General features: G+C 32.7%; 4 protein-coding genes and 1 long non-coding RNA gene across 13 annotated transcripts; 1 reads left to right on the top strand and 4 right to left on the bottom strand.

Moving 5' to 3' along the window:
• Positions 1 to 17,772: 17,772 nt before the first annotated feature.
• LOC117681304 (uncharacterized) lies at positions 17,773 to 19,176 on the top strand. Its single transcript, XR_004595951.2, has 2 exons — positions 17,773 to 18,141; positions 18,591 to 19,176. It is a non-coding gene; the product is annotated as an uncharacterized lncRNA (long non-coding RNA).
• A 9,049-nt stretch (positions 19,177 to 28,225) lies between these two features.
• On the bottom strand, positions 28,226 to 43,970 carry LOC105335916 (neuronal acetylcholine receptor subunit alpha-10). 6 transcript variants are annotated; one of them, XM_066084203.1, is made up of 5 exons: positions 34,156 to 34,261; positions 33,141 to 33,379; positions 29,874 to 30,010; positions 28,943 to 29,091; positions 28,226 to 28,668 (listed from the first exon to the last, which is right to left on the bottom strand). In XM_066084203.1, exons 2-5 carry the CDS (start codon positions 33,202 to 33,204, stop codon positions 28,323 to 28,325), a joined length of 696 nt encoding a protein of 231 aa, XP_065940275.1. In that variant the 5' UTR covers positions 33,205 to 33,379; positions 34,156 to 34,261; the 3' UTR covers positions 28,226 to 28,322. The 6 variants fall into 6 exon arrangements, with proteins under 6 accessions (XP_065940275.1, XP_065940273.1, XP_065940274.1 ...); XM_066084201.1 differs by lacking the exons at positions 33,141 to 33,379; positions 34,156 to 34,261 and adding an exon at positions 43,752 to 43,970; XM_066084202.1 differs by lacking the exons at positions 33,141 to 33,379; positions 34,156 to 34,261 and adding an exon at positions 41,435 to 41,743.
• Positions 43,971 to 43,986: 16 nt separating this feature from the next.
• On the bottom strand, positions 43,987 to 66,075 carry LOC117681296 (uncharacterized). The gene is made up of 5 exons (XM_034445075.2): positions 65,917 to 66,075; positions 64,816 to 65,045; positions 63,809 to 63,944; positions 44,709 to 44,884; positions 43,987 to 44,354 (listed from the first exon to the last, which is right to left on the bottom strand). The coding sequence occupies exons 1-5, from the start codon at positions 65,973 to 65,975 to the stop codon at positions 44,110 to 44,112; spliced, it is 846 nt and encodes a 281-aa protein (XP_034300966.2). The 5' UTR covers positions 65,976 to 66,075; the 3' UTR covers positions 43,987 to 44,109.
• Positions 46,401 to 63,505, bottom strand: LOC136275344 (N-lysine methyltransferase KMT5A-like). Of its 4 annotated transcripts, none has more exons than XM_066084198.1 (9): positions 63,441 to 63,505; positions 54,190 to 54,252; positions 52,173 to 52,269; positions 50,931 to 51,090; positions 49,980 to 50,175; positions 49,653 to 49,724; positions 48,687 to 48,758; positions 48,119 to 48,196; positions 46,401 to 47,061 (listed from the first exon to the last, which is right to left on the bottom strand). In XM_066084198.1, the coding sequence occupies exons 2-8, from the start codon at positions 54,217 to 54,219 to the stop codon at positions 48,173 to 48,175; spliced, it is 651 nt and encodes a 216-aa protein (XP_065940270.1). In that variant the 5' UTR covers positions 54,220 to 54,252; positions 63,441 to 63,505; the 3' UTR covers positions 46,401 to 47,061; positions 48,119 to 48,172. The 4 variants fall into 4 exon arrangements, with proteins under 4 accessions (XP_065940270.1, XP_065940269.1, XP_065940271.1 ...); XM_066084197.1 differs by lacking the exon at positions 63,441 to 63,505 and adding an exon at positions 61,259 to 61,345; XM_066084199.1 differs by lacking the exon at positions 63,441 to 63,505 and adding an exon at positions 60,268 to 60,351.
• A 2,485-nt stretch (positions 66,076 to 68,560) lies between the features above and the next one.
• Positions 68,561 to 70,670, bottom strand: LOC117681295 (uncharacterized). Its single transcript, XM_034445069.2, has 5 exons — positions 70,514 to 70,670; positions 69,894 to 70,126; positions 69,432 to 69,567; positions 69,045 to 69,214; positions 68,561 to 68,825 (listed from the first exon to the last, which is right to left on the bottom strand). The coding sequence occupies exons 1-5, from the start codon at positions 70,579 to 70,581 to the stop codon at positions 68,581 to 68,583; spliced, it is 852 nt and encodes a 283-aa protein (XP_034300960.2). The 5' UTR covers positions 70,582 to 70,670; the 3' UTR covers positions 68,561 to 68,580.
• Between the last annotated feature and the right edge of the window lie 1,419 nt (positions 70,671 to 72,089).

Raw genomic sequence — 72,089 nt, 5'->3', positions numbered from 1 at the left:
TTGAAAACGATGCCATATAAATCAGATATACATCTAAACATCGGGCCCTGAAACATCAAGGGCCCTACCCTGAGGACTGAAATTTTCAGAGTCATCTTCAACTGGTAAACCACTGCCACTATAAAAATATGGTGATATGGTCATCTCTAGTTTATGAGACATTGGACCTTAAAGAATATGCACTATAATTATTATAATAGGATTTAAAAAATCGGTTCTATTTGTAATTCCATTACACACATGTTCAATTTTTCAGCATTTTCTATAGAAATAATAAATCGGCAAAACGAAACTTAACCTGTACAGATGAATGCAGATATACATGTATGCAACCTGGGAGTGTAGACACAATGATTTTAATCCTTACTGGATTTCCATAAATATTTTTGATAAAATCTGAACCAAAAAACGTGAGGGAGAAACCCTACTATGGGGGAAAAGCTACTATATAGTAGCTTTTCCCCCCGGGGAGAAAGGCTACTATATAGTAGGTTTTCCGGGGGGAAAAGCTACTATGGGGGGAAATCTGCTATACAACACCGGTACTTGTTAAATCAGACTGAAAATACAACCAGCATTAACCCTTAGATTGATTGCATTCGTCATGTTTTTAACTCATGTGGTTTATCAAATGTTTGGCATAGTCAGTTTTTAAATACTGTTAACCAAAAATGGGTTTTAACGGCAAGATAAATTTATTAAAAAGTGGCATGCTGATATAAATAATTCATCAAAAGGAGTAATACATAACATCTTTTAAACAAATTTTGGATGTGAAAAATATTTAGATATTTTACCCCTTAAATTCAGAAAATTTCTTGGTAAATTTCGTACTTCAAATCAACATCTACCAGTTGAACTGGGAAGATGGGAGGGTATCCCATTAAATGAAAGATTTTGTCCTCTCTGTAACACAAAACGTATAGCCGATGAATTTCATTATATTTTAGAATGTGATGCAATATCACAAGTCCGGTGTTGTATAGCAGTTTTTCCCCCATAGTAGCTTTTCCCCCCGGAAAACCTACTATATAGTAGCCTTTCCCCCGGGGGGAAAAGCTACTATATAGTAGCTTTTCCCCCATAGTAGGGTTTCTCCCGCACGTTTTTGGTTAAGATTTTATCAAAAATATTTATGGAAATCCAGTAAGGATTAAAATCAATGTTTCTACACTCCCATGTTGCATACATGTATATCTACATTCATCTGTACAGGTTAAGCTTCGTTTTGCCGATTTATCATCTTTATAGATCTTTATAGACAATGCTGAAAGTTGGACATGTGTGTAATGGAATTACACATAGAACTTAATTTAGGTAATTTATTGAAAAATACACTTATATTCATAATTATGTGTTCTGAAATTGTATTAAACGAGAATGTTTTAAGAATTTCTTGATAAATCTATCAGACTGTTTGTCTGTTTGTGAAAATTTCATCCAGGCTAAACCTCTGTTTTAGAGAAATTTTGTTTCCGATGTTTCAGAGCCCGATTTTTAAAATCCTATTATAATAATAATAGTGCATATTCTTTAGGGTCCAATGTCTCATAAACTAGAGATGACCATATCACCATATTTTTATAGTGGCAAAGGTTTACCACTTGAAGATGACTCTGAAAATTTCAGCCATCAGGGTAGGGGCCCTTGATGTTTCAGGGCCCGATGTTTAAAACCCCATCATAATGATTGAATAGTGTTTTATGAGTGTGGACCCGAATCCCAAATTCTAGAGATGACCAATTAACCATATTTTCACAGTGATAGTGGTATACCACTAGAAAATGACACCCATGCAGGGTAGGAGCCTTTGTTGTTTTTGAGCCCGATGTTTGAAATCCAATTATAAAGAATATGTATTTTTAGGGCCCTATATCTCAAAAACTATAGATGACCACATGAACATATTTTTACGGTCATTTAAAAGTAAAACCATCATTTAAAAATACACAACCACTCATATATTTTGAAAATTACATTTAATTCTGCTGCTTTTTTTTAAATTTACGAACACATTTTTTTTAAAAAGGTACGCGGGTAAAATTCATTATTCCTCAAAACATTTAATCAATTCATAAGATGACTAATGATATAATAAATAATTAGATAAATAAATCAATGTACTTTAATTCATAAAAGGAGAAACCGAAAATCAAAAATAAATAACCAACCTAAGCGCCTATACGACTTTTTTACTTGTTAGTTGATTAGAAGAACAAGCTTATATTTGAAAAAAGTCAGCTCAAATCACAATATATGTGTTGGTTGTTTTTTGGTTTGTTTGTTTTTTTTATTTTTTTATTTTTAATTACCCTTGTTTAATTGTTCGAAGAAATAATATGGTACACAAGTAAATCTTTATTGCAAAAATATGAAACAAATAGTATAAATTTTTCAGGTAATGGAATCCTACATCTTGATTTAAATGGCATCGTTTTCAAAATTGTATATTTATAAATCACGTTGCAAACTTAAAAGTGGAAAAATTAGCAAATAGTGAGTGACAATATAAACATAAAGTTAGTTCAGGCTCCATTTCACATTTTCCAAAGTAACCAGCAAAGATACCGACATTGTTCTGGTTGTGAAGACATTTCATTGTTTTTTAAAATGTTTAAAATCATAATATCTCGCGTTTCGTAGAAATTTGCTTTAAAATATGAATATGCGTAACTTTTAAACGAAATGGTAAACCCTATCTCTCGTTTGATATTTAGAAGAAGAAATATATAATTGTTTTTAAGATCGTCAATTCTAACGGTATTAATTTAAAATTGATAGCCTTTTGGACGAAGGGAGTAATACATTTCCACTTTTTATTCCCTTCCTCTACAAAATTAATTCAAGATTGGTCAGTTAGTTCCCTGGGAGAAGTTTATACATTGATGGTAATACATTGGAAAATTAAATTTCCAAACCAGCGTATTTTCACCAAAATGTGTTCTTACGTGTTTTATTCTATGTATTAATAAATGCCATAATTATCCTTTTTTGTGAGAAATTAATATCATATCAGTTATTGCAAATTATTGTCACGAACGGTCCGCAATAAACATGGCCGGAAAGTAAAAATGGGGGAAAATCCACTATATAGTAGGTTTTCCGTGGGGGTAATCTGGCTATAAAAAGGGGGAAAGCCCACTATATAGTCAGCTTTCCGTGGGGGAAAAACTGCTATATAGCCATTTTTCCGGGGGGAAGAACTGCTATATAGCCATTTTTCCGGGGGGAAAGATGGCTAGGGGGAAAAGGCACTATATAACACCGGAACAAGTTTATAGACAAAAATGTTCGGGTAGACCAAATGTGTTAAAATTTTCGTATCTTATGACAACATGTACTAGTAATATGAAATTGTTGAGAAAATTGTGTATATTTATAACAAAGATATGCGAGGTAGTCTTTCCTCCATGAGTTTCATTTTGCATAACTTTTCATAACTCTCTAACCCTTATATTTATGTATGTTTACCTCTGACCAATTTATAATTTTTATGTATATTTTAATGTTATTTTTTGTCCTCATGTACCATATGCTTGGAATGGTTTTGAGCGAATAAATGAACTGAACTGTAAAAAAAACCATCATTATTAAGTATGAGAGAATGTGTATATGGAACGACATCTAACTAACTGTTTTGGGGAAGGTTGGGTAAAGGGTACAAGGTATACGGCTGAGGCGCGCCAAGGGCAAACAAAGGGTTCATGCATGTGTCGTACCCGAGAAGTTTCATAAAAATGTAATTCAAGTGATGATATCGGACGAGTCTTAACGATGGCAACAGTTTACATGATGAATAATCAGACATTTTAAAACAGAGTCGGACATGACTAGTACTGACCTCGGAACTCAGACTCTTAGTGAGTCGGATATGACCGAGACTGGTCGCCGTATTCCAAACTTGATATCGACAATTTGACTAAATAATAAATACATGTATAAATATATTAGAACAATGGGTAAATAATGACGTGATATGGCGGCATAAAGTAAACTGAGTAAAAAATTCATAGGTATAATGATAAACTCACTTCATTGACATTTTGAAGTACTAAAAATGAAAGATAAAGATGCACAAAAAACCCCGAAAAAAAACCCAAACAAACAAACACAACAAAAAATAATAGCAAAACACAACGAAAACTGGAAGGTGTTGTATAAAGAGATTCACAGTTTCTGAGACATAGCACGCTGTCTTTGTTGTAATTACGTCGAGTTCAAATAGTGTCAATTGTTAATTGAATCAATCACCTTAATTATGTGTTCTTGATACATTGTAATAATGTTTTTAAAAAATATGGAGTACTGTAACAGTAGAGTCCAAAATTAAGTAACAGTCATAATTGACCCGCAGTGCATTTTGTACTGTGATTTAGATGAATCGAGCGAACCTGATTTTAATAGAAAATCCGTACAAGGAAAGCTATCTGTATCAAGACGACGTATTGATTATTTTTGTCGTGAAAAGATTACGGCGTCGTGGAAGGACCAGATAAAAAAAATTAATCTTATTCGTTCGGACGAATTAGCTATTTGTTCGGACGAATAAGTAATTTGTTCGGACGAATTAGGATTTGTTCGGACGAATTAGCTATTTGTTAGGACAAATAAGTTATTTGTTCGGACGAATTAGCTATTTGTTCGGACAAATAAGTTATTTGTTCGGACGTATTAGGATTTGTTAGGACGAACTAGGATTTGTTCGGACAAATAAGTTATTTGTTCGGACGAATTATGATTTGTTCGGACGAATAAGTTATTTGCTCGGACGAATTAGCTATTTGTTCGGACGAATTAGGATTTGTTCGGACGAATTAGGATTTGTTCAGACGAATGAGGATTAGGATTTGTTGGAACGAATTAGCTATTTGTTCGGACAAATAAGTTAGAATAAAATATATATAATATAATATATATATATATTTATAGTATATACAAAATAGCTACATGTATTTGTTCGGACGAATTAGGATTTGTTCGGACGAATAAGATATTTGTTCGGACGAATTAGGATTTGTTCGGACGAATAAGTTATTAATTTAGTTATTTTTGTTTGTAGAATATGAACAAATCAAATTACATGCGGTAATACGATCTTTACAGGTGTGTTTGTTGTTATTATTTGGAACAATTGGAATTCATTGTTTTCCTAGAGGTAAGAAAATGCCAAAAATGGATATCTCTATATCTGGTAACATTTAAGTAACGTGAAAGAGCTTTTAAACATGATGATAGTTTAACTCACTCGAATATAATAAAGTAAAATATTTGTATTTCCCAGTGTCTTTGCCTGTGATAACACTACGGATCGATTTTGTATATAAAACCCAAAACTTCAAAAGACGCCAAATTGAGGCGCCGGCAGGCTTTGCTTATTTATATTTAAGTATTTAATCGTACAATCATGGCTTAAACTTTTATAAATATATAAGTAATAAGGAATCATTCTTTGAATGTTATGAGGTGATAATTTCGGTCGGGGCGTGATCAGATCTATCTTAAAGTCCTTCGGGCTTTATTGGATTTGATCACGTTCCGACCGAAATTATCACCCCATAATACTCAAAGAATGATTACTTAATTAACAGCATAGAGTCTTTAGTTAAGCAAGTTTCTCTAAAACCACAAGATACAAAGTACTTGTTGTTTCACTATCACTTCTGAGATTCAGCATTGTGTGAAAACACAAGAAAGGGAAAAGGGACAAGTATAATGACTTACAAATGAGATGAAATTTATGTGGGAAATCATCATCTTTGAATGTGATGTACATGTAATCATTTCCTCAATAAAACTTGAGTATTTCTCTGATAGCACAGTGCGGAAACGGAAGTGTGTATGGATTTTATCCGCCCGAATTTCCCGTGGAGCTACAGTTTAGCAGCCAGATCTTTCACTGTAATTTTTAATGATATGCATCCCTTACCCCCTTCCTTCTCCAGGATAAAATACAGTTGCTCATTGTCCGAGTCGAACACGTGATAAGGACATGGTCTGGATGAATATTACATTTAAAACGCGCCCAAACCACATTTTTATTCCTCTGTTGCGATTCGATATTAATTTTTTTTGTGTGGATAATGTGGTCTAAAGATTCTCAGAAGATTATACAAGTTTCAATCTCTTAACTGGATATACCCTAACATCCCAAATAGGATATAAATTCGAAGTGCAAAAAGATTTGCTAATTTTTGAAAATAAATCCGGATATCATTATATCAAATGTTACACTTTAATTTGTCGGTAAATTCCCAAAAAGTTATGTTAATCTCTGTCACAGTACGGGTTTTATAGAAAAACTGCTCTATCAAAAGTTGTTACATTTCATGCAAAATAAAAAGAGATTATTCTTTTCAATACATTTATTCACCAGTCGGGATATCATATACCAAACAGGATGTTATTTTGTTCGGAGAGATTGGTCCCAACATGTTTTAAAACGTCAAAGGAGTTTCTTTGGTGGAGAAAATTACCATCATGGTAGAATTTAATATAATTTCAAAATGGAAAAACAGCAACTGTGTCTAAACAACAATTGTAAATTGTAAGGCATTAACATAATTGGAGTAAATGTACAAATTATGCATCAACAAACAAATGAAACACAATTTCACTCTCTGATGGTTCAGAGACGAAACACAATTTCACTCTCTGATGGTTCAGAGATAAACAAGGCAAAGAAGAAACGAAGAAACGAAGAAAAAGTACACATTAATTTTTCAATTTATTTCAATACTTTTGTTAGAATATGTTTTTAAAGGCAGTATTGACGACACTTAAAGCGGTTCTCACTCTCTCTAACCTGTTTCTCATTGCTTTTAACAATGTTTTTGTGCCATTTTATGACTATTAATGCGCTAGCGATACATTTTATTACTGGCAATATATAGAACAATATTTAGATACTACGCCAATAAACTGAATATATAAAGCACTAAAAATGGCTAACGACACGAACAATTGATCTTGTCAAAATGTTGCGACAACCAGTCCCTTCTTCAGGACAAAAGAAATGAATTACATAGGTAAAAAGGGTAAAAACAAAGATAAAAAAACTAGCATTACAACTAACACCACTAAAGAAGCTTTAAAGGGCATTATGTATATATATATATATATATATATATATATATATATATATATATATATATATATATATATATATATATATATATATCTCATACGTGTGGTGTATATTACCCGTGTAATAAACCTTTGCTATATCACACGGATGATGCTACATGTATATCAAATACTTCCGGTCGGAACTACTTTTGACACAGCCACTCGCTTCAACGCTTCAGTGACCTATTTTCGAAGATTTGCTAGTACTTTCAAAATAACTATATCAACTGAAAAAGTGATATAAGATGGATTTTGTCAAAGACTTCAATTACTTACAAATATGAAGGAAAACACATAACTGCGTAGCATATAGGCGTCGGAACCCGGGCGATTGAGGGGGGGGGGCTTAGTCCTCCCCCCCCCCCTCCCACCCAACTCTTTTTACAAAGTTATACATAACTGTAACCAAAAGACCTTTTTTTTTCTTGTTTGTCAAGATTTTTGATAAGTTTAGCCCCATTCAAACTTTCAATTTGCTTTGTGTAGTTTATAAAACACTATCAACGAGTTCATCCTGACGACGCGATGGAAACAGAGCGTACTGGTTGTGCAAATTGTTTTTAAATACAAGCCTGAAGACCTTACCGAAATAATGTTTCATAAGACTTTGATTCCACCACCAGTAAGCATCCTTATTAACTATTTTCAATCTCTAATCATTAGGCTGGTGATTGTGTTATAAAACATCGACAACTGTTCCTTGTTCGAGTCAATTCAAACTAACGTGCATTCGCAACTTTGTGTATGTCAACAAACTTGACAATTCAAGTCTTCTGATCAGTATTTCCATTTAATCAAATGAATAGGCTCTAAGAAAAATTATTTAGAGCTAAAAAATCATTTCAAGGTTTATTTCAGTGATACTTTACATTAAAACAGTTAGGTTTATTCCAGAAATGACGTACTAAATTGTATTGCGCAAGGTCACAATAACCGGATAACACAACGTTGCATCATCGTTTTTAATCTTTGAAAAAAAAATCAATTACTTAAATTCGGGTCATATAAGGGTCTCAAAAGCTTCATAATATAAATCAAATTGTATGAGATGAATAGAACATCTATAATTGTGTGATTTTATATTTGCTTTATCCAACTCGTTGAAATGGTTATATTCGCTCGGTAAGCCTCGCGAATATATACACCATTTCAACTCGTTAGATAAAGCAAATATAAAATCACACAATATAGATATCCTCTATATATATTGTCGCCAGATATTGCATGGCTAACACCTGCACATTATGTCACCATAATATTGAGAGAGAGAGAGAGAGAGATAATAGAGAGATAAGAGAGAGAGAGAGAGACTGAGATAACAGAGAGATGACAGAGAGAGGTGATATATATATATATATATATATATATATATATATATATATATATATATATATATATATATATATATATATATATATATATATATATATATATATATATATATATATTGTCGCCAGATATTGCATGGCGAGAGAGTTCAAAACATGTTTTACATCGATATCTGATGTCTTATATCGACGAGATCCACCTAAACGTCGATATTTTGCTTCGGAGAGGCCTCTATTTAAAGATAAATGCCACATTAACTAAGAGATTCCGGTGAATTATGCAACCCATATGCATGTAGCCTCCACTTTTCAATGAAGTTTATGCATGATTACTTGTTAATTTGTTGTGATATGTCTTTGAAAGCGTCGGATGGGAATCATGAGAAAAGGGAAAGCTTGGTGCAGTTTTTGCGCAGTCTCAACCTTGAGGTAAATTATTTTTGTAATATATGTGTATGAATGTTTTGCACATTTTTTAAAATTTAATAACTGGTGAATTTTTGTCGTCTAAGAAGAAAAATGTAGTGTTTGAATTATCATATGATATTTGCGCTTTGTTTAACATGTAGTTTATACATTACAGTTTAAAAAAATTTGGATAAAAAAAACTTTGAAGGCTACCTCTGTTACGAATTACTTCATTTCTGTTGGATTTCTCTCCAGTTATCCATAGAAAATGATGATGTTAGAGACCCACAAAGCGATACACAAAAGCGACATATCACCTCTGACCAAAAGAAATATCTTGATGCCCAAATTGCAGTGAGGTCGATTGTCAACCCGAGTGCAGCCAATATGAGGAAAATGGTAACGAAGTTGGATGGTCAACAATTTAACCATCAGATCAACGTCATGTTTTTAAATATGATCGATTTTTCCATAAACTATTGTTTAGTAAAGAAAAAATCCATTTATTTTACCTTTTAATTGTGGGTATTTTCGTATATTTTTATAAAAAGCTCTTCTTCTGAAGGAGATCAACACAGTCTAAAAATGGCCGCGACCATCGAGCTCTCTTAATTACTATTAATAGCAACCACAAAGATCTATATGCCGGGACAGTTTAACTTCTTCCTTGGCTTTCAGAACCCCTCGGGGTCAAGAACCAATATTTGCATTCACTTTCTTTCCCTCTATTAAATTGCATTGGTTGATTTGAGTGATATTTACGCATAACACATAAGACCCATTCACCAAATCTGGTGCGTATGAATACATTCAGTATTCCTTCAGTATTTCTCGAAGAACATGAACTGACTCTTCTCGCGACTTCAAACCGGATCACGACCTGATATTATACTTATACTGATTAATATTTCATTAATGTAAATAAATTTTGACGGTTCAATGAATTCAATTGATTAATTTCTTAGTGTAACAAAAGTAAATTCATTAAATCACAGAAAGAAAAAAAAATTGTGTTATTAGAATTTAAAGTAGTCCGAGTATCGCACTACGTCATAATACAGATTTTACAATATTGGTTCGACTTTTACAATGCGTTTTTGAAACCCGGTATTGATTTTGCTCTACATCGCTGTTGTAAACAATGGCAATAATAGAATGGTAATATGTTATACGGTGTAACAGTTTGGAGGGCGAAGCCAATATCAATGAGGCTAGATATGCCCTTTCATTATCTCTGGCCTGTCATTTCATATACAAGCCCTGATATGCTATAGACTATAGTCTGTCCCAAGCTACTGTTTCCATCACATGTTGACAATTTTTATGGAAACATACTCAGCTAAACAAAAAATACAATTGAAATCCTTCATTAATTAAAACTTCATCGCTTTTTTTCACAGGACCGAAAAACTGACTTCTTATGGAGATTTTAATTATCTTTTTTTTTCATTTGGAAGTTTCTTGGAACACCTCACACAATTTTCAAATGCTATCATCCAAATCTTATTTTATATTAATTGCTTTATAAATATCTATAGATTTTTATTTCAACAGCCGCTTTTTTAGCCGAACAAGTCAGAGAGAGAGAGAGAGAGAGAGAGAGAGAGAGAGAGAGAGAGAGAGAGAGAAAGAGAGAGAGAGAGAGAGAGAGAGAGAGAGAGAGAGAGAGAGAGAGAGAGAGAGAGAGAGAGTGGGGAATTCAAATATAAAAACCTGTAAACAAATATTCATTCTGAACCAGTATGTAAATGAATATTGTTTAAACACTGAAATATTTCATCTTTGTAAGCCAAGGGTTTCTGATCCGCGCCGCTCCTGCAGATCACACACCCTTGGCTAGCGAAGGTATTTATGAATAACTAATAATGAAGCAAAAAATCTTGGGACAGATTTTAGCTGCATTTTTGTTGTTGTTGTTATTATGATTCTATCAATATACATGTGTATTATTTTGATGTCTAATTGTCTAGTCTGAAGTAATTTATACATATTTTGGATAATACCTGGCTGCAGCTACATGTAGTATCTACATCGCAGATCTCTGGATAATTTCTCAGCATGAAGTATTTTAACTTTTTGCTCCCTTATTTTAAATGTATGCATAAAACAACAACAACAAAAAAATACATGAATTAAAGAGTAATAACGTATTTTTAAAAAAAAATAAGAAAATCAATTTATTTTGAGAATATTTCACTTGTATGGACAGATATTAAGAATATTTTTGGTCCCTAATTTCACTAAAATTTGTCACCCAAACACTGAATTATTAAACATTCAATGATTGATTTGTGCATTAAAACTAGAGAATTGAGATAGTACCCTGGCTAATTCACATCATAAGGTGCAAATGATGACCTTCATGTATATTGTACATACCGGGGTGTATAATTTAATCTGATTTTGGCAGACAAATGTCTTACATTTAGTGTTCAATGAATATAAATTGTGATTGTGAATGCAGATCAGTACTTCCTATTATAAATAATTTTTAAGCATTTATAATGCATATTACTCCAAATAATCTCCCTATTTGCTTTATTTTTATGGCATTTTGGGAGTACTTTGAACATTTATTGTATTTTTAATCATATACAAATAGTTTACACATTTGGGGGGGGGGGGGGGGGTGAATAAGAATGGGGAAATATTTTACAGTGTGTCTGTCAAAGATTAGGATGTCTACAAAATTAAGTTTTGATTATCTTTTGTTTTATATTGAAATAGTTATTAGTCGTAACTTCATTATTTTTTTGATTTTGATAATTAATTTGAATTCTAGGTACGAAATGACTTGGGTATGAGTATGTTAGGCTATGATTTGAGATGAAAACTAAAACGAATTTTCAAATTGAAAGTTGGAGAAAAATTGTATTTGGTGTTTTAAAATAGTAATCAGAAAGCAAATTTAATTCAAATACATGATGTTATATTTAATAACAATGAATTAAAACTGCTTCACTGTTGAGACATGTTTTTTGTCCAATCAGATGTCCTGAAATTCATTTGATCGGATCTTATGCAACTGTTGAAAGTTGTAGGAAACGAAAATTTGTTTTCTTAATTAGGAATTAATCTTTCAAGAACACACTAGGTAAGTTTGAATGTATTTATCACTCATTAAACAAAGCATAATATAAACAAATGATATTTGCGGGAAGGAAATAAATTTTAAAAACGTAAATATAAGCATTCATTATTGAAAAAAAATGTGGTCTCATAACTGCAACGGTGTGTGCAAACAAATTATCTTAAGTTACAGTCATAATTGACCTGCAGTGCATTATGTACTGTGATTTAGATGAATCGAGCGAACCTGATTTTAATAGAAAATCCGTACAAGGAAAGCTATCTGTATCAAGACGACGTATTGATTATTTTTGTCGTAAAAAGATATCTAAATTACGGCGGCGTGGAATGGCCAGATGAAAAAAAAATTAATCTTATTCGTTCGGACGAATTAGCTATTTGTTCGGACGAATAAGTTATTTGTTCGGACGAATTAGGATTTGTTCGGACGAATTAGGTTTCGTTCGGACAAATAAATTATTTGTTTGGACGAATTAGGATTTGTTCGGACGAATTAGCTATTTGTTAGGACAAATAAGTTATTTGTTCGGACGAATTAGCTATTTGTTCGGGCAAATAAGTTATTTGTTCGGACGTATTAGGATTTGTTCGGACGAATTAGTATTTGTTCGGACGAATTAGGATTTGTTCGGACGAATATTAGGATTTGTGACAATGGCGGCTGTTTTCTGCGACACCTATCGGGATGAAATTTTACTAGGGGAAATAACTGAAAAAAGGCGTCTATATAAATCCTTTAATACTATGCGAAAATAGATGAGTATTGAATGTAATAGTGACAAACCAACAGAAGGCATAACAAGTTGCTGTCCTTTAAGAAACATGTGTTTCCAACAAAAACGTGAAAGCCTTAAGATTATCAGAGATTCCACCGACTTTAGCCCCCTGCTTTTAACCACCAAATTTGTACGTTGTATTACGTATATGTATAGCCCTGACATTTTATCTCAGAATTAATAGGGTTCACACTTCTAAGATAATTATGATATATCTATTAATTAAGTTTGCTTTTATAGTACATGTATTAGGCATTTGGCGAATTCTAATACTGTTAACCAACTTTTATTCGCTTGCGAAAAATTTCCGCCAGGTTCGCTAGGGCCTTGTTGTCGCGAATATTTCTCGCAGCGAACCATTCGTTGTCGTATGGTTGTTATAGTAAGACTGGTATGAAGAAGACTTGCCTGCGAACATTAGTTGTAGCGAACCAATTTATCAGAAGTAAATTGCGAAAAAAAGTCGTCGCGAATTATAGTAGGTTTACAGTATTTGCGCACACATTTTACTATTTGCACTACTTTGTTAACTATGCAGTGACAGCTTTGTGTAAATTAATTTCATATTTTGATGCATTTTTCTTGAGATTTAAACTTTCATACAGTGACATAATTATTCAGTCATACTTTTAACATTAACTTATTTCATAATACTAACAGTTCATATCACATGCCGATCATTTTAAGGAATACTTTGTTTCTGTACTGTTTACCGTCAACTTTACAATTACAGCGCCTTTGAACTTATGTGTGCATATGGCATGTAATCCCGATCCCGATTCAGATAAACGTGTGATTGCCTGGTTCCCTGAGCTACCCATTACGCACAGGTACCAGGCTAGCTCATGCGCAGGCTGAATTTTCCCCATAGCATCCGGTTTAACCTCGCTTTATATTTTCTGCGTGGACGTCAGGGTCCACGCAATAATACATTACATTATAATACAGTCGGATGTTTTGCTCCGAGGCAGGTGCGAAACATCAAGGTGCGAAACATCTCAGGGCGAAACAGAATAGGTGCAAACCATCCCGGATTCCATTAATCAATGACGCATATTGCTTCCCAAAAAACGCCACCTGGCGTTTATTTGTGCGTCCGCTTGTTTCATGTTGATGTATGTTCGTTTTACATTTATGTCTGTTGGTTTTACTTTTTGTGTTTGATTTGTATTTAAATATCTTTGGTTGATTTTATGTCAATCTAATTAAAATTAGATCCTTCACGCTCTCGTATTTGATATGTCGCTCACAGCGATATATCAAATTCGAGAGCGTGAAGGATTTAATTTTAATTAGATTGATTTTATGTACATTTATTTTGCAAAGAAGACTGTTGGTTTTGCACTTACGGTCATTGATAATATTATTTTAGATTGCTGAATTTAGTTTATCGTTGATACCCTTTCCGCTGCCCATACATTCCCACCAGCAGTTAATGTGACATGTAACTAGAATGGAATGTCAATTGATCAGTATTATTGTGACCTATTTTTTCTTGCACTCGGGAATTTCTTGTTTATGAGTTTGAACATTATGTGTGCTACATAAATGAGCACACAAGGTGCATTGATCAGCATCCTGATTTTTAAAAAGTGTCTTAGTTCTGTTATTCTTCTGACAGCATAAACAGAACCGGCGTACATACATTACTTATTTTAAAGTAGATCCATTGTTCTGTGACGTCATACTTTATTGTAAAACTTTGAATTCTTTACAATTTGTGCAAGATAGTTTAATTTATTTTATGTGAACATAATCTCATGGATGCAATTAGAAATATTGTTAAGTTCAAGATATTCTTGCAGCTTAATTTTATCCTAAATTTCCAATTTTTTATACATTTTATCAATGCTAAGGGGAAATAACTCTTTTTCTGACTGTTCTCTCAGTTGTATGTATAAATGCTGTAAATTTTCTTATCCCAACAATTAATTTTAAAATGTTTTTGTAGTTTTACTTTCCTGACACAGTTGACAATAAAATTAAACAAGATAAACAAATTTCTGCCTACAAATATTTTACTTTTAACAAAAAAAGTACGGTTTTCTGATGCTAAATTATGCTTTAGTTCATGTTTATCTGAAATCTCAAAAAGTGTGATGACATGTATCTTTTTTCTTATAATTGATAAAATTTAAGTCTATTAAACTGAAATCAGTTCTGTTTTTCAACTTTCATCAGAGGGTTTTACGAGTATGGAGTTACCTTAAGTGATATCTTCTTACTGAGGAAAGCTGTGTCTAAACGTTTTTCAGATATCACTATACACACCAAACAGACACATTTGAGTCCTTGATAATTTTTTCATGTTCACTTCCTTTAATGATGAAACCAAAATTATGAAAACTTCACTCCATTGTTAGGCATTATAACCATGCTGAAGTTCGCAGCCATTACGCTAACGGCCAATAAGGAAAATCATCAAAGCACTGAGAGTACTCGAACAGAAAATATATTTTACTTTAACATCGGCATACTTTAATTAATATCAAGATGATTAATGCATCAATAATTTGTAGGAGCATTGACAATTTCGGAGGCGGTAAAGATCGTCTAGATAAGAAATATAAATACGTCTAGTGATCATAATCAAGGGAGATATAAACCCCTCGGAACCACCTGGGTATACCTGTACAGCCCTTTGAGACCTGGAAATACTAGCCCTATAGGTCTCCTGCACTGCGCTGTAATTCGTTTGATGTACATAAAGAAAAAGGGAGACAACGGCCCACCATTCACTACAATATTGTTGTGCAAACTTTGAAAAAAAAATGACAAAGTTTTAGTGAGTTGAACATACACATTTAGATATGATACCTCAGACGCTTGTTATAAATAGATACTAGAAAGTTCCTCTACTTAACGTGTGTGTTTCTAAGCTCGTGTGATCAAAGTCAAGCTAGGGGGTATAAACCCCTCAACGCTTTTAGAAATAATCTCTTTTTAACCAGGTTTTGCAACGAAAAAATCTGGTGATTGAAATTTTGAAAATTGCGAGTGGATTTGCGGGCGGGCGGGCGGGCGGGTGGGCGCCATAAGGGTACCCCTACAGTTTTAAAGATAGGAAATTGTTCTTTTGCAGATCAATTGTACATATATCCGAGGCGTGCATATTACTAGGATTTTGATTTCTGATAATCAATGAAAAAATACCAGCTTTAACACTTAGTCATTTTTTGGCAAAATATTGCATATAGGATACTCTATTTCTCTGGATACGATATGTAGTGTTTATCAATTCAGGGTTGACGTGGATTATAGATACAATTACAAAAAAAGAAAACCGGGTTTGCTGTCACATTGACACCTTTCACTTTTATTATATTCAATTATTGTTAATTATATATCTATGATGTGAGGTACTAGTACTCTTCACCAATTACTCTAAAGAAAGTCCATTCATGATCACAAATTCAACAATACAACAAATGTTTAGAACATCGATGTTTATGTATTACGTAGAAAAAAAACCAAAACTAACGTCAAATTATTTTTTTCAAAAATCACTTTCTCCCAGAAATTTAAAAAAGAAGTATTCATATTCCTTACTTATCTGCTTCCTTAGTCTTTTTCACGAAATATTGACACTTCATTCACTAATAAATATTGCTTATATTATTGGGAGTTGATTTTAATCAACTCTCCTATGCAGTTACTCTGGCAAACCGAAACTGAAACAGTGTTTGGACCTAAGCACAAATCATCACCGCTGACAAGAGTTAGTTCTTGGAAAATAATCGATAAATTCGATGTAATGTACGCTGAAGCATTTTTTTTAAAGGAAACCTATTTCTTAATACCTAAGAAATAGTCAGATTTTAAATAGTACGAACAATTTTGAAGTTTTTTGCAGTCGTATGTATTCCTACGCCAGAGTTAAATAATCGGCTGTCTCCGTACATCTCCGACAACCAGAGAGTCAGTCTATATTTAGAGGTCGCATCATCGAGCTATCACGTGACCTGGTATCTCTTACTTGTCGGAGATTAACGGAGACAGCCGAGCACCTGGTTGAACGAGACTAGAGTTCATTATTGGTTGGATACATACGCTGTTTGAAATATTTCGAATACCGATAGATAGTTTGATGAAATCAATTCTATTTTTAAATATTACACAACATGATTCATAAGAGGTTTTCTCGAAATTCTTGTCGGAAAAGTCCGAGAATCCATATTATAGATTATAAACTACTTGCCAAGCAAAATAACATATCGTTGATTTTAAGATAGATAATAATCGATAAAATCAACTCCCGTCAGTACTTCAGTACTTTGATTTTAACAATTATTCTTTCATGATTATTGTTCATCAATTATCACACAATATCCTCTGAGAGAGAATGTTAATTACTCATTGTGTATGAATTTGTTTTTCTTCTGTTTTCTTTTTTTTAATTACGGAATGGCTTTGCAACAGTAGCAATATCTGTACAGATTTCTAAACACACACGTGTAGACCTGGCAATTTGTTGCCGATGCAATTGAAAAATCGCTATAAATAAAGTCAGCAAGCTGTGCATAAATTTTGTAAATCAAATATGGTTTTTAAATAATAAAGTTATATAAAATGTTGTTAAGAATTATTCATGGTAAAGTATCAAGTACGGTTGAGCAGATTTCTACACAAAAGCAGCGTCATTTCCCGCCATAAGTCGACGAGAGAAGAGATGTAACTGTTGACAATCAATAAAACTGTTTGTGTGTGTTTGCTACGGATATGCAAAACTATGTACAACTATTTTTTTACGAGTTCGGTGTTCATAAATTTAAGTAATTGCAATGTCAGATATCTTGGATACAGGGTAAACCATTTCTATTCTTGTTTACAGCGGGGGTCATTTTTTCTACGGGGGTCATTTTTCTTCATTTTAAACATGAGAAAAAAACTCCTGGGTCTTTTTTCTTCAGAAAAATCCAATTATTCTACAGCAGAGGAATGGGGTCATTATTCTACGTCGAAAAATAACCCCCGGTCATCATCTACAAGCGTCATTATTCTTCTTTACACCGACCGGACTCTTGTTAAAATTCGAGCGACTTACTGATTCAGTCCTGACCGAGGAAGTGCATGATGCATTAATATTTTGTTTTCTTAAAAATCGGGTGAATGGCTAACTAGTCCTTGAAAGGGGGAGTGCATGTTGCATTTGGTTTTTTAAAAGTCAGGTGACTTGCTGATTCAGCCCTGACCGAGAAAGTGCATGATGCATTTGTTTTCTTAAAAATCAGGCGACTTGCTGATTCAGCCCTTACAGAGGAAGTACATGTTACATTTGTTTTGTTAAAACTCGGGCGACTTACTGACTGAGGATAGTGTTCCTTTTTTGTTTGTAAGGGACAGGCGTCTTTTTTGTTGTGCTTGACTTAAGCTCCTTCGCAACTTCACCTTCGTACTTTTGCACATAATTTGAGGTAGGTCATTCTAATAATTACTGTTTACTTAGTCTTATTGCAAAATCCATTACGAAACATAGATAAACTTTAGAGAATTAACCAGTTTTTTCTCTTTTTTCTTAATGCATTCATGAGTAGATGCCATCACATCTGAAAAATTGTATTTATTAAAAAAAATTTAATCAATGAAGGTAAAATTAAATTGAATATCTTATTATATCTTATTCTTTTAGACGACAACACAAAGAAATCAGTTATTATTAATATAAACATTTAATCAGTATTAGGGATTTGGATATTAGATAAGTTTAAGAAAAAATGATAAATCTAAAAACAAACAAGTTATAGATATGTAGCATTGACATATTTTACTTATTGACGTATTAGCTTTCATTATTTCTTGATGTTTCTTGTGAACGAATTTCTGCTGCTTTATTAATATTAAGTGAGAATTATACATCATTTAGAGCATCCTGATGGCAGAGTGGGTATCAACGACTGGAAATACAATCCCAGATAATGCGATACGTGCTGGGTACGATATTAACAAAAAGGCTTTGTTTATTGCCCGGGCTGTAGTCTCGGGCGAAATGACCCCCGGAAAATGCGGAACCCACCTCGAAGGGGCACACATTCCTTTCGCTGGCAAAGAGCATATTATCCAGAATTACGAGGTTCTAGTCTACCCGATCAACGCCTTGGGGTTCTTAGACTGGCAACAGGCATCCAATGGTGATGTGCCGGGTAACGCCATCGACACAGCCAGCGGCATCTACATAGGACGGGTTCTTTACTCCGGAAGTCTGATTCCTTGCAAGATCCATACCGGCTTCAAGGTTGCCTACATGGGTTTCGCCGGTAAAGAACACCAATCAAAGGAATACGAAGCTCTGTATAAAGTCATTTAGTTGGAGGAGATGACGAGCAAAATAACTTGAACGCAAAACTAAGTGAACTCTTATCGCATTTTACTGTTATTCTTTATTTTTAATGAAATATTTCAACGCTGTGAAATAAGTTCTTTCTCTAATAAATTTCTGATTTTGCACCATTGTAGTTTGTTTATTGTTCTTTTAGCATTTAGTGGGATCATTTGGGTACCCTTGCTCGCGGCCAAACGTTTTTGAGACCATTTAATTGTACTGAGATACACTGCACATGAATAATGCTGTAAAAACATAAAATACGTAAACTTATGCAATTGCAATCAACAAATACAAAATATTTTTGGAATATCCTGAACTCTTCAAAAAGGGATTCTAAGAGCCCGGTAAATACCAAAGATATGTTTGATTTCATTAAAAATATAAATGAAGCTTTTAAGGTAATCTGTCCTCTGATAGCGTTACTTTTCACGAACCTCAGGTAGATGGAAGCTCTAACGAATTACTGAACTGCGAAATTAACGAGTCGGAAATAAACGACGCTGTAAAGAAACTAAAAAATGGTAAAATCTCTCCAAGCTATGATAATATTGTTAATGAGCACATTGCCTCTACTTTGAATACATTCCTAACAATTTATAAGTTGTTTTTTAATGTTGTATTTGATAGTGGGCTGGTACCAGAGGAATGGCTAGTTAGTATTATTAAACCTATCTATACTACTATATTAAAATAATAGACTCGAATTTTTGGTCTTTAATACCGAGAAATCGGAAGAATACTGTCTTTTGTTTTATATATTTTAAACATCAATGGTACTTGAAGATTACCAGTTTGATTTTATTTTTTCTCAGTTAAGCTTCGCTAATTAATAATCAACGAAAATTCCTCAAAAAATCCCGGAAATCACCTGGATTTTTTGGATTTTACAATCTTGCGCTTGTGCAATACATTCACGCTAACGGGATCTTTAGTTTATGTTTCCAAAATATCACATCTGCATGAATAAACTCAGAAATGATAATACAAATACGGGTAAATTTTCATTGGACTTTTGCTTTATATTCTGTTCATATATATTTATGATTTCTTATGAGAGAAAGTAAAAAATAACAATAAACATTTCAACTAAGTACTTACTTTTGTCTTCGTGATGACAAAAAATATTTGATTACATGCAAAAAAGTTACATTATATTTGTTATGAGTGTGAAGATAGAATATGTTTTATCGTAAAAAATAATGTCCTACGGACCCAGTTTTACAAAGAAATTGCGTGTATGTTGGTGAAAAGGTGTTGAATTCTTCCATTCTATGGATTAAAACTTTTAGTTGAAAGGTATTTGCAGTCTCAAAAAGGTTTGTTGTGATGAATTTGACTGTTATTTTCAAGGCAACTTCATTATCTTTCTCCAAAATCGTTCCGGAGCGATTCTGCAATTTTCTGCTACATTACGGGTATAAGGGAGGCATTATAACTGTGGTGAGAGCCTTTCCCGAGACACAGTTAGATTATTCAAACTAAGGAAAGTGTAGTGAAATTAATAGCATTATTGTAGGCTGATAGCTTTGTTATGTAAATGTCAATAATAAGGTGTGTCGATATACCTATTTCCTAAATGTCCGATATGCAATGTCAACCTGTGCACGGACGGGTCAAAGTCTAGTGTATAAGAACAAAGGTGATCCCACTTCTCCTGAAAACTACCGGTCCATCACGTTACTAAGCTGTTTGGGTAAATTATTTACGTCCATTTTTAGTAAGCGTTTAGAATTGTATTCGGAAAAAATAGAACTGATCTATAATAACCAAGCGGGTTTCAGGAAAGGTTTTTCTACTTTAGACCACATTCTCACTTTACAATTTTTATCCAATACGTTGATGAAGTGTAAGGAAAAACTGTTCTGCCATTTTATAGATTTCAAACAGGCGTTTGACACAGTTTGGAGAAATGGTTTATGGTACAAGCTCTTAAATTATGGTATTAATGGTAAATGTTTTAAATATATTTATTTACTAATATGTATATAGGCATTAAATCACTCATCAAGATGAATGGACGGTATCCGACTTTTTTTTCTTTTAATGTTGGAGTCCGCCAAGGAGAAAATTTGTCACCATTTTTGTTTTCATTGTACATAAATGATTTAGAAAATTATCTTGTTGAAAAAAATATTGCTGGCCTGCAAAGTTTTACCACATCAATAGAAAATGAATTATGTATATATATAAAACTGCTTGTACTTCTATATGCAGACGATACTGTTATCTTGGCGGAATTTAGCGATGATTTGCAGAACGCACTGAATGAGTTTGAATGTTATTGTAAAGAGTGGAAATTAAATGTTAATATAGATAAAACAAAAGTATTAATTTTTTCCAAAGGACGAATGTGTAAAAGAGGTTTTTTTCTAACAACAGAGTTTTAGAAATTGTTAAAGAATTTAAGTACCTTAAACGTGTTCACTTACAGTTTTTAAAGCACATTTTATGTTTAAAAAGTAGTACTCCAAACTATATGGTTTACGGAGAAACAGGTCGTTTTCCTTTATCTGTAATTGTATTTCCTATAAATGGTATCATACTGGTGTAAATTAATTTCTAGTACTAATACTAGCATTAAAACTATATAATACCGGTACTTGTTAAATCAGACTGAAAATACAACCAGCACTAACCCTTGGATTGATTGCATTCGTCATGTTTTTAACTCATGTGGTTTATCAAATGTTTGGCATAGTCAGTTTTTAAATACTGTTAACCAAAAATGAGTTTTAACGGCAGTTAAACAGAGATTACAAGATAAATTTATTAAAAAGTGGTATGCTGATATAAATAATTCATCAAAAGGAGTAATGTATAAAATCTTTTAAACAAATTTTGGATGTGAAATATATTTAGATATTTTACCCTTTAAATTCAGAAAAATTCTTGGTTAATTTCGTACTTCAAATCAACATCTACCAGTTGAACTTGGAAGATGGGAGGGTATCCCATTAAATAAAGGATTTTGTCCTCTCTGTAACACAAAACGTATAGCCGATGAATTTCATTATATTTTAGAATGTGATGCAATATCACAAGTCCGGAACAAGTTTATAGACAAAAATGTTCGGGTAGACCAAATGTGTTAAAATTTTCGTATCTTATGACAACATGTAATATGAAATTGTTGAGAAAATTGTGTATATTTATAACAAAGATATGCGAGGTAGTCTTTCATCCATGAGTTTCATTTTGCATAACTTTTCATAACTCTCTAACCCTTATATTATACAACTATTGACTGGGGTTGAGGGCAACATTGATTATATTAGCCCCCGAGGGACGAAATATTGCCCGACGCAAAGCGGAGGGCAATATATTCGTCCCAAGGGGGTTAATATAATCATTGTTGCCCGAAAACGCAGTCAACATTTGTTTTGTTATATGAAGAAACAAACCAAAAGTCAAGAAAGGATTTGAAAACAGATCGTCGTAATTTTCTCGGCTCAACATAAAATTCAGTTTTGCGCAAAGTTCATTTCCAAAATATCGTCGGCATCAAAAGGTCACTGGTGATATTCCACCGTCCGTAGGAACTAAGCTAAAGATGTTTTACCTGATTTTACTTCACAGTAATTCGCAAATCCTTATATCTGCAAACCGTCGCGTTCGCGGTTTATTTGCCTTGACTGATTGCTTATTATGACGTCACCTTGTTTTGGAGTTATTTACGTCATCGTTTACCAATCAACAAATCAGAGGCGATTAATTGAAATAGAGGGAATATTCTCTAGATATTATTCCTAGCCGGTCAATATTAAAAAAATATTGACCAGTCAATATTTTTGGAACGAGCTAATATTACAATTATTGACTGTTTGTCTATATAGAGTTATATAGTGAGAATATATTACTGAATATAACAATTATATATATACCATTTTTGAAGAAGTTTTCTCGTTATGTCACAAATGAGATAATTTTATTACTATGCCCTGAAAATTGCTGAATAACACCGGAAACAGTTATATTGCCCTCCCGGAAACAGTTATATTTCACAGGAAATAGTTATATTGCCCTCCCGAAACTGTAATATCACCATCGCGTGCAAGAATTCTGCATATTAATTACGTCGGGTTCGAAATTCAACGAGCCAGTTGCTAAGCAAACGTACTAAACAGATCCGCGAATTTTCAACATGTCAGGCCAACGTCTGCGGTTTGTTCATCTAAATTCAGATGAACTCGATAGTTTAATTAATGAAAAAATTCGGCAAATACGACAAAAGTGATAAACTCAAGCTTGAGTGTTTTAAAAACATTTGCCTCTGCCTTGTGAATTAAATAAATATGTTGATAACCCGAGTTTGATTTGTTTAAAAATGTTATATAACATATATTACATGTCTTCTCGGACGACAATACCAGAATATTTGTCCCTCGGTGACAGGAAAGCCCTGGAGTGTTATGTCGCCCTCTGCCTTCGGCATCGGGCGACATAACACTCCAGGGCTTTTCTGTCACCTCGGGGCAAATATTCTGGTATGTCGCCCTCGAAGCCATGTAATATATGTATAATGTTTACCTCTGACAAATTTATAATTTATATGTATATTTTAATGTTATTTGTTGTCCTCGTGTACCGTATGTTTGAGATGGTTTTGAGCGAATAAATGAACTGAACTGTAAAAAAAACACATCATTATTAAGTATGACCGCATATATATATATAAGGGTTTTACAAGAGAATGTGTACATATGGAACGACATCTAACTAACTGTTTTGGGGAAGGTTGGGTAAAGGGTACAAGGTATAAGGCTGAGGCGCGCCAAGGGCAAACAAAGGGCTGATGCATGTGTCGTACCCGAGAAGTTTCATAAAAATGTAATTCAAGTGATGATATCGGACGAGTCTTAACGATGGCAACAGTTTACATGATGAATAATCAGACATTTTAAAACAGAGTCGGACATGACTAGTATTGACCTCGGAACTCAGACTCTTAGTGAGTCGGATATGACCGAGACTGGCCGCCGTATTCCAAACTCGATATTGACAATTTGACTAAATAATAAATATAAGTATATTAGAACAATGGGTAAATAATGACGTGTTATGGCGGCATAAAGTAAACTGAGTAAAAAATTCATAGGTTTAATGATAAACTAACTTCATTGACATTTTGAAGTCCTAAAAATGAAAGATAAAGATGCACCAAAAAAAAATGAAAAAAAAAACCAAACAAACAAACACAACAAAAAATAATAGCAAAACACAGCAAAAACTGGAAGGTATTTTAAAGAGATTCACAGTTTCTGAGACATAGCACGCTGTCTTTGTTGTAATTACGTCGAGTTCAAATACAAAATGTAGTGTCAATTGTTAATTGAATCAATCACCTTAATTATGTGTTCTTGATACATTGTAATAATGTTTTTAAAAAGTAAGTACTGTAACAGTGGAGTCCAAAATTAAGTTACAGTCATAATTGACCTGCAGTGCATTTTGTACTGTGATATACATGTAGATGAATCGAGCGAACCTGATTTTAATAGATAATCCGTACAAGGAAAGCTATATGTATCAAGACGACGGATTGATTATTTTTGTCGTGAAAAGATATCTAAATACCACATTGTTTAAAAAATACGGAAAATGTTTCTGTTATCACACAAAACAAACAAATATCAAATAAATTAATATAGTCTTTTTAGAAGTACTTAGTATTAAGTAGTATGGCACTGTAAACTGGATTATCGTCGTCTTTTTCAAATATTTATATCTGGTGTATACTTACCCTTATGTTTGCAGTAGAAATCTGTGACGTTAATTTCTATGACACACGTCAAAACTGATCACGTCGTTAGAGTACACGTTATCACGCGTTTTGAATAGATTAATTTTTGTAAGATTCAAACCACGTGATACACTATTTTTAAAAAAAAAATTTATCATACATGTATGTGATAAACATGTTCTAAATGTTGTAGAAAAAAAAACCCCGGTTTTTATGAATTATTTTGGAAGTTTATAAAAGTGCAACACGTATAAATTTAATGTAAATGCCTTTGATTACACGTGACGTGCTTTTGTAAAAGATGAGTATGAATGTGTTGAATTCTTGTCGTGTAACCTGCATGTATAACACTCGGGCAGTAACAGCAAAAACACTTAAAAGTTTGACTCAGTTCCTTGGCATGATGCACATTTTGCAGGTCGATTGCTTCTTTAGTTAATTTAACCTTCAACTTTGCACATTTTCAATTCCCTACTGTAGGAACGGAAGTGTACATTTTTGGATATAGCGCTGTTTGCCGAATAGAGTAAACAAATTGAACATGTAGGTTTGCGTACAGTCGAAAATAATTTGAGCGTAATTTTAATCAAATTGATTAAAAAGCTTAGTTCTGGAACAATTTAATACGTTGCAGTAATTGACTGGCCCAAGTCTAGAAGTTGTACATTTTCTTTTCACAATGTAATTTTTATGTGAACAAATTGATGATCGATGCCCAGGGACACATGTTTTTCTTTTTCTCTTTTAACGCAATAAACATTTTTGTTAGAAAGTTAGCATATTAGTCAGATATTTATTCAACAAGGAGCACTTTTTATTAGTCAAAAGAAATGAGAAACTTGTATGTGAACATTGTTTTTATTTCAATTTTTGTACTATTTTCATCCAATAAAATATTTTGACAAAAGAAGTTTTAAGAGTTTAAATGTGAAATGAAGATTACATACTTAATCTAGTGAACAACCGTACACAAATTGAGTTTATGTCTTTCGAGAAATCAACTGTTGACTTTTTCATCTAATATGATCAAAAGTACTGTTCGCAGCGCTACCTGTTCTCTCGCTTTGTCGAACAGCGCTAGCGTTACTCAAAATTGGATATTGCGCACAGTTACTAGAGAGAGAGAGAGAGAGAGAGAGAGAGAGAGAGAGAGAGAGAGAGAGAGAGAGAGAGAGAGAGAGAGAGAGAGAGAGAGAGAGGGCAAATGTGAAACTGCGAAGTTGCGAAGGCGCGGTAGTAATATCGATGATTCGCTTTTACTCCTATGCACTCTCGCCATTTTCGAGCTTAGCTGTTGTGTCTGCACTTCAGTTCCTTTGCAACTTTGCAATCAACCTATTGCTAGTAAATGATTCTTTATGGTCCTGCTCGTTATATTGTTCATTTTAAGGTTCTCCGATCCTCAGCCCCAAAGTATTTTTTCAAATTTAAAGTTATCTCTCTTTGTTTGACCAAATTATTTATATGTAGTGAAAATATACATAAATGTTATCATTATTTTAGACAAGTATCAAAAATCAAAAAATGACTCTTAGTTAGGCGGCTAGACACTGCTACCGTTCGAAATTCTTTAAGACATTTAATACATCTTTAATACATTTACAAACATTTTTTTGTTTGTTGTTATTACACCTAATATCTAAAATTGTTGTTAAATTTTTGAGATATGAGGATTCAATTTCTAAGTGGCCAGCCCTGTAGATTCTTTATATCTACGGATATTGGTGTCAATATTGGTTGAATCGATTTAAATTATGAATATAACCATTTTCTTTTCGACAACTATATATATCAAACTATGTCTTCTTCTTTATATACATCGCATCAAAGACCGAGGAGATTTGCCTTTAAAAACCTTAATCACGTAAAAGATGCGTGTGGCAATTATTTTTTGTTATTGTTTTCAGATATTGTCGTGATCAACAGCTTTGCTTCTAGAATGCGTTATAAAATCTTAAGACACGAGTCACTTGGCCCCTAACTTAAAGGGTCAGGCCTTTTTCTTGATTTAGTAGGGAAAAAACTCAAATTTCTTCGCCACTTTTGTTATACATGTCTTACCAAAATATGAATTAATAGAAAGACAGAGGTCATTACGTAAGAACATTTATTTTGATTAAAATTCGTTACCAATTTTCGTGTCACAGCGAGCTCAATGCAGTGACACAACTTGAATAAAAAAAATTACTTGATGCACAACTTCAAACATTAGTCTACCTACCGTAAACATTTCCAAATTCATATTTCTAATAGTTTCTGATGTTATATCTGCACAGACTGGGTAAAAAAAAATAATTACAAAATCAGCGATAAATCGGAACCAGAAGTGACGTTATCAAAATTTTCAAAAACATGTAAAATTCAAATCACTTTTAATCATATGTGATTTGAAACTCGTTTTGTGTTTAAAGGGGCATGGTCACGATTTTCGCTAAATTCTATTTTCTATTTTTATTATTTACAATGCTTTAGAAATGCATTTCTGGTGATCAAATGAAATTTGAGAGTCGGTCTTTAAAGTTTTAAGCAAGATACAGAGCTAACAAATCTGTGTCATGTAAACAAGGCTTGTGCCCTGTTTTGTTTACATAGGTTCAATATACCAACTAAAAACCTTTTTCAAGCTGATTTTTCTATCTTCTTATTCATTTTAAGCGTAGAGAAACAGTTCTTAACTTTTAACACATTCATTTTAGGTCTAAATTTGAAATTTTCTCTTCAGCATTCAAAATGTATACAAAAGCTTTGTTTACATGTCATAAAAATTGTAAGCTCTGTAACTCGCTTATAACTCAACAAATTACACTCAAATTTTGTTTGCCTATGATTAAGAATGCCTCACTGAAGCATTGTAATTATACAAATCGGAAAATAATTTTTGACCAAAATCGTGACCATGCCCCTTTAAGTTGATAATTTGCCTTTTAATATTGCAATTTTTTTTTATCTACGGAATACATTTGTTTTTAATGAAACAAAGGTCTATGGCTGTTCTTTTTATGCTTGACTCGATATTGTTCTTGTTTGTTATGTCGCAATTTATCGTTATCTTATTTTACACACTAAAATGATTAAAGTAAAAAAAAAATAAGTGTTTAAATACTAGTTGCTCCTGCCTTGTTGCTTCTTTTAAACATGGCAAATTGTTGGGTTTTTTTAAATAGATATAATATCTGCTAGACTAGTACCCATCCCAACAATTTATTTACACACACACACACACACAGATTTTATGTAGATTGTCCTTTGTCATATAAGGGTATTTTTATATCATGCTGTTGTTATTTCATTCAAAGCTTTGCTTTTTCGTGACTCCTGTGATTATGCTGTTAAAGAAATTATGAATGTTGAGCAAACAAAAATTTAATATATATCAATAAAACTTTACATGGAAATATTACAAAAGTTATGATTCACCATATTTTTTAAAACAACCAAGAAGGAGCATTCATGCATTGTTATATTATAACTTTATTGGTATATATCGGTCTTAAACCATTAAAGAAAGATTTTGTTCAACTCTTTCTCTTGGTCTATCCCTTCCCGACTCCCTTGAATGACAACTGGTAGGAGACGTCTGGGTACGGTTCTGGGCAACATGCGTACCTCATCAAGTTAAGCGTGGAGTTTGTACCCACGATTTCATAGTCCGGGTTCGGGTAGAAATTTGACATGCCCAGCTGTCTGTCTGTGTGGGTTAAATTTAACTGAAGACCGTTGTAGGTCCAGGAAGCAAATTTCAAGCGACAATCATATTTGCCATTTTTCTTTTTGTAAACGCATGCACTCTCAAGTTGCGCGGGAAAAAGCCAGAGTAACATTCCGTTGCTGTTGACAGTGATTCTCCGGAAAAGATCAGCTTTCTGAATTTCACCCACACTACAAATTAACAAAAACATGTTTAATGTTTTAGCCATTTGAATAACGAATAGTCAGCATGTCATAAAAGTGTATTATTCATTTACGAATCTTATTATGGTTAATCACACATAACAAACTGGTGAACCATTCATACCTTTTGGGTTTTTTTATTAGTATTATATACATCAGTTACGAATATTCTTGATATCTGTATAGGAGATATATCGTTAAAAGTATTTTTCAAACTATGCCTATAAATGTTAACACAACCACTAAAGAAGAATTGATATACCCGTTATATAACGTCACATCCGGCGTCCAGACCATATCCGGTGTAATGCTTAATGACGTCAGACCAAAGTAGTTGCTTGGGTTCCACACCAGACGAGGGTCATGCCACGTCATCCTCTCCCATACGTCCGTCCTCAGTGTGTTATCTTTCTGTAAAAAGGACAGTATATAAAACTAACCGAAACTGTTTTGGTTTGCATAAATATAGTTTTGCACCCCTATGCGATAAACACGGTTAACTTCGAGCCTGACCATGCTCAGACCGTTTAGTACCGCTTCAATTATCCCTACGTCTATGGAAAAGATTAACATTGATGCGACGCCGTTCCTTAATTTGTTATAGACGTTAGAATTTTTAGTACTCTTTGTGTTTTAGTTATCGAAAACCTAAAAGTACAGTATTTGTATGAATCAAATTTAAAAAAAATTAAATTTTAGCGTCAATTCATACAACCAATCTAGACACAAATTATTTTTGATAAAATGCTTTTTAAGGTTAATGAAGAAAAACACGTTTTTTTATTGGAAAGAAATGAAAAAGGGTAGATAAATTAAAATACAGGTATATTTTTTACCAAAGTAACTTAACACAAAGGCTTTTCAAAAAGGTATTTTAATTAAAGTGAAGATTGTTCAAACCCACAAAGCAAAGAGGAAGCTACAGTGGCATTGCAATTTTCGATTTTAAGTAAGGTTTTTCAAGTTTCCAAACTTTAAATGAAAAATAATTCCCTCACCTATTGGCCTAAATACAAACCGTAACTCAAGAAAAGGTTAGCAAGGAAATTATTATCATATTTGATACGTGTATGTCTTGTCAATGTGATTTTAATAAGATTGGTCCTGTGTTAAACAAACACATTATTGTATTGTTTATTGTTTTATGCAAAAAAAGTTGAAACTGTACGAAAGATATTTTGAGTACTGCATACAAAGCTGTTAATACGGATAAGATCCATGCCGTGGTCAACGGTCACTACAGGCATAAGGACCGTGGCTGGTCGTGCATTCTTGTTGTATTTCTGAAACAGCGCCTTCAATAACAGCTCCTCAGGCATGTCCGGGTAACCTGATAGAAAAAAATGCATTTAAAGAGGTTTGTTCATGCATTCTAGCTTTGTATTCCATTAAAAATTTAACAAGCCATTAATCAGCACTCATAAGGTAACATGAAGTTATAAATATGACTATAACCCACAGGTTTAAATTTTGTCAGTTCTTTTTATCATACTTTAAACTAGAACGTACTGAATAAAGATCAAGTACAAAACAATTGCATAGAGTAAAGTTTGTTTAATCTTCAAGTACTTGTCTGGAAATTTCATCCAGATGAAACCATAAATCTAAACTCCTTTTTGTCATGTTGCATATTCTTTTGAAAAGTACTTCTAACCAATGGATGTTCGTACATTTTTATTTATTTTTCTAATTTTCATTTGTAGGGGGGGGGGGGGGGGTCGGGTCAGTTGTGGTTTGTAGAAAATGTATATCCTATCAGCATATGCTCAAATTATAGTGCAGTTTAATGTATTTTCTAATATGGATATGTTAATAGTAATTTCTGCCAATGAACAATAAAGGAAAAACACACACGAAGAAATACCTTTGTGATACGGTTTATTATTTTTTTGGGGTACGTTTTCTTTAATATTGTGCAGTACAAACTATACCACAATCTATTGTTTACAACAATTATTTAAATATTTCTTAATGTTCAACATTAAAAATGTAAATGTATCCAAATTTATTATTGTTACAACTGAAGAAGATGCGTACAAGGATATTATTTTACCATTTGTACACAGAAGGAATGATATATAGAAGATATACATCTTGATAAGACATAAGTTAGAGTGTTGCACTATAACATATGTTTCCATGTTGAAGGTGACTGGTAATTGAACGCGATTTTTGAACTGCGAAAACAAATTGATCAAATGATATTCGAATGCTATTATATAAATAGTGCCTGTTTGGGAGGGTAACAGTTGAAATTGACACCCCGAGAAAACCATTGTCAACCGACGCGAAGCGGAGGTTGACAATGGTTTTCGAGGGGTGTCAAATTCAACTGTTATCCTCCCAAACAGGCACTATTTATTTTGTTATACTGAATGTCTTTTTTAAAAATTTTCAGAAAATTTTACTTCTTTTATATAGGAATAACGTGAATTCTACAGCGAACCGTACGCGCATAATTTTCGCGCATGTAACATTTTTTAATGTTACCCGTTGCCAAGTGCGTTGCTAACGCTGAGGGTAATAGTAAATATTATTAACTGCGTCTTAACCAATCAGATTTCAGTATTTAACATGAAAGTATAACAATATAATATATTATCATTAAGTTATTGTGATGTTATAAATTCCGGGTTTTTTGGGGAAAGAAGTTGGATTTTCTTTCTTTAAAAAGATGTTTATTTATTACTATACACATGCTTATAACTGCTACTTATGTTGTACAGACTTGAAGCTGTAATTTTTTATGAATTTGATGCAATCACAACTATCAAGAAAAGATATGTTTGTATTTGGGTAATAATATTAAACTACTGTTAGAAGAGAGTGACATATATGAAAATTAACATTAGAGTATGTAATGAAAAGGGCTCGTTTTCCGACATAAATAAGTCGCATGTTGTCATCATAATGTTGCATCTTGTATCTATGATGCCAGAGTCCGGCATTAATTAGTCTTTTAACCCATAAAAATTTAGATCATCTAAAAAGATTTTTTACTTGCATGTTAACATAATTATCTTGCATGTCGACATAATTAAATTGCATGTTGAACATAATTTATCTTGCATGTTGGGGGCAGAAATATGCCACCATACTTATCTGATTGAAAAATAACTTTTACACAGGGGACAGAAATGATCAAATATGCCACCAAAGATTTCACCTGATTTTACCAGCCATATTTTGATGACATTATCATTGGCAGGTCGGTTGACCATGACCGCCGAGCGGTTGACAATAACCAGGTAACCACAGGTCGGAGATATGAAAAATCACAGGTGACGGGGTTTTTGTGTGTAGACCTTTAGTGTAGATGTGTTTATACCATAACTAAACAACCTCAGAATCTTATTTTGCTCTAAGTTTACAATTAAACATATAACGTCATAATGGTGAATCTTAATACATCTATAGAGCATCTTTAGATTCGTGCTCTTACTGATGATGTTAATGAATATCAAGTTGCCAAATAGAAGAAGCAGTTTAAATTTTAATTCTGCATTCACTACCTTTACAGCTAGGTATATCTTTGAGTTACGCGATAAAAAGGGGGTTTGATTTTTTTTTACACAGATGTGGTTAAAATGCCAAAAAATAATAATAATGAAAAAAAAATTAAGTTAAACACGTTTCGTCTTAACAGTGTGCTTCTAATAATAAAATGATATACATGTACTTAACTGAAGATTTAATTTTCATATTTTGCTTGATATATCTTCTGCATAATTTATACGAATAAAACTAAAAAGAGCGTCAGTGATTAATAAACTTGAATAACATACCTAGAAAAAATTGGTCTACATAAAGTTTATGTTTATAGGACGTTGTATTATGTTGTACGATTGATGGTATTCTTTGCGTACCTACGATCTACAAGAGGATGTTTAATTCTAGTGCAATTACAAGAATATATATGTTTGTTTTATCAAAAGAAATTATCTCTGTATAATATTAGATGTACACAGAGTTTTTTGACGAACCCTGTGGGTCGTCCACACCCATAAAACTGTACTCAGTAACCTGTATTAATTAGGGTCTACTGCCAGTCAAAACTGTGACAATAGACGTGCAAAACGTCTGATATATTGAGCTTTTTATAATAATGGAAGCAATTTCTAACATAAATAACATCTAATGCAATATAATTATGAGAATGTTACATCATGCTTATGTTTCTAAACTCTCTCTCTCTCTCTCTCTCTCTCTCTCTCTCTCTCTCTCTCTCTCTCTCTCTCTCTCTCTCTCTCTCTCGTCCGCAGTGCACGTCGCCAAATTTTTTTTTTACTGAAAAATGTCAAAGGAATGCTGGTTACTAAAAGCTTGGTACATCTTTTCTGTCCATTTTATTTAATGCTTATCAAACTATATCCATTCTCTACTTGTACACAAAAAGCAAGTGTTAATGCAAATTGCAGTCAATCGCTTATAATAAAATGCATCTTTATAAACTCACTTACCATTACAGCCACCGATTATATTAAGTCCGATTAAAACAACTTGAAGGAGGAATTTTCTACACATCTTTAGAAATGTGCATATGTAGCTAGAATTTTGGTATTTGATTCTAAAAGGCACACAGATGATGTAATTGCCTTAGATTGTTTCGCCGTGTATCGTCTGCTATAGTATATGAGTAATTGATATTCCTCTATGTCCGTAGCACAATATTTTAGGTAAATCCTGCTTCAAACGTTTTCTGAAACACATAAGTGACATTCGCGAAACAAACTAAAATTTAGGTTTAATTCCAGACACATTGTGGTAATTAAGCAAAGACATCCTGCATAACAGTCAATGCAAAATAAATTAATTTAAAATAAAACGCCGATGGTAAGTCACAGGTTTAATTTAGACATTTCCTTTCCAACCCCTTTAGTCTTAATTAAAAAAATTATGTAGATGTTGTTAAATTTTAGAATGGGGACAAATTACGTGTCACCGACTCTCTAGATTAATTAGAGTACACATTTGTGTTTCTCTTCAACATAACAAATTATTATGCTCGCACGGTAATCTCACAATTTGTAGCTTTGTAGTTCTTGAGAAAAAGATTGTTAATCATTTTCCTATATATTTCTTTGTTAATCTTTGAACCCTTTCTGGGAGTCCAGTATTAGTTCGATTTTAACAATTCATAATCAATTTATATACAAACTTTGATGTAAATATTAGCATTATTTAAAGACACATATCCTATTTTTAATGTTTCGCAATAATCTCCTTTTACAAAACAGTTTTGCCCTTTATTTTAACAATTTAAAACCCCCTTTCCTTAAAGATTCTTTGTACCAAGTTTGGTGAAATTTGGCCCAGTGGTTGTAGAGAAGAAGTCAAAAATGTAAAAACGTTTACAGACAGACGGATGAACGAATGAAAACAGATGATTAGAAAAGCTCACTTGAACCTTCGGTTAAGGTGAGCTAAAACAGTTAAAACTTAAATTGTTTACAAAGTCTCAAACCATATTCTTACCAACACAGCCACAAACTAGAACAATTCCAATAAAAACGCAAAAATTCGTTAACATCATTGTGAAAGTAATGTGTAAAGTTTTTAAGTCCAGTTGATCTCTAATTCGTGTAAAGTATACGACCCTCTATATATAGCTATTATAAGCATTCAATCTTCCTGATTGTCCAATTCTCATTGTTGCATCATTAACATATTACTGATTGTAAAAACCTGATTCAGATTAATACACAAATTTTCTCTAATTCTGGTATTTACCGTGACTTTTATCTAGCCAGCTAGAATGAGGGGATTGACTTCAGTACATTGTGACAATGGAGGAAGCCTGGTGGTAAAAAATTATTTGGAATGGTCATTATTTGAACTTAATTTTGTATATATCATTGTATCATTAGCTATGGCCTACATCATTTTATATTTAATATGTAATTAATTTTGGAGCAAAAACTTCAGTTTGCGTTACTCAATAATTTCTGATTCATAAAGACTTGCTGTAATGAATGTATAAAAATAAACAATAAATAATATTGCAGTTATTCTCATTATACATTTATACCGTTTATATGACATTGCATTGTATTTTTTTTAAACAATACTGAGTAACATGCACTGCTAATTAAATACCGATCGATACATCAGCTGTGTAATATAGGTACATGTACCATCCTCAACTCATCCTGGTGTATAGTTCTACAAATGTACTTCGGATGTACAAGTCTCCTCAATTTAAGAGTTTTATATTCACGAACAACTGTGAAATGCCTTTCAATTCCGACAAAAATTCCTCAAAGAGCATTACTTTACATGTACCATTCTCATCATTTCTTTGTTGAATTTATTATTCTGATGATGGAAATAATTCTGCCCAAAACAATCAAAAAAGATTCAACAGTACAATTATCTTTGTTGTCAATCATCAGGCCAAGTTGGTAAACAAAAATACAATTCAGAAGGCAAATGTTTTAAGTTGTATTTGTATCAAAGTTTACGTAACAAAACTTCCAACAAAAAGTGCAATTTATATGTAAAGCTGTGGAGCATTCAACCAACTTTCCAATAAATTGCGATACACAGTAAAGTTGGAAGACAACAAATACATTGGAACGAACTGCATTAGTTAACAGATTTAGTTTGATAGTCCAGAGTAATAAAACAATTTTTGCCCATGTTCTGTGTATGTTGATCTATCCTTTCATTGCCCCTTTGAAGGACAGCTGATAGGAGATGTCTGGGTACGGTTCCGGACAACACGCGTATTTCATCACGTTTCGCAGCGAGTTGGTGCTCGTGATTTCCCAGTCCGGATTCGGGTAATAGTTTGACATTCCCAACTGATTGTCCGAGTGAGTAAGATTTAATTGTAGGCCATTGTAGGTCCATGAACCAAACTTCAAGCGACAGACATGTTCGCCATTTTCATTTCTAGTGACGCACGTGCTCTCGAGCTGCGCGGGAAAAAGCCAGAGCACCATTCCGTTGTTGTTGACAACTATTCTTCGGGAGAGATCAGCTTTTTGGATTTCACCGACTCTGTAAGTATTTAAAGATATACATTTCTTAAGTGATCCGAGCAAAGAAAAAAAAACAGTCTATTACAATAACTTGAGAAAATAAATGTTGATACACGTAGTTCATGAACAAAGCATTTCTATATCTAGACACACATATCTATGTACATGTATGTACCAATCTAATTAGAATTGGACCTTTCATCTCGCTCTCTGTTAATATGTATGGTTATCGCTCGTGAAAGGAGCGACAACCATACATAACAGAGAGCGAGAAGAAAGGTCTAATTTTAATCAGATTGCGTATGTACAAAATAAAAGTGTATGTACAAAATGAAATATTCTTACTGATACCAAAGTTTTAATTTAATCATTCAGTCGTAATATTCTCTTAATTTAAATTTAATTTTCTAACAGCAATTTGCATATTAATGGAAGAAATCTTGTATTACCCGTTATATAACGTCACATCTGGGGTCCAGACCATGTCTGGGGTGATGCTAAATGACGTCAGACCAAAGTAACTGTTTGGCATCCAAACCAGACGGGGGTCGTGCCATCGCATCGTCACCCACACGTCCGTCTTCAGCGTATCAAAACTCTGCAATAGAGGTACATGTAGGCAGTTTATTATTGGTCGTTCCAAATGAAGGAATATTGAATAAATTAGACTTGTAACGGCTTTTATTTAATTATTTTAAATGTCCTGGTTTTTTTTCTCGTGTGCTTTTGTTTTTTGTTTGTATTATTCCCTCTATTTCTTACGGAAACCTATGGTTAATTCATAGCTCTACAGAAATAGACAGACTGAAGTCTACACGCCCCGTTAATCGATTGGTCGCTATCTACGGCGGCTGAAACTGACAAGACAGATATCGACACGCCCTGTTTATCAGTTGGTCGAAACCTACAGCGACAGAAGAAAAATCGCGGACTGCACGAAATAATCATGATGATGGCAGACTCAAAGTCTCACAAGAGACGATTTGGCTGTTTCTTTTAGCTTACATGTACGTACTTATGATCATTAACAGTTATTTAGTGAATTTTACTTACTTTTCATAATCAATTTATTAATTAGTTAAAAGCAAGATGTTAATATAAACAATAAAATGCTTTCAAATTTGATAAATCATGCTAAAGCGGGTTATGTATTTTTTCTGCAATGTCGCTACCATCATATCCCGAATGAATCACCAAAGAAAGCATTTTATTGTTTAAATGAAAACTGCATACAAAGCTGTTGATACGGATGAGGTCCATGCTGTGGTCGATGTTAACTACAGGCATACGGACCGTGGCCGGTCGGGCATTTTTATTGTACTTCTGGAACAGTGTCTGCAATAACAGCTCCTCGGGCATGTCCGGGTAACCTGATGAAAAGATATGTACAGTAATACAGTTTCAAAGTGTGTTGGTCTGTTGGGAGAGGGGGGGGGGGGTCAGACCCAGACATCTTATAAGTAAAATAAGTGGTTCAATTCATAGTTAAAACAGACTTCATATTTCTAATCTGTGGAGGGGGCAGTTCTAGATCTCTCTTTTAAAAAAAAGATTGAATTTTGATCGATATGATTATGAAGTTGTCATAAACATGTAATTTTTGCAAACTATCCCTTAAATCTGGAGAGGCCATTTTTTAATTTTTCATTATATGATTATTGGATATAGGACAGTTGACATAAACGGGTCAACCCAAATCGCACCCCCCCCCCTTTTGCTACGTGCCTGTACATGCATTCGGGTCTGTATATATTGACATGCTTCTTTCGGATTTGGCAAGTTGTCAAATTGAATAATGTATACATTATTGAACATTAATTTTATATTATGAATTTTTTAGTTTTGCAGTTGGAATCACACTGGAAGGGGTGCTCTAAGTTAGTAAGTATTAAGTATTAATAGATTACGAAATAACCATAGATTGTCAACGTCAAAAGAATAAAAGAACACTGAAAACATGATTATCTCACATTTGAAAAATGTCTTATACTAATTGAAAAGGATACCATCTCTCAATGGCTCTATAAAAGACAATCGGATCTCTTGAAAAAATAGTAGGTTAAATACATGTATTCTGCTGACGTAAGTATATAAAAAATATAAAAAAAAAGATTATGTCGTCTGATATCAAACATCTTTAGTTTTATAAATATATCTCTTTCTTAAAGATTTTAAGCAAAGGGTCATAGGGTTATATATTTTGAAATATATTTTATTATATTCTTTATTTGCACAAGACATACATCCTATGGCATAGGTTATTACATATAAATATAGCAATATTGAAATAATGGTATGGTACATGAACATGTGAAGTTCATTGATAATGTATATAAAATAAAATTTTACTAACAGGCGAAGAAACCAGAGAAGTTTTTCTTAATTATCATGAATATTGAAAGCTAGATGGAGATACTTCCCCAAATTACACAGTTCTTTAAAATTTTGAACACTTAATAATTGTATAAATTTGTATACAGAAGGTTTTTTCCAATAATATTTCTTAATATATTTTACTCGGATTTCTCTATACTGCTGACATTTCAAAACAAAATGGAATTCATCTTCAATATCTGAACAAAATTTACATAAGCGTCTTTCTTTTGGTACATTAGTGTGTCGTCCACTTTCAATAGCAAGTCTATGAGATGACAATCTAATTCTTGTAATTTGTTTCTTATATTTAGAAGGTATTGATTTTGTTAAATAATATTGTAATGAAAACTGGTCAATAATATGCTTGTAAAAATAACATCGAGATGAGGAATTAATCTGTTCTACAAGTTGTTGAGTAAAGTGATCAATTATTCTTTGCTTAATTAAAGGAAAATAGGTTTCACAATGTATATACTCCTGTTCATACCATATATGTTCTAGACCTATTTCAAAAAGTTTATTCTTAATTACAGTAACCCAATTTTCAGCAGGTGCCAAAGACGATTCACACTCATTATACAGCATTTTATAACAGGACTGCAAAATACAATTCTGACTTTGTAACAATTTGAACCAAAATTTGAATATTCTAAACAATCGTATAGTTTTCATAGGTAGCCTCACAGTTTCAAAATATACAAGTGCAGTGTTTGTATTCTTCTTCACACTTAACACAAATTTAATATATTCTAAATGCACTTTTTCTATATCATTTGCAGCATGCATGCCCCATATCTCACAGCCATAATTTAAGATACTAGCAATATAAGTATCAAAAATTGACATTGTTTCTGTATTCAGATACAATTGACTTGTTTTTGACTTTAAAGAAAACATGGCTTTTCTCCCTTGGCTCGCCAACTGTTTCTGTGTATTGTTAAACTTTCCATTATATTGTAACAAAAGGCCCAGGTATATAAAGCTATCGACAACCTCAATTGGCTCACCATTTAAATGCCACCTTTCACAATTGTGAATTTTACCACCATTTCTAAAAATGACAATTTTGGTTTTTTGTACATTTACAGTAAGATCCCAGACAGATGTATAAGAATACAATGTATTTAACATTTCTTGAAGCTCATGTGCAGTTTCGGAGAAAATTACCATGTCATCTGCATACATTAAAACAAAAAGATTTAACTCTTGAATTTGTATTGGTATGTTACCTTTGCACAAAAATTCCATTTCAAAATCATTCACATATAATGAAAACAATATTGGAGATAGCACTTCTCCCTGCAAAAGTCCTGTGTTATTTTTAAAAAACTCAGATAACTTTCCTGCTGAATTAACACATGATTTCATATTATTATACATACTACGAATAAAATTCAACAACTTTCCTCTAATACCAACGTTAGACAATTTTCCCCATAATTTCAATATAATATCAATATAAATCTGTATGTACATGCCTTTATTTCTTTATTATAACAAATTGCTCCGAATGTTTAGGGTCTAAACAAAGAAATCGTTCGTGTTTGATTGATCTATCCCGTCGAGAGACGAGAGACTTTGCCAGTTTAGATGGAACGTTTCACCGAATTATTCTTACGAACGTGTGTTATACAGTGAGATGATCATATCTCTCTCTCTCTCTCTCTCTCTCTCTCTCTCTCAAATATATTAATAAGCTCTCATATCAAAATATACTAAAATGATTTTTATTCAATACCACATACATGTTCACAGCTCTATTCACGTGAAACTTTAGATGGTCTAATAACTAAAAGTCAGAATCATCAAACCTTAGTGGCGTCGGAAGCAAATTGAAAGGGGGAGGGGGGCTAGACTACTCATCAGAAATCTTTACAAGCAAAAAAAAAAGGAAGAACAACACACACACAGAAAAAATGGCATTTCCCGAAATCATGAAATTCTTAAACCGGTGTGTGTGTGTGTGTGTGGGGGGGGGGGGTTAGCAGCGTAGTATACCTGTAATTCCAACAAAAATTCTTACCTAACAATAAAAAAAAATTCTTTCACAAAATCATGAGAGAAGGGGGCATAGTATACCTATAACTACAATTTTTTCAATATCACTCTCAGTTCTCTTTTGAATTCTTACATTCTACCGGAAATGGAGGGTCGGGCGGCACCTTCCTGATACTTCAATTTTTTACATTTAAATTTAGGAAATATCATGTTTACTGAGAGAATAAGTGTTGGGGGGGGGGGGAGGGGCTAAGTCCCCCTAGCCCCCCCCCCCCCCCCGGTTCCGACGCATATGAACCTTCTTCAGACCCTTCTTACGTGTACACTAACCGCTGGACCATGTCCACTCGGTGACCTGAGCTGACTGAGGTCAACAGCCTTTGTCACCTCAAGGTCAAAATTCCGTGCGAACAATACTTCATACATTGTGATAAGTGCCCATCTTTATGGGGGTCATTTTGGTTTTTTTCCATACTGAATAGTAGTATATTCACTACAGCTTAGAAAAATGTATATAAGAACATGCACAAAAATATCTTTAAAAAATGATATTAATTCTAAATCTAATGATTTCTACTCTCTTCTCTCTCTCTCTCTCTCTCTCTCTCTCTCTCTCTCTCTCTCTCTCTCTCTCTCTCTCTCTCTCTCTCTCTCTCTCTCTCTCTCTCTCTGGAAGATAACAAAGGCAGTATAAACATGCTTATATTGATATAATGATTGACCGATTGTTGGGACGAGAATCATGGTATAAAAAATACTTATGTATAAATGTCAATCGAGAAATATATTATCCCTGAAATAAAAACATGTTACATGTCTATATTAAGTCCTGTTCCAGGACATTTAATGGAGAGGCGCTGTAAATTTAAGTTGACCCAGGACGCACACAATGCGGCAAAAACGACACTGATTTATATACCATGTTTTACTACGTCAAATTAACATAACTTTTTAAAAGAGAGAGAGAGAGAGAGAGAGAGAGAGAGAGAGAGAGAGAGAGAGAAATAATTCTCATTCATCCCAAATATATTGTAAACATCAAAATTAATTTTAGTTGGATTGGTAAAACTTTTATTCTCTTAATCGTTTATTACAATTAAAAATAGGAGAATTTGAAATTTCTATTTGTATACATTGATCATTATGCATCTTCTCTGTTTATCTTTAAAAAAAACACCAAAAAAAACAAAACCCCGGCCCCTAAATTGTTTTGGTTTTTACGGGTTATTAGAAAGATGTATTTACAATGTATACCTTTACATGTATTTTCCCTCTCATTACTTATTCAAATTCAAAGAATAGTACAAGACAGTCCATTCGACGTGTACCAGTTCAAAATTAACGTTTTCAAAAATACCTACCAGTATAAATACTGATTGATTTTTAACAAAACTTACCAATACAGCCACAAATAATAACCAGTCCGATCAAAATAAAGTAGAAATTCTTCGACATCCTCATCTGCATGTATGTGAATGAAGTCAATAGTCCTAGATAAGTTTCAGACTAGTTGATTTGCAAAAAAAGTGTACGATTAATGTCCATGCCCCTCGACTGTTTCCCCCCAGTTTTCTCAATCAGTTATCTTCCGCTTCATTAGTCAGCAGCCATTAATTGTCATGCCCTATTGATTGTATGACGTGAGATCTTCCAGATTTACAACGATTCTATGTCCAGTTTAGGAGAATCTGTGAAAGCAATTGCTTTCCCATAGTTATATCATTAGCATAATTATATTCAACGCAAAAAAAAAACCTGGAACAAATTACACTAATTTTCTGTAAACATCTACTTAACATTTACAAAGCCAGTTAAATTGTGGGTACTTTATTCTCAAACGTTTGTTACTGCGGAATTATTTTAGCAATTTAAATGATAATTCTCTTTTCAGTGGCTTATTCACTGTGAAATATGGCCAAAATTATATTTTGTTTTGTTACATTGCTGGGCAAACCATTTAATACACGTTTTTGTATTTCAGTCCCCTTTTCTTTATAAGATGACATTTTAACAATTTTGTCAAGCTAAAAAGGAATTAAAATATTTTTTAAAACGAGAATTGGGGAATGCCTACTAGGCATTTCCATAAAAAAAAAACTCTTGAAAGTTCTACGATGTTATTCCAGGCACCTGACGATATACATTCTTAATCAATATACAAAATACATGCGTCTGACGTATTTTTAGTTAGGGAGTAAGCATTGCATTATGAAAAAAAAAGTAACGTCAGGTTCCAGTGGAGGTTATTCTTTCTCTTTTTTCATATTGCATATTTTTTTAAATGAAAAATGTACAGATTTTTAAAAAGTAGACGTCACTCTTTAGCATGAGCACCCCCTTCAAATTAACCCCTATTCCATCTCTGCGCTATTTTAGCACATATGAAGATTATTATATTTATAAGCGTCGCTTTCATTCTTTTAAAAAACTTTAGCAGTCTTTGTTCGAGTATATTTCAGTTGTTTACTTTAATTTGTACAGTATACGTTTCTCCGTGATTCCTCATTTATGTGGCACCAACTATCAAGTTTGAATGCATAAGATTTCTTTTTAAGAGTAAAATATATCTTACAGACAGCATACACTGTATAACCATTTTCTTACTAGCGGTATTGTGAATAACCTAAATGTATTACACGATTACATTGAATGTATTACACGATTACATGAGTTGAGCAAGTCACAAGAGGATCACATTGTGCAGTCAACAATGTCTGGTCTTCATACTGTATGTTTGTACGTAGACAATCTAAATAACTCTGCGGAAATACTAATATAAATACATAAGAAAACGAAAGAATATTTACTAGTACTTAGAAGAAAAAAAAGATTTCTTACACAATAGTTAAAAAATGCAAGACTGTAAACAAAACTATATAGCAACCCTGAAAAAGATGGGTCATTGACGATTTCAAACAATTTTTAAAAAAAGTGAAACAGACATTTAAAGCCGGAGAGTTTACAAAATGAAATCATTAGATCGCTACATACATGATGATGCCAGGCCCACCGTCACGACATTTTGAAATTATTCAACACGGTTCTCAACTTTATAGAGAGATGAGGTAAAACCTCAAATAAGAGGCTGAGAATAAAGATGAGAAATGTTGATGGTAGCGCAGTCTGCTCTGCAATTTGTGAGTGCACACTTGGCGGTCAAATCCGTAATTACAGTCATATTTATTCTATGTAATACTGTGGAATCATTTTAATTCATGGGGGCCAATTTTCGTGGATAATGACTTTTTTGCTCATTCGTGGGCATGTAATTTCGTGGATGCGTCAGTTACTGTTTCAGCAACAAAGATAACTCTTTCTAAAATTGTTTTGGTTGTGAGGGAGGGCTATACCCACGAAAACAACGAAAATTTAGCCTCCACGAATTCTAATGATTCTACAGAATATGATATGAATTTGAATTGAAAGTGAGAATAAATCAGTGATATTGTGAAAATCTACATAACAAAGACGATGGAAAAAAGATGAAACAGAACAGTTTTCTCTAAAGAAGAATGACATTTTTATACCAAAAATTTAATGAAAGGTATTTTGTCAAGAATACGAATGATTAAAAAGGGGACCAATTAAATTCATATCCCAATACAACGTTTCTACATGATACAATTTTGAAAAAAATCACAAAATATGGAAATCTTTAACCCAAAACTGTTTAATTGGTTGTCTTTTTAAAACCAATATCTTTAAAATAACTACCTGCATTGTTTGTTGTTTCTTGAGTAGATTGGCAGTTGGCTGTGAGGATGGTCCCAAACAAAACAATAAGAATGGTACATTCCTTCATGGCAGACACTTGATTCAGCCCGCAGACGGTAAACGATGTAGTGATACTGTCTAAAGCATCCAAATACCCTCCAATTATTTAAAGCAAAGCGGTGAATCCAATAGAAGTGATGGTTTGGTTTGCGGGAAAACAACATGATACACATACATACTGTATATTTTATTGAACTATCATACAAACAATAACAAATGAAAAATACTATATCAGATGATGTTATGCGTGTGTAAATCGATTTCATGGATCCATCAAGAAAAATCCCACGGCTAAATATCATGGATCCATCAGGAAAAATCCCACACCTTTCGGTGCTGAACTTAGAGCTATTGGACATAGGACAATCTCATCATCTCCATCGTCCCACGTGGTCGGGTCCAACAGAGAAATCATGAAATTGACTGTGTTGTTTTGATAGATATGTCCGAACACTATCATCCGGGCATAAACCCAAGACAACGGCACTAGAGACGTTGAGGACGAAGTGAATCTGATAGAGCCATTGTCTGATATCTTAAAATCTGAAAACAAAATTTATCATGTGGACAATTTTAACCATCCCAGTTGAAAAAAATGATTACTAACCATCCATGACACCTATAAGTCAACTTTGTATAAAAATAAATAAACTAAAGATAACTAAAGAACGGGTTTTTGCTTTCTACTGTGTAAAGCTGAAAAAATGACATATATCATTTTACCTTATCAAATTAATAAGATCACATTTTCCCAACTATTAAACATTACATTTAATATTTATATTGTATAAAAACACAATTTAAAATAAATTTATAAGTTTGGACCTACGGAACATGAAAATAAAAGATGCGCAAAATCATGTGCACTCGAACTGTACTCAGCCTCGTGAAATGTACCTGTAATAGTATCTCCAACAAAACTATTTGTGCAATCGTCCGGACCAGAGTCAGACGGACAATTACAGCCAATCAAATTAGCTACCCATCGAATCTTCTCACCGGAAATCAGCGCTGAACGAATTTCATTGAATGACGTCATCTGTTTTCGTTGTGGATGTTGTTTTACCCATATACTATACATTACAGGGGAAGGAAATTTATTTTGATTTCAATTGAGCAAGACATATTTTTGGTAAATAACAACAAAAAGATACAAACTTAAGGTCCAAAATTTTAGAAATACATAATTATTACATGTATATAAGGAATAAGGAATCATTCTTTGAGTATTATGGGGTGATAATTTTGGTCGGGACGTGATCAAATCCAATTATCACCTCATAATATTCAAAGAATGATTCCTTATATTTATATAATTTTAAGCCACCGTACGATTAAATATTTAAATATAAATAAGCAAACCCCACTGGCGCCTCAATTTGGCGTCAATTGTATTATGGGTTATACATGTATAGTACAAAATCGATACGTAGTGTTATCACAGGCAAAGACACTGGAAAATGTGTGTGTGTGTATATATATATATATATATATATATATATAAATATATATATATACACACACACACACACACATACTTGCATTATGCCGAAACTCACTACATCAGACTTTACACCTGAAATTAACTACACTATGTTCTAGTTGTGCTATTCAATATATATTAATATTTTTAAGTAATATAAGACATCTTTTTACTATTCTGCTATTTGAAATAGGCAAAATCTCTTTGTAAAAGTTTATGATTTTATACCTGATAGTCACTACATGAGGTCACATGACTCATTGTGAATACACACCAGAAACTCACTACAGTGTGTATTTCTTCCTAATTTACCCCAAAGTCAATACATCTAGCTAGTCATGTGATCGATTGAAGATTCAAAGGAAATTTACCACATAAACCATTTATTACTGAACACACAGAGAGAGAGAGAGAGAGAGAGAGAGAGAGAGAGAGAGAGAGAGAGATCTAATAATTTCAGCAAGCTGCAAGACGAATTATTCTAATACTAATTCTAATACTCAGGCTAATCTAATCAATTCATTATGGTATACTCAAGATGCATATATTGTCAAATTTGTGGAGAACAATATATACTAAGTGAATTCTGGATAAATAAGATTAGACTGCATTTCACACTTTTCTCCACATATGCACGTTTTCTATTTAAACTACATTATATTTAGCACCAGACCCTACTTCGATACAAAGAATCTTATGTTAATTACATATATAATTCAATTATGTAAATTCATTCAACATTTTATGTTATATGTATTGTAATTTGAAACATATACGAGACAGTAATATTTCTTGTCAAAGGACATGCACAGTCTAGTACCATTGCAACTTGTATGCTTTTATTAACTGTTTTGCCTATAAAAGACACTTTACACTATCACTGTATGACTTAAATAATTAGGATTTCTTGCTAATTTTTACGCACCCTATCAAGACTGAATTTATAAGAAAATCTAATTGAATTGAAAAGTCTTCATGTGTGTTTCATTTCTTTAAAAACATATACTGTTTAAATCAAATAAATTCCTATTTGCCACTTGCTTTGTAAAATCTAGACCTGTGGACTTTGAACACTTCTTCAAACAAAACATAAATCAACTGCAGAATCTTAATTATAATTCATTTTATTTTAGGATCAAACAACTTTAAGCTAAAATTTGAAAGTACATAATTTCATAGTAATTCATGATATATGGAATTTTGTTTATGAATTCAAATAATTTCAATCAATTATTGACATTATCATGCATGATGCGTGCCCTTCTTTACATTTCTGATCATATTTTATCAATTAAAATATCAAATAATGTCTACCCATTTCTGCCATTTCAAAATGTTTCATGGAATAGGAAGTAGAATAACAGACAAAAAAATAAATGTACATTTGTATAAGCCAATAAGCATTTGTCACAAATGCATGCACCCTGTATTAAATTTAGATACTGGCATAATGTTATTAACAAATTGATAATACAGCACAAACAGTATGCATTGGAACTTCATTACGGTAACATAATTATAAAACATAGAAATTTAACGTTGCGACCACCTGGAATTTCATTTTCTGCAACTTCTCAGACGAGAGGTATTATGTTTTTGACAGCAAACTTCACATTGCGCCAAGTGAAGCCTGATAATGCCTTTTCCTTCCTAATGGCGTTTAAACAGTCAAGCTGACCAGGAGTTTTCCCTAGTTTGATAAAGTTATTAAACTGTCGCTCCAAGGATGCCTTTCTACAGCAGTCCATGTGTGACGTTGAACACTGGCTGTGAAAAAAATAAGATTTTATTATTTTAAAATTGCTGTATCTTTATCATATTTTTGTCATTAAGGTTATTTGTTCTTCAGCCCAAATGTATAGTCTTTATTCAAAAATTGGTATCCTTCCTTTGAATGTTAAAACTGTATGAAATATAGTAAAAAGATATTCATTCATTCATTGTATCCAAGAATTTAAACAAGAGGCCCAGGGGCCACATCGCTCACCTGAGCAACAATTGCCTTAATTCTGATCAAATTAGCTTAACAGTATCAAAATATCTTGACAACTAAGTACAGTAAAAACTTGAAAATCTGCCAATTTTTATCCACCTCTTTATTTTTGGTAAATACCAAGCCCCTTTTGTTGTTGTACTTGTAAGAAGTTTTTCTTTATTCCTAAATAGCCCCCCCCCCCCCCCCATTTTGTGGCACCACTTTTCGTTATGGAATCAGGGTTTCATCAGACTTAAATCTGCATAACCCGTGCTTTCACACTAAGTACTGAGTTTAGGACCGAAAACTTTCCCAGAATATTTTTAAAGATTTTCTCTATATATTCCTATGTAAAAATCCAAACCGCCATCACGGCCCCGCCCTACCACTAGGGACTGTGATTTCGCAAACTTGAATTTACATAGTTACCCAAGGATGCCTCTACACAAGTTTAAGCCTTTCTGGCCAAATTCTTTTAATAGTCTTAAAAAAGAAGATTTTTAAAGATTTTCTCTATATATTCCTATGTAAAACTTGATCTTCCAATTGTGGCCCCACCCTACACCCAGGGACTATGATTTGAACAAACTTGGATCTACACTACCTGAGGATGCTTCCATTTTAATTTGAGCTTTTCTGGCCTAATAGTTTTGAGAAAAAGATTTTTAAAGATTTTCTCTATATATAATTTATCCCCCATTGTAGCCCCACCCTACCCCCAGGGACCATAATTTGAACAAACTTGAATCTACAATACCTAATTTATATGCAATTAAGTTACTATCACTAATGGCAACTGGCAGGTGGTGTCCATAAAAAGTTTTAAATTTATATAATCAAAGATAATACCTTGTCCTTGAGCCTCAGGTTTTGCATGGGGTGGGCATGATGATCTCTCTGTGCTTAGCTTTTTACTTTTACATGGAACTGCAATACAATATACAATGTTAATTACATCTCGATAAAAATTCACCTCAAGTAGCACAAAAGGTATGAAATTACACAGTATACACTATTTACTATTAACTAGAAAATGTAGTTAACTATGCTCTAAAACGACCATAACTTTTAACCTTACAGGACATCTTTGTACCGGTAACCTAGCCAACAAGCAATTACTGTGCATGTACATTATGTAATGTGTTGAATTACTTAAAGTACTTTGACCAAATAAAACCTCAGGTTATGAAACTTACAGTGTAGTGTTTTATCCTAGATACACTATAAAAAAAAATTGGGAATAAAATACAAGTATGAGGTCAGAATGTCCAGTGTACCGGATTGCACAGTTGGCAGGTTGAACAGTGCACACCCTACTTATATTTGAAACATTTGTTGCAATACCTTCTACTTTAATAGGTACCTAACTCTGGAATATTAAAAAAGATCTGGATCTAATCAACTGAATGAAAAGTACCTTCCATAGGGGATGCAGTGTTGGAATCATCATCAACTTCTTTTTCACTCTCTGTTTCAGTATCAATAGTTTCTATATTGAAGAAAAGACACATCAATAAACAGCCTTGAAAATTCTTGGGGAATAGACAGAAAATAAAAACATGATTTATAAACACACCTTTGTCAGCAAATCAATTTCATCAAAGTCTGCTTTTTAAATGTGCATGATTAATGTATATTGAAAAGAAAACTCACTACGTGTGTGAAGATAATGTATATTGGCAAGGAAACTCACTACATGTGTGTGGTAGTTATTAAGGAATAAGGAATCATTCTTTCAGTACATGTATTATGGGGTGATAATTTTGGTCGGGGCATGATCAAATCCAATGAAGCTCGAGGGCTTAATGATGGATTTGAAAATTTCCAGCAGTTGTACAATTAAATATTTGAATATAAATAAGCAAACCCTGCTTGCGCCCAAATCATACGTTATTTGAATTTAATGGACTGTATAGTACAAAATCAACTGTGTTATCATATGTTATCACAAGCAAAAACACTGAAAAAGTTAATTTAAATGAATATGGACAAGGAAATTTACTACATGTGTGTGGAAATGTATATTGGCAAGGAAACTCACTACATGTGTGTGGTAATTTAAATGAATATGGACAAGGAAACTCACTACATGTGTGTGGTAATTTAAATGAATATGGACAAGGAAACTCACTACATGTGTGTGGTAATTTAAATGAATATGGACAATGAAACTCACTACATGTGTAGTAAATGTACACTGGCGAAGAAATTCACTCATATGTGTGGGAAATGCATTCAAAATGGAAAGGAAATTCACCATATGTGCAGGAAATGTGTACCAGTATTTGTTATGACATATGTTACACATAAATATTAAATACATTTTAATACATGTTCATGTATCAAATCAAAATGAACACTAGAAACATTAAGTAAAAGTAACCTTCATTGTTCTCCTCACTGTCCTGGTTGACATCAAATGGGTTATCATCAAATGGATTATCATCAGGTGAATCTTAAAGAGAACAATAGTTGTAACAATTTATTATTAAATTATATAGTATTTATTACTGTGCAGTTCTGAACTACATGTACTCTCGCGCAGTAAACTCTATATTATACAGGTTAAAAATTAATTGATTCACTGATTATACTAATTCTTGTTGTAAAAAACAATATGAAATGTTAAACCATGTGCATTTTTTTTTTGAAATCCTTTTGACATTTAAATCACATTAACACATCAACAATTATTAAAATTGTCACATACTTGTCGCCAAGGTAGGTTGGCTTCCCCATAATCATATCTTAACTCTTCTCCAGCTTTAATATCTCTATTTGCAAAGAGGCAGAGCCTTGGATAATTCTCGGTAACCAAAAGGCGCATAACACAGTTATTCAACGGACTTCCGACTTCCTCGTCCTTTATATACTTCCCCTTTCTTTCAGTGTTAGTTGCATCAATGCTACAAACAAAAAAAGCAATTTTATAGATTTTTGCAGGGTTGCACCCGGTATTAAAAATAATGAAAATGAATTTACACATATATGTGTGAAAGTGGGACTGGTTTGATCATCGTGGTTATATATAGCTCAGTTGGTAGAGTACATATCTAGTGATTCTGGATGCCCTGGTTCAAATCTCTGTTTGGCCGTCATTATATTTCCAATCCTGTTACGTATGCATAGTGTTATTTTAGTCATCAAGCAAAGATGTCAGAATGATTTATTCACTGAATTATAGTGTAATCATGGTAATAGAAAATACCTAATCATTGTATAAAACTTTTTATCTCATGCTCACTTTACTTTCCTTTATAAAGTGCAAATAGTTAAACAGGATATCATTTTCATCTCCATATTTAGTTGAAATGTACGTAACAATGGTTTTTTGCCAATTCTCAGAACTCATAACCTGCAATTTCTAAAAACAAATTGCCAGGGTGGTGAGAATATTCAAACACAATTTTTTTTTTTTAAAATTCTAATTAATTTTCTGTCATCAAAATCTGACCTAAATTGTACAATTCCCAGCATCTAGTAAACTGTATATGGATATCAATTTCACATTCTCATAAGAACCAGAAAAAGTTGTATTACAAAAAATCTAAAATAGGTAAATAAAACAATTGTATCTCTCTCTCTCTCTCTCTCTCTCTCTCTCTCTCTCTCTCTCTCTCTCTCTCTCAACAATCACAATAAATATATTATATTTGCTTACCACTTCAGACCATTCCACTTAAAGTAAAACATATAACTAGTATGTTTTATTTTGCGCTTCTTTTCTCTTTCTTCTGCTTCCTTGGGCACAATTCTCTCTCCAACATATTCTACCAAAAAGCTTCCTTTTGGAAAATTTTGAGTTGCAAAAACCCCATATCCTTAAAATAAGAAAAAAAATATTGGTGAATATTTTGCATTACATGATTGTACAGTGTGTTCACAAATCATGTACAAAACCTAATTTATTTATAAATGCCTTTTATTATGGAATTATTTGTATAATTGTGATTATCAAATGCAAGGGGCTAAAATTGTTCCAGAAACTAATGACATTTTTCATTTAAGGATCTGCATAATCAAGGGAAACAAATGTGTGAAACTGAGTAGATTGGTACATAAAAATAAAGAAATGATACTATTTTCTATTACACTAGACTCTGACCCGTGCATGCACGGTTTGACATATTGCATATGATATCGGACATTCACGAAATAGATACATCGACACACCATATTTACATATCCAAGCTTTAAGCCTACAATAATGCTATTAATTTCACTACACTCTGCTTAGTTAGAATAATCTAACTGTGTCTCGGGACAGGCCTTCACCACAGTTGAAATGCCTCTCATATACCCGTAATGTAGCAAAAAATTGCATAATCGCTTCGAAACGGTTTTGGAGAAAATTATTGAAGCTGCATTGTGATTATAACAGTCAAATTATTCATAACAAACCATTTTGAGGCTGTAAATACCTTTCTTCTAAAAATTTAATTCATATTAATGAAGAATTCAACACTTTTTTACCAATGTTTTTTACTCACTTCGAATTTACACAACATGTTGACATTCAAACTCTCAGGATATAGCAAATTTTCAATGAAAATTTAAACATCTGTGTATTATCGTTTCTGAGTTTATCCATGCAAGTGTGATATTGTGGAAACATAAACTAAAGAGCCTCCCGTGATTTAGCGTGAATGGAATGCACATGCGCAAGATTGTAGAATAAAAAAAATCCAGATGATTCCGGATTTTCATAAGGAATTTTCGTTGATTATTAATAAGCGAAGCTTGATTGAGAAAAAATAAAAACAAACTGGTAATCTTCAAATACCAATGATGTTTAAAAAATAAAGAACAAAAGACAGTTCTCTTCTGATTTCTCGATATTAAAGCCCAAAAATTCGAGTCTTTTATTTTAATGTATAGTAGTAATAGATGTGTATCAACTCACCAATTCTTCTGTTGATCAATTCAACTTTTAATGCATCACAGTCCAGTCCAGAACGACACATAAATTCTGCCTCTCTTTTAGGGCTTATTCGTTGTTTCTAGCACATAAATAAATTACTCATTAGAAAAAAGTTTTATTTCAAAATATGCAAAATTTGTCTTTTAAACTATATCACATTGATTTTAAAATCAAATTATCTTAAGGCCTTCCATTTTGGTTTGCAAACTCCTTTTCAGCTATTTCAAGATCAAAATAAAAACTTTATTAATATTACTTATATAATGCACACGGTCATAATCACTTGTCCGAATGGACAAGAAGGAAAAAAAGTTAATGTAGAGCCCTGACACCGTGCATACATAAAAAAGATATATTACAAACATAAATTAGAATGCTAATTTTACACAAACAGTCCCTGAAACATTCTATGTAAGCACACGCTGAACGGAATCTGGTGAACGCTAATGAAAGGTGAACGATGAGCGAAGGCAGAGTGCACATGAAGCGCTGAACGATGAACGGTGAACGATATGTGAACGCAAGATGAACGATTTATTCGGAGTGTCTCGATGGTTATCCTTACATTGTATTTTGACGGAAATCAGGAAAAACATGCTAATAAACTACACGTACAGTGCTGCTATCTTGAAAGTTGACAAAACAGTCCTATCCTATCGACTGTCCTGCAAATAATATCTATCCTGTATTATCTTTAAAGTTATACCATACCATTTATGCATGTTTAGGAATAACAGTTAAATAAAACCAAATTTAAGACCATAATATTAATTTTATCAACAGATAATCGAGTAATGTAATGATAAAAATGTCTAATTAATACATAAAACCATTGTTAATCTATAAATTAACACGCAATTATGTTTACTATCTTAAGTTGATCTGTTCAGTAAGACAGTTTATTGTCGAACATGGATATGTTTGTGATTTGGAATCGAAGTAATTATTATTTGAATCGTGAAAAATACACAAATACAATGTCTGTTTCTTATATTTATATATATATATATGTGTCGAATCGTTAGTTGATTGAATTCTTCTGTTTTTAAATGACTGGACTGACTATCTTAAAATGAATCATTAAATACTATTTGTGTATCAATTTATCGCTGTATTGTGTAACATAAAATTTTCACAGTAACTGCATACTTAAGCCATTTTCGGATCGACAAAAAAAATGCCTGTTTAGGAGAGTGATAAAAAACAACAACAGCAAAAAACAGACCTGCTCAAGAATGTGTACTTTAAATTCCACGGATTAAATTTTAATTAAAATGATGCTTTATGTATAATATTAGTTTCCTTTCACCTTAACGCAAGGTTTTTTTCCTCATTTTGCTGAGATCGATTCTTTCATTTTTGAAGTTCCGAATGAAAATGAATGAAAACGGACTGAATTCAAACGATAAGTGAACGGTGAACGATAAGTGAACAAAGGTGAACGCACAATGAGCGCTTTCTGAACGGTGTGCACAAAAGGAGCGGAGTGAAGAGTGCAAGTTAACGCACTGTGACTGCACGGTGAGCGCACGGTGAATGCACGGTGAATGCATGGTGAGCGCATGGTGAATGCACGAAAAAATGGGAAAGTAGATGGTTTAAGGGACTGTAATACTTAATACTGTCGCATTGTTTTTTTATTATCATAAATTTGATAAAACCATTGATTAATTCACTTTTCTGTTGTGATAATTTCACTTACAAACAAAACAGACCGAGCAACTGATTTTGTTCAAATTGCTGATAAAACAATTTGAGCATATATTGTGACTGTATGACAATTATAGAAAACTTCAATATGTCACACTAAGCAAAAACAAGAATAAACATCTAAATATGAGAATTTGAGATATCACCGGTAAAATGTTTACTTAAAGAATGAGAGATATGCACACCCAAATAACTTTAACATATCAATGGTATTCAATACACATGTACTGTTGTTTGAAATATACCTTAAAAGTTCAACTGTATGTACAATGTTAAAAATTTCACTTACTGCAATTTTCCCCCTTGAATAAGCTGCCATCTTTTTAGTTGACTGCTTTATAACTTACATAAGCTAGAAAAAAGAAGAAAAAGAAGTTGTACATGAATGCCAATACAAATTAAAATGTGTGTTATATGAGATGCCATACTTCATTAATGTGAGTTATGAGATATTATACTAAATGTATTCAAGGTGGATAATTATCAACTTTTCACCTTAATTATTATTATCATTATCACCTCATGATGACTATTGATTTATCACATGAAATCCAATTCTGAATCAGTGAAAATCACTATACATGTACTACATGATGTGTGTGGAAATGTATATGGACAAGGAAACTCACTACATGTGTGTGGTAATTAAAATGAATATGGACAAGGAGACTCACTACATGTGTGTGGAAAGGTATATTTGCAATGAAACTCACTACATGTGTGTGGTAATTTAAATGAATATGGAGAAGGAGACTCACTACATGTGTGTAGGATTGTACAGGTAACTCTCGATAGCTGGAAGTCCATGGGTCCAAGGAAAAACTTTGAAGTTTCAAGAGTTCGAGTTTTCAAGAGTTCGGAATTTTCTGGGTTGACCAATGGGTTTTAAAATTAGTCTTACCGGATGTTATGATTAAGCCATTTAATTAGTGCTAACCTTACACTCATGCTTAAACAACGTTTTCTTTTCAGTAAAATATACAGAACTGGATGTTTTTAAAACTAAATTCAAACAACTATTGAATAAATTCATAATATAATTATTTATTTTATGCATCATATTAAGACCAAATTGCTCAGTACTACTGGAGTGCGAGACGATTAACATGTCATAAATGTGATAACTAAGTATCACCCATTGTTCCCACCGTAAGGGTCCTTCACCAGCTGTAAGAACTTGTTCAGCAATATAATCATTACAATGACAATGATGCTGATAAGCATACTTTTAACAGTTTTATAATTCTAAAATTTGACCATGGCTCAATTATATCGTTTCATCTCAATTAATTTCTCATTTTCATTGCGTCTCCAAATTATTGTAAAACGGTTGTGATAATTATAGATTAGGTATTGGTATAGTCAGTCATCAAACAATTATCACCTTGCAGGACAAGTGCCGCCTGAACAAACAACTCGTGACACAAGTCCCGCGTCTAAGGTGTTATTTAGGTATAGCGCTTGGAGATACACGGAGACTTTGAGGTATCGAGAGTAAGAAACTATAGATTATGAACGGGACTGCAGTTTGACTTAGAGAGATCAAGCTAGGGTTTTCGAGAGATCAAGAGTTTGAGAAATCAATAGTAAATTTGCTTAGTTATATAGGGGAAAAAATCGGGACCCTAGACTCACTTCCAGCGATCAAGAACTTCGATCCAATCAAAGTTCGAGCCATTGAGAGTTACCTGTATATTGGCAATGAAACTCACTACATGTGTGTGGTAATTTAAATGAATATGGACAAGGAAACTCACTTCATGTGTGTGGTAATTTATTAAATGAATATAGACAAGGAAACTCACTACATGTGTGTGGTAATTTAAATGAATATGGACAAGGAAACTCAATACATGTGTGTGGTAATTTAAATGAATATGGACAAGAAACTCACTTCATGTGTGTAGGAATGTACATTAATTGGCAATGAAACTCACTACATCTGTGAGGTGAATTAATACTGGTGTAATTGGGAAACTTGCTATATGTGTCTAGGAAATATATATTATATTGGCAAGAAAATTGACACTACATGTGCATATGAAATACATAAAATTGTTGGCAATGCAACCAACCATGGTAAATGTTGGTTGCAAGAAAACTCATTACACAAGGTGGGTTGATTCACGTGTATAAAATAATGTATATGTTATTCAATTGAAACTTACTGCACAAGATTGGTAAAGAGGCAACACACAGACCATGAATATCAGGCATTATTACATGATTGTCCACTAATGCGCCAAAAGTATGTCAATTTTTTGTTTTTCCCTATATATTTCATCGAAAACAAGACTTTTTTTTAAAAGGTTTTCAGGTCAGATTATTGGTCAGATTTTGAAGAAGTTGATATTGATTTCCAGCATAGTAGATTCAATTTCCACTTGTTGTCGTACATTAGTTTTTGACAACTCATTTGTAAAATTTGAATATTTCAAACACAACACTGAGATAGTTTTTAAGAGCTCTACTATATATTTTTTGCAATGTATGAGCCGAAAAATCTTACTTTGAACTGTTTATATTAAATTTCAGTAATAGAAGGTTGGAAAAATATTCAAATAAGATGCAAAAAGAGCTAGAAAAATTCTTAATGTATCAATCCAAGTCTTTTCAATGTACATGGTCAAAGGGTTTCATTTTAACAATTCTAAAAAAAAAAAAATTTCAATTAATATATGGTGAAAAGAAAAAATAAATTGACCTACTTTTGGCACCTGAGTGTACGTACATGTATATGTCCCTGATTTCCTGAACTCAAGTATAATTTAAGCTGGTCTATTGGGGAAGGGGGGGGGGGGGTGCATAAAAAAAACCCATTAGAAAACCTCTTTATTTTTAACCATATGTAATTTACATCAGCTCTAGTTTTAAAAAAAAGAAAAAGCAACCATCTGGTTCTTTTTGGGGGCAATCTCAAAATACAGGTATATTTTTCTATAGGAATATTTAGAGAATTTTCATTTTCCGCATTTCGTAGCAGATTTAAAAAATACTACAATAGAGATTTTCTTTGAATTGTGATATCGCGATTAGCAATATCATTTTGAACCTTATATGTGAAAAATACTAAATTCAACCATCTAGTTTAAGTGAGGGTCATCTCAAAATATGAACAGTTGATAAATTTTGCTATATACATGTATTTTGGGTACATGTATTACAAATGTAGATTAATTGCTATGATGGATTCATTCAAAATGAAGCAAAATAATCCTGGAGATACCATCATTTAGTGTATACAATTTCAAAGGGTTACGATTTTTACTTTTTCTTTTTTCCTATATACTCCTTCAAAGCTTCATTTTATCATAATGTCGACATATAAAGCAAGATCAATGGCAATGCTCACCTACCAAACCACAGAAAAATTGTGGAAAAAAAATTGTTTATCATGTGTTTATAGTGTTCAATTTAATAAATGTCTATATCTATATAAAAATCATAAAAGGTTGAAATACACTGTATTTTACTCTATCAGAATGCACAAAAACATGAACCATGCAAACTAAAGTCAGCCTCAACCTTAAACCAGATGAGAATTGCCCAGATTAAACAACTCATTTTAAGGTTTAATTGATTAACATTTTAGACAGAAAATTAGAAAGTAAAAATGCTCATATTCATAAATTGTCAGTCCAAACCAAATTGAAATTAGACCATACAATTGGACAACTCATACATCATGCGCACACTACCGAGAGAGTTCTCCATACATGTATGTATTTGTTTTATCTCTGTAATATAAATAAAAAAGGCTCTTGTAATTTTTAAAACAACAATTTGGGTCAACACTAATATCAAATCTCCTCTTGCTTGATCTTAGATTCAGATAACCACAGACATAGTCAAAATGATGTACATGTAGCTAGCTGGGTGTTCAAGAAATAGACAACTAGACATGAACAATTCATGAATTACATGTATTACCATGATGACTTCAATCTAATGTTTCAACATGTGCTCTATTTGCAAAACATCATTGTTTATTCACCTGCCATTTTTTATATGCATTGTTCCATCCAGATATACCACCCCCTCTAGAATTTGAATTTTTCCTTTAAATGTACAACTAGAGCTGAAACGAATACCATAAATCAGTATTCGAATATTCGTGAGTGCTATTCGATTCGTATTCGAATATTCGTAGACGTCATAGACAAAGTATTAAGCATTTATGATAGTTTGTATTTCTAAGTGAGTGTATGTGTAAACTGCTTAATATCAGTTCGAAGTTGACACTTAATGCATGAGTATCCATTGAATTGGGTGCGCATTTAATTTTTAAGCAAATAATAATATACTGATTTTTTAAAAAATTTCCATCAATAACAATCAAAAGATTTATTACTTCTTTAATAATATACTGCAGTCCTGACTCCTGGATGAGACCGATACGTATCTTCGTAAGTCAGTCCAAATATTTCCGCCATGTTTGATATAGTATTAAACAGAAAACTGATAACGCTCATAACTCCGGAAATGTTCTGTTTATTTAAAAAAACAAAACGAATTATATCAAGGTATCTTTTAAAAAAAACTTTCGATGTACCTTTCGATATTAACTCTCCGTAGCTCACACTCGTTCAAACAGTTAAGCAATTTTTTTTCTTCAGCGTCTGACATGAATTGAAAAATCCAGAATGTTTGTCTCCGTTCAATGTAAACCCTGCTTTTACTTTCAAGGTAAACAAGCATGGCGGAAGAGTCTATTACTGGGGTAAGTAATAGACTCTACCAAGCATGGCAGTCATAGATGGCTTTATATTTACTTTCGTTCCGAGTAAAATGAAATAACATGATGCGGCATAGTTTACAGTGCTTGATATGGGTGTTTAATATGTGATCGAATATTCGAATGCTAAATATACATTCGAATATTAGAAATTTACTATTCATTCGCGAATATTCGAACATTCGTTTCAGCACTATGTACAACCCTCAAGTCATGAGATGAGCTGCTACAATCCCCTCCCCCTGAAATAGTTTTATTTGTTTGTGTCAGAGAGGAATTTAGTGTTTTTTGTTACCAATATTCTGGGTTGGATTTCTGCAGACTGCCCCCAATAGGCATTTCTGTATCTTGCTATAAAGTGATGTGAAACTCAGAAAGGGGCTTATTTTTAAGGCAATTTGATTCATCATCTGATAGTCTATAGAAAGATAGATTAAAGACTGGATGGTGCACCTTATTCCTTAACCACAGAAACTGTTTTTGATATCTATTTTTACTCTTTTTCTTCACTTGACTTTAACTTTTTAGCATCCGAATTATTATTAAGCTAGTCAGAAACTTCAACTTAAAAGTAAATGTCCCCTTCGGCTACCTCTTTTGTAATTTATAGTAAATCTTTAAGTTTATTCATAAGTCGTTGACCAGTTCCGAATAGTTCATATGTTGAATAGCAAATAGTTATGGAAATAAAAGTTGGAGAAAAAATCATTACCTTTAATATAATACACTTATAATGCTTGTTTAAATTTTGCAGTAGTTTCATTTTTTGCGGTCATATACATGTACGTATTCAATACTACAGTCTTACATTAGTCAACCAATATTAAACTTTTGCTTTGCCAGGTCATTGCAACGTTTAATATTATGTGCATAAAATAGTCTGTTGACGCCTTATATTTTCACATGTAACAAGATTTCTTCTATCAAAAGTTGTTTTGGTATTATTCTTACATACCCATATAAGCATGCAGGATATAAATTTTAAAAAATGCAGAAGGATGAAAAATCTTATTAAGCTGCCATTTTACAAATTCCAAAAACTCAATTTGTTTTTGTCTGTTTCAGGATTATATGAAGAAATAGATTAAAACAATTACTTCTGGAATTCATTAAATTTTCTTACTAAGTCTTAAATAAATCATATTGAACCACACTAATGATAAATGGAGGCTGGGCAACTGTACTCCGACAAGATATTAGAATTTAGAAACTACATGTAGTCTAAAGTATTTTTATAGTGATCTTGTTTGTTAAATCCATGCAAATTAAATTAACTGTATAGGTTAAAAGAATTGCCAATAGCTGGTTGGTATGCATCAAACCTCTTTTTCAATAGGTTCAATTGATGGTGTTTAAATAGGGCTAAAACTTTTTATCTGCATTCGATTTCCATGGAAACAGCTACGCTATTCAGAACTTATTGATTTATTCGTAAATGGTAAAATGGCTTCCAATATAATTTTTTGGACAAAATTCTAAATAAAGCAATATTGCATTACTATCAGCAATAATATAGCGTACATCAGCCAAAGAAAAAAAAAAGATTTCAAAACAACACCCAGGAACATTTAAAGCACCGCCAAATCTATACCCTATTCAGTACTGGTCATTCTATAGAAAGAATAATCTTACCGTGACCAGGCTACGCTCAGGTCACAGTAAGAATTCGTCCCATATACTTGCAATGTAGCAGCTGCAAAGCGGATCTGCTTCGCATCGACTTTAAGTCTGTTAAAAACAATCTGCAGGGGTAAAACACAGCACTTATATTACAAACCTTTTTGAAAATGCATATGTAATTAAGTCCACAAAATATTCATTATTAATATAATGGGTCATACAAAGGCATTTTGTTAATATATCTGTGGTAGAGTCAGGTATATTGCATTCCTACTAGCTCTGGCTAGTGGGTTAACCCTTTATCTCGCTCGGTAGAGTGCTTGACTGGCGTGCCAGAGGACCCTGGTTCAAACCCCAGCAGAGGCACAAAGTGTCTCTGTTTGAATTTGCCTGCCATTTTGCACTCGAAATATCTCGGAATTATCATTAACATGGCGACCAGTGATTTCATTGCCAAAACCATTAATGTGGTAAAATGGGATTATAAATGAGCAACATTGTAGGTATTTGAGACCAATCAAATGAAAATATAGGCAAGATACAACCGAGATATTTCTTTTTTCATTTGCTACTAAGAATTACAGTAAAGGGCACAAATTCTATCATTTAACCGGGTTAGTTGGACATGTGTCATTTTAAGAAAAGACCATTCTATCTAGTCAATCGACGGTAATAATTATTGTTTATCATTGCATTGCATCGATTTCGTTGATCAAAATCATACTAATATGTTCCAAACAATTCTCATTTATTTAGCAAAATAATTTTATGAAAATAATACAAGAAAAAAAGACATGTTATTTAAAATGTCAATTTAAAAAAAAAAAGTGTTATAACCAAGCTATGTAGCTAAATTAGGAGATTGTGCTGGACTTGATCACGTTACATTACAAGTGCAGCTGTTAAACACATGCACATGCTGACGAAACGCAGAGAGGTTCTACACTTGTTCACACGTTCAACTTCTCCTACAAGATTGTCACTAATTATTCAAACGACTTACAGTTCTTACGTAGCTTCTTTTCCTTTTCGGGGGGCTGTAGTAATTCGTATAAAGCATGCAGGATGGAGGGATTTGTTTTGTGACATTTTTTTTACCGGATATGTCGCGTCGTAACACTGTCAGGTCAAGTCGTACACAGACCAATTCGTATACAGGTCAACTCGAATACAAAGAATTGTTCTCATATGTATTACAGGCACTCAAATCAATAAACTTCAATTTAAAAAAAAGAAGAGGTAAACTTCAATGAATTTGAAAATGAAGCAGAGTAAAATTGTTTAAATAATTACCTTGTTAAAGAATATTTTTTTTTACTTTTGGAGAGTGTTTACAAGATTCAGTATTTATTTAGCTCTCTTGTAGGTTTTTTGTTTTTGTTTTACAAGTTTGCATTGATGTCATTAATTATGAGGATGAATATGGTGTAAAAATTGATCCCGAAAGATTTGGGGGGGGGGTATTGTTTTTATAATGATTTATTTAATTTTAAAATGAAAAAAAAATGAGTTTTCTCATGGGGATCAAACTTCATATATATCTACATATAGGATCTTTCCTTAAACTTATTAGAACCATTTCTTTGTATCAATGTAATGAAAGATAAATAAGGGTGCAAATGATAATAATAATAATAATAAAAAGATTTAGAGAGTTTTCTAAGTGATTTACTGCATGTATTAAATTTTAAACATTAAATTAAAAATTATTGGTTTCCTTATGGGGGTTTAATTTCTTAATAAAAGGGTTTTCCTCAAACTAATGCTGATTATTTGTTTGTAATAATGTCATTAGGGGGAATTAGGGTGTACATTCTGGTCCTGAAAGATGCATGTGGTTTCCTAAATGTTTAACTATACCTGTCAGATCTTTCAACGATAAAAAGAAAATAATGTGTTTCCTCATATGGGTCATAGTTTATGATAATAGGATTTTCAAAAAAAAGGATAAGAGGGGTTTTCAATTTAATACTGGTTTTTAACATTAAAATGAAAAACACGGTTTTTCCTTTGGGGTGCAATTTGTAAATGAGCCTTTCCCTTAAACTAATACTGATTATTACTTTGTTTTAATGTCATTAAGGATAAATTAGGGTTTAACATTACTGATTTTTTAACGTTAAAATGAAAAGTTTGGGTTTCCCCATGGGTGTTTATGTAAATAATAATAGGATTTTTCCTAATAATTATTCTAATAATCATTTCTTTGTTTTAATGCAAGGAAGAGTAAATTATGGTGCAAAAATTAAGCTCATGAAATTAAAGGGTTTTTATAAGTGATTTACCGTACTGATTTTTTGGGGGGCATGAAATTGAAACTTAGAGTTTTCTCATGAGGGTGTAATTTAATGAAAGAATTAATATGTGATTAATATAGAGCAACAATTTGCTAATTTTTCTTGATTGATTGAAGAGAACTTTACTAAGAAACTCCACAATTAAAGCCGTTGAACAGAAAATATTTCTTTATTTTGGATAAAATGTGTTGGGTGTAAATTTGAAAGTTAAGAAACATATTGTTTATTTCTTCATGATTAATTGTTTGTTGTGAATTCCAAAAGAGAATATAATTAAAAGATTCCCCAGTTAAGGCCTATGAAAAATTGTTGACCCCCTTAAGGAAATCCATATGTTTCTCCTCTTGATAAAAAGTATATACTGTAGAGAGTCTAAATTTGAAAAGTTCCAAGTTAATGTTAATTTTTTCTTCATTATTCTTTAATTACCCGAACTAATAACAACACATTTTCATAATTAAAACCCCTAAAATGTTTAGAAGAACATGCAGGAGGCACATAATTCTCGATTGTGCTACATGCAACTTGTTAAAGTCTAGAGGAAATTCTAACTTTTTGAGAGTTTATCAAAAATTTCAATGGTATACTGAAATTGTAATGAAATAAATGATTATTTAAAACACAAATTAATAAAAAGCACACACTACATGTGTTTGACTACTACCGAAATTAAACCCAGTTAAACGTAAAAGAAAACCATCTTAACCATCTACAACTTTATGAGGTGACACACACAAAGACATGTAAATTTTCCTCAATTTAGCTGCAGAATAACGAAAAATCAGATGTCGCATTTAAACAAATGATCTAAAATTATATATTCGAAAGAAAATTGGTGTAAAAATCAACAAAAGATTAATTTTTCATGAAAGAAATAAGTGATCGTACCTTCTTTTGCGTTTCCATTATTTCCATAGGAAGTTGAATTTGCGCATGCGCAAATGTGGCAAGGGGACAAAGTGTGTAACATCCCCATTTAGACTCGATATCGTGTGTAACAAAATTCATGTGTAAACCGGAAACTCACACTTTTTATAATTTTGTATTTTCTGGGTAAATCATGGTCGAAAAACCCGATTTACGGGGTTCTGCAAACTTACTACACGGATTTGTGTCGTAGGTTTTGAAAATGTAGTAAGTTGCACGTGTGTAAACTAGTACATGTCGTAGGTGTCGGCATGATACAAACGCACACACACACACACACACACACACACACACACACACACATACACACACACACAAGCATGTCATACCTTCCTTCGCCTCGAGTCCAGTTACAGTATACGCCATCAGGGTTTCCCGTGTTATTTACAAAGAAACCGGTTGTTTCCCAAAATACCATAGCAGTATCGTTTATTACATAAATTGTTTGGATTTCCGCTGTTAAATCTGAAATTTTAATAAATTCAACGTGTTTGACTCTTTCACAAACTGTACAGAAGTACTAGTATCTTACGTTGCTTTCTTAATGACACAAACAATAACAATATACATGTACAAATAATACCAAACTAATCAAAATTAAAACTTTCCCCCCGCTCCCCGGTTTTCAATGCGTAAACGTTTAACTCCACGTATCACACACGGAGGAAACGCTGGAAATTTCAATTTTAATTTAATTGAATTATTCATCTGAATAGAGAAAAATAAAAGCTTGTCATAATTGCCACCTTGCTGAAGTCAATCGGGCAAATATTAAACAAAAAATATATCAAAGAAAATCAAAGCGTTCAGGCTACGCCCACCTCAATTATAAAGCGCACAAACCTACCGCTCAAGAAGTGAACCGTACTGTTTACAAGCTAACCGTACCGTTCACAAAACGAACCGTACCGTTCAAAAAGCTAAGTGAACCGAACCGCGTAACGTTCAGGATCTTTATTGTATTACAGAATTTTAATTAATTTTAATAAATTTTAATAAGTTGAATTAACATTTGTATTTGAATCAATAAAGATAAAAGTTGTAATTTGTTAGTTTTAAAAAACTAAAAGTGAAAAATCTCGAAAAAAAAATCCTAAGATCAAATCTAATTTTGTTCAATGAAATTGCAATAGTGTGTATTACACTATAAGTATATAATAGGTTCGGTACTGCCACGCTCCTACTAGCACTAGCTATATAGTGGGTTAAACCTCTAGCTCTCTCGGTAGAGCATTGCTTTTTAAACTGAACAGTCCGAGTTCAAGCCTAGCTGTGGTCATTCCCCCTCTAATATTACATGTACATAATTTTTGTCTCATACAAAAGAAAAGCCTACTATTTGGATTGTTGTCCACGTATCGAACTTGGCTGAAAAATAAATGACCATCGTCGGGATCTTTGCTTCCAATAAACAACTTCAATTCGCCCCCAATCACAGGAATTTCATCGCTAGACTGAGATGTCTTTGCGGAAGTGACGCAGGTTGACGCATTAAAGAAGTACCGAACGTCTGCTCCTCTACCCATGTATGAAACAAGGTGTCTGTAAGACTGCACTTTAACCATTCTGTAAAAATAGTGTAGAAATGCATAAAAAAGAAAAGTGATTAAATCCTAAATTAGTCTGATTTTTAAATTTTATTAAAAAATTATTATGCTTTTCCTCAATATGGTTACTAGGCTAATAAACTAACAAGCTTATCTTTTAAAAAGATTGGTGAGCTAGCACCGTAGCCATCCTAAAACACAGACGCAGATTTCTAAAACATTGGTTTAAATTCCTGAATCGATTAATTAAATAGGAAGGCACTGTGGTGTACTGGAATTGTGCTGGAGTGGCCGGCCGGGGGGGGGGGGGGGGGGGTCTCAATTTAGAATTGTGAATCTAGAGTGGGCTTCACATCTGCAATGGCATAGCTCATTGACTGTGCCTTAATCATTATGTTTCAATTTCGAGGTGAAAATTTTCAAGAACCATTGGTACTGTCGTGTAGCTGTCGTTCTCGGGCCTTTCCGACAAGCTTGGAAAAAATATCCGAGGTTGTTTTCCGAGCTTGAATGAATTTAAGATAAAGCTAGCTTTTTATTATTATAATAATATTTAAATAACTTTGCATTATAAGACCTAAGCTATTGTTTCTTTTTGTTGACATTTTTAATTAAACACAAAACTTCATGTGAAGATGATAAAACGGAATTCAAATGGTACAGTTTATCTACAGTAGTACAGTATTCCCAGAATCCCCTACTATGGAGTCGAGCATGCGTATTCCAGTGAAAAAGACTAACGTAGTTGCTAGCGCTCGAGAGCGCTAGCAATTAGTACGTAGCAGTGTAAATTGAAGAATCATAAAGATTATGTAATTTCTTTTTATCATATTTTAAATATCATATGTATTGCAAAATGGTATTGAATACATTTTATAAACTTCACTTACTTTTGACATTGTACGGAAAAGAACGGTAGAACCAGCCACAGGAAAGAAAAAGCGTTCATTCTGAACAAGCCTTTCGAAGAGTTCTTGATAATAACCGAACTATAAGTGGATCTGAAACCTATATATGATCAACCTTTTAATGTCTTGGGATGTCTATAGACTTGTGATCGCTGTATAATCTTCAAACATCGGTAAAGGCCTCGTAAACGTGTACAAAGATCAGCCTATTTATAATAGATTGGTAGTTTCTTCTGAATACTCCTTCAAATTATGTCAAGGCTAGGAATGTTCCATTGGTAGTTTTTAGGATATTGCTAAACAATAAGTATTTAGAGTGGAGAATCACAGGTTTTGTTTTCTTTGCAGGACATGGACCTTTTAGATTGTTATTGGTCAGTGCTCCCATTCCTATCGTGACCAGGAAGGTCAAAAACCCCTCAGTTTAATCGAACTTCTAAAATAATGTGTCCTTTTCTCGAGTTCTTTCGTATGGCTGTTTGTACTCCTTTTTAAGTAGAAGAAGGAATGCAAAATCATTAATATTGAAATCAATGCTTTTGACATTACATTTGGAAAAAAAACCCACCTCTGTATGTAGAAAATTATTTTTTGTGGAGTTCTGTCTATCATAGAGGAATCAAACATGCATTGTCAAAAACAAAACACGTAAATGTATTTTTTTTGCAAAGATGAACGGAATATGCTAAACGCAGGTCCCATGTAACGTTGATGAAATGATTACAATTTCAACGTACATGTTATGATTTTATGACTTATATTTTGTTTTTGTAATTAATCGGCATCTATTAAAATGCTCAAGTAATCCAAGCAATTTTAAATCTTGTAAAATATGGACGTCAATGAATTGTCAATATTATTCAATTATTGACTGGGTATGAAGGCAACGTATGATTTGTTGTGCCTGACGACAGAAATATTGCCAAAGTCCGAAATCCGAGGGCAACATTTCAGTCAGAGGGTCCAACAAATCACATGTTACCCTAATCCCACTCAACAACTGTATAATTGTTAAACATTTCACTACCGATACATGTGTGATTTTAAGCAGCAGTCGTCAACCATTCATGTCGAAAAGCCAACCGGTAATTTCCGTTTCATCAAGATCGAACTAATTTAAATTACCTGTGCATTTTATTTTTTAACATGTTACAAGATTGCACACGCACATACCCAGAGAGAGAGAGAGAGAGAGAGAGAGAGAGAGAGGGAGAGATCTTGTCTTCTAAGGGTACAATGTGTGCTTTTGCTCATGCTAGACAACAATAAGTGGGTGACACAGTTCTCGCAAGTACTTCATGTACTAAAGATCAAAAGTTGATTAACAGGTTTTTTTGTGTTTGGCAAGATAATAAGAAGTCTTCAAATTACAATTCTCATAGTTAATTAAATCATTCAAGTTACAGTGGACAGTATTCTGCCTTTCATTCTAATGATCAGATTTGCAATAATATTGTTTTTGTTAATTTGAAATTAATGTATATTAGCTTATTAGAATTATCTCTACGGAAGCGCGAAACATGTTTATAATCCTTTATCACATGTATAGTGTAAATAAATAATTAAACAATTAATTAAAATCAATGTTAATAAATAACTTTTGATCAGGTTACTGGTATTCAAGTAAATCATTTGCGGTTTGATGCTATTATATGTGATATTGCCATAAGTAGATTTATTTATCCCCGCAAGGTATTTTTCCTCTCTATTTCTTAACGGAACATAACCACGATCTGTGATCATAATTTTGATTATTTATTTTCAATTTTTACATGGAAAATGGTTTACTTGTGTATATTGAATGGTTGATTGTTTAAATGTTAGATGTCAAGTTACAAGCAAGATAGAGAGGTGAGAAAACAAAGATTGATTCGTATATTTGTTAAAAAATTAATGTAAAAATAAACATTTTTTTTTGCAAAATGACACGTAGAAATAAAGATAAAGAGATTCAATGTATCAATAGATAATATCATTAACAACAGAAACCAACATTTGATTGAAACTTATTCCACTTAACACATATGTGATTCGAAATACCTGGAAGTGACTTTGTGGTGTATGTACAAGAACCCCTATCAAAGTCGCAAATTCAAAGAGAGAACTATTTTGTGGAAAAAAATCTTTTTCCTTACATTACTTATATCCGGTTTACAAATTTCGCAACAAAATTTTATTAAGTAAATCGGAATACTGTGTATCCCTTATTTTACGTAATTGGTACGAGCATAATTATCCGCACAATGTTAATCACAAGATAAAGTTATGACTTTTCTATTGTGTTATTAACGTCTGATTTTTAACTTGGTAATAGTAAAACAGATGTATGCTAAACCGAATTTCATTTAAGTGTTATAACAGATAGTTCTATATTTTGAAAACTTTATTTCTTGCAATGTTTTGAAAACAGGGCATGTGTTATTGGAAACGAAATTTAATTGAAATTCAAATATAAAGACAATGCTTGGACAAGTTTATGAATTCTACATTTAAAAAAAAGCCGCACGTGTGTTTATTGCTTAATTTACATATTATGTAATAAAAATGAATTGCGTATCTTACGTATATACAGGTTTTAAGAAGTAAGATATAAAGACAGTGTTCTGTGTAATTTCATTCACAGAGATGCCAAAAAAGTATTTTATTTCAGTTTACGTTTACAAAGAATTTGACTCCCTGTGGTGAGGATGCCGTATGTATTGGACAAATCAACATGTCATTAGTAGACTCTTCCAAAGTCACGGTGTCAAATCGTGACGTACTGAAGGTTACGGTGTTGTTTGAATGGACATTAACAACCGTTATGACTCGAATATATGTCCATGCAATTGGGAATACTGTCGTAGAGTCTGATGAAAATTCGATGGAGCCATCTTTAGTCAGTTTGAAAGCTGTTAAAATAAAATATAATTGTATATCAGACAATGCATGGAATCTGAATAAGTCCTTGATAAAAAGGGTCAACAAATTAAGAAGGAAAAGCAGTTTCATGTAAATTCTATTGTTTTTTAAAGTCATAGTTAATAATGTCTGTACATGAAAAATTTAAATCTGTAATGGCTTAATAAGTCGTTTAAAAATGTATTTGGTTGAAGCACTTCAAACATTACATTTGACTGTCTCTCCGGCTATGCCATCCATGAATTGGTCCGATGTTTCTAGACATTTGCATTGGGTCTTGTTCACTAAGTAATTGACCTCCCCACCAGAAAAAAGCGTGTCCATAACTTCCTTTGCTGACGTCAGCTGTCTTTTTCTGATGTGTGTTTTGGCCCAAAATCTGTTTTGATATCAAATTACTTGATTTTAAATTTAGTTTAGATCGCAAATGATATGGTTATCTAGACGACATGAAAGGATGTTTTGTCGAAAAATTATTTGAGTGTTTAATTCTTGAAATCTAAAGCTTCAAGAGATAATTGATAGTTTCAATTCAATAACCTTGATTAGTTTTTAAGTGTACTTCTAATATAATTTCACTTGCAAAAAATGCTTACTTTCCTTGTCCTTGCATCCAACTACAGTATAACCCTGACAAAGTGGATGTATCATTTTCAAATAGGCCAGGCTTAGCCCAGAATACCTTGGCCGTGTCGTTTTCAATCCAAAACGTGTAAAGTTCCTTATCTATATCTGCAACAGACAATGCAACATTTAAACGTATCGCTACATCAGCAAGGACAGTAGGAATTAATTAAGAGAGAGAGAGAGAGAGAGAGTTGATAAAATTATAGGGCTAAAACCAAAAGCCCCTCCCACTCGATAGTACTCATTTGATAATTACTGTTGATTAGTATGACGATGGGGCCCTGGTCGAGTTTAAATGACAGTAGATCAGGACACATTCTTATGATGAGATAAATCTTCCCATTTTTCAACAAAACCATATTTCAAAATATGTATTTATCATATTTGCAAGTAATTGCAATTGATCTTTATTGAGTATTATAAAACAGTACTGTAAGTTTTTCCATGAATGAACTGTGCATCGTTGAAGGAACTCTGTCCAGGTTTATCGCCAGAGTTTGGACTGGCATCGAAGTGATTAATTTTACCCCCAAATGTTGGTATATCTTTGTACTGGGGCGGATTATCGGGTTCTACACAGCTTGAAACATTGAAGATATATCTTATCTCAGTGCCACTTGCCAGATAAGAAAACAAGGAATCGTAGCTGTGAACTGGTATAAACCTGTTAAAGAAATTGAGATAGAAATGTCCGTTAAACTGAATTATATTTGACAATTTTACCTTTAAATCTTTAAATATCAAAACCAGTCATATTTTTTCTTCTCTTCGACATTCTTTGACTATATCATTCTATATCTATGTATTTTCAGAAGAAGTTTTAAATACATGTATAGAACTAGATCAAAATCCGAAATCACAGTGGTTTAAAATTTTAGAGGATTACTTTCCAATTACAGCCACCAATAGAGTAATATTTTATAGCCATCTTGATAACCAGCATGTTTGATACTATGACGCCATTTTCATTACTACTTATTGTCGAAGACAGTTCTTTTTAGCAATAAATTGCATTAATCAACTAGGTTTTATATTTTAAGAAAGTGTTTACCTTTGGCAATCTGTAGTCCAAATCACCCACACAAGATTCAAGTAGACGAAGAACATAAAAACAGACATACTGTATCAGTATTCGTGGTACAGTTCACAAAAAGGAAGAAATTCATTCACCTTATGATTTATATTACGTTGCATGGCTATGACCTTCATTGATTTTATGTAATCTTGTTCACGAGGTCACAATGCCGCAACGTAATTTTCCCACTTTATACTGAAAGGTTAAAGTATATATACAGTTTAACGCTTCTCAATTAGCTTCTTTTACAACCAGCTGCGAGTTGTTGTTTTAAAAAGTTATTGGAAATAAAGAAAAGTCACAATAGTTAGAAAGTGGTCTGTGAAAAGTGCAATGAGATTAAAAAAAAACCCACTCATCACAATCTGGTTTATGATTTCGTGTGCATCGATTAAAAAGACATGATTGTTCTTCGAGTTAAAAAGGACATTCATTTTGATATGTCAACCAATACAGAAGAAGTCTGCATTTCCTCTGGAAGGTTTTATTGTGCATGCTATTTTTACATCATTTTCTGTCTTCAAAGTTGTTGCGTTTAATTATGATAACGTAAATGCTGCTGTATTCTTGCTTTGAATGCCTCCAACCAATAGCTCACGGTAATATTTTAGGGATGTTGGAACGGGGAAATACAATGTCATGGACTTCGAGAAATATATCGTACTTTCTGTCGTTATTTTGTACCTGACAAGAGATGACTTAAGAATTACAATTTTCATTACTTCAGCAAGTTTATCCTTTTTTCTTAATACAATATGCTCTACCATTCATTTCCCAAAAGTGCCCAAACAACATACGCAAAATTGAACACTCCGGATTTTTGTTACTCAATGTACATAAACGATGTAGCAAAGTTTAAGATGAATCATGATAAGTACAAAAAATACCAGTGATATGAAATATTAAATAGCCGGATGTGTTGTTAATCGAAGTTTATTTTGTACCCTATAAGCACAAATTCACAAATACTGTACCTGTTACACCTCCTCCAATGTAACTTTTACCACAATTGCTTAGTACTGAACATTGACATCCATCAAGTGTGATGGCAAATCGAAGTGGACTACCATTAACCACCATCGTGCGAATTTCTTCGTAAGAATTCAGTTGACGTGGGGTTACTGGCTCTCTAGCCCAAAATTTTCTAGAATTCAACACAACTTTCAATGAAAAAAAGTCTAAAGGAAATCACATGTCAATTGAGAATTTGTATTTTAAACTTTAAATTTGTTATAAAGTTTTTAAAAAAAAAAATACTTAGCCGAGCTTTCAACATGATTAGAAAATTATTTAGATTTTAAGTAGGTGTTTTATTTTCTGACCATTTGCATCCATTTTGTTTCACTTTGCTTCTTTTGAATAGTATAATCATTGCTAAGTAATAAACTCCTTTAACACTAATTTTTTTAAAAATATCACCAACAAGCATACCCTCTATTCTCTATTCCTTAAAAGAAAAGTAAAATTGTAATAAATTCATTCCTTTTACTTTTCGTGTCCAGATATCCAGTTGCAAGTAACACCTTTTATATCGTTGGTATTGTTAACAAAA

This window comes from Magallana gigas, chromosome 5, assembly GCF_963853765.1.
Source record: "Magallana gigas chromosome 5, xbMagGiga1.1, whole genome shotgun sequence".
Classification (NCBI taxonomy): Eukaryota; Metazoa; Mollusca; class Bivalvia; order Ostreida; family Ostreidae; genus Magallana; species Magallana gigas.
This window is presented reverse-complemented; position numbering and strand designations above follow the sequence as displayed.

Coding starts and splice junctions, on each gene's coding strand:
- LOC105335916 (XM_066084201.1), bottom strand. CDS start 43,839: ATGAAGGAATGTACCATTCTTATTGTTTTGTTTGGGACCATCCTCACA. Junction 30,011..43,751: donor AGAAACAACAAACAATGCAG/GTAGTTATTTTA, acceptor TTTTTCTATCAG/GTTACCCGGACATGCCTGAG. Junction 28,669..28,942: donor GATGTGACGTTATATAACGG/GTATATCAATTC, acceptor GTTAATTTGTAG/TGTGGGTGAAATTCAGAAAG.
- LOC136275344 (XM_066084198.1), bottom strand. CDS start 54,219: ATGGCAGCTTATTCAAGGGGGAAAATTGCA. Junction 49,725..49,979: donor CCAACCTACCTTGGCGACAA/GTATGTGACAAT, acceptor GTTCTCTTTAAG/ATTCACCTGATGATAATCCA. Junction 48,197..48,686: donor CACTGCATCCCCTATGGAAG/GTACTTTTCATT, acceptor ATTGTATTGCAG/TTCCATGTAAAAGTAAAAAG.
- LOC117681296 (XM_034445075.2), bottom strand. CDS start 65,975: ATGAACGCTTTTTCTTTCCTGTGGCTGGTTCTACCGTTCTTTTCCGTA. Junction 65,046..65,916: donor TTTTCCGTACAATGTCAAAA/GTAAGTGAAGTT, acceptor CTATTTTTACAG/AATGGTTAAAGTGCAGTCTT. Junction 63,945..64,815: donor CGTGGACAACAATCCAAATA/GTAGGCTTTTCT, acceptor TTAAAATTTCAG/ATTTAACAGCGGAAATCCAA.
- LOC117681295 (XM_034445069.2), bottom strand. CDS start 70,581: ATGTCTGTTTTTATGTTCTTCGTCTACTTGAATCTTGTGTGGGTGATT. Junction 70,127..70,513: donor TGGACTACAGATTGCCAAAG/GTAAACACTTTC, acceptor TTTCTTTAACAG/GTTTATACCAGTTCACAGCT. Junction 69,215..69,431: donor TGGATGCAAGGACAAGGAAA/GTAAGCATTTTT, acceptor ATATCAAAACAG/ATTTTGGGCCAAAACACACA.